The sequence below is a fragment of the Papio anubis genome, chromosome 1 (assembly GCF_008728515.1).
Source record: "Papio anubis isolate 15944 chromosome 1, Panubis1.0, whole genome shotgun sequence".
In the NCBI taxonomy this organism is placed as follows: domain Eukaryota; kingdom Metazoa; phylum Chordata; class Mammalia; order Primates; family Cercopithecidae; genus Papio; species Papio anubis.
Window position 1 is genome coordinate 28664857 of NC_044976.1, and position 72089 is coordinate 28736945.

The 72089-nt window shown below is 49.2% G+C and overlaps 1 long non-coding RNA gene across 1 annotated transcript; it reads left to right on the forward strand.

Annotated features, from left to right (window-relative positions):
* Positions 1–31674: 31674 nt before the first annotated feature.
* Positions 31675–35935, forward strand: LOC108583646. The gene is made up of 2 exons (XR_001898454.2): positions 31675–32352; positions 35127–35935. It is a non-coding gene; the product is annotated as an uncharacterized LOC108583646 (long non-coding RNA).
* The last annotated feature ends 36154 nt before the right edge of the window (positions 35936–72089 follow it).

A 72089-nucleotide genomic window follows, 5' to 3' on the forward strand; every position in this document is an offset into this window, starting at 1 on the left:
CCCGATTGTTCTGTGACTCCAGGGGTCTGGGCTGCGGGTGAGGCTCCAGGTCTTCTCCGGAGATCCCTTCATTCTGGGAGTCTTGGGTCCGTGAGTCCACAAATGATTCTGGGGTTCTGGGATTCGGAGGTTCCGTGAAAGGGAGCAGATGCTCAGACTCTGTGATTCAAAGCTTTTATGAAAGTGTCTTGGAGCTCGTGAAAGAAGCTCTGGCTCCGAGATCCCATGTGTGACAGCTGCCATGGAGGGCACTGCAAGATCTGAAAATCCTCCGCCCGAGTGCGGGAAGGAAGGTTCCAGGACCCTCTCCTCCTGTTTCAGCATCTGCAGGAGGACATTGGGCCAAAGGTCTCCAAGCTCCTCTCGGCATCAAAATGCAGGGTCCTGGTCGCTGACTCCAGATTTCCCCTCCCAGGGCTCACCCCAGTCTCCCGCTCCCAGCACCTTCATACCTGAGTGGGTTAAATGAACCCTGAAGCCCCAGGTGACAAATCCATGAGCCCAGCTCTTGGCAGATGCATCCCAGCTAAACAAGAAGCTGCTGCCGGGGTTGCTGTTTTCCTGATGTATTAATTATGAGGAGCGAGCCTGGTAGGCGGCCTTCACTGACAGGAGTTTTCGGGTGCATCCTTGGCATGAGCAGCTTGGTAACCAGGAGCCAGGAGCCCCCTGTTGTTTTGAGTCTGTTTATTCTTCTGATGGACTCGCCCTGCCCCGCTGTGGAGGTCTTCTCCTGTATTTCCCCGTTTAATTGGTTGTATTCTCAGTGGGCTCTGAGCAACCGCTGTCCTGCCAGGGTCAGTTCTAGTTTCTCTGGAAAATAATGATTCCCTGGCAGGGGATAAATGGGAGAATAGGCAGGGAGGGGCTGGAATTCTGGAGGAAGCCAGATCTGTGCTGGGTCTTCCAGGACATCCCAGGGCGGCCCCCTCTACTCTCACCCCAACTTCAGCAGCTCCCAAGCAGGAAGGTTGAAGACCCAGGGTCACCTGCTGCAGAAAGGAAACCAGAGCCCGGAACCCAGTAGACTTGGTGGGAAAGAGACAAGCCACTCCCGTCTTCGCTCCTCAGGGGCCTCCCCTGAGACAGTCCCGAGTTGGCCTGGCCTGGGCCCCTGCGAGCTGGTGGGGAGGCTCTGATGATCACCCCAGAAAAAGTGGGACAGAGGCTTTCACAGGCTGTGCAGATCCAGGCTCAAGGCTCAGATAGTTCCAGACTTTCCAGGCTGAGGCTCAGGGACCCGGAAGGCCTGTGCACTGGTGACCAGGACCCAAGAACCACTGCTCCCACCCTCTGCCTGTTTAATGACAGTCTCTACTCCCACCCCCCAATTGACGGGGCTCCTTGACAGCAGGGACCTTGTCTTCCTTGTTCAGTGCCATGTCCCTCCACTGGAGCCTGACGCAGGGCTGGGAACTGTGAGTGGGGTGGGAGGAAGAGGGCTGGGGGAGTTCCGTGATCTGTCTACCAGCCAGGCCCTCTACACGTAGCGCACGGACACACACATGAACACACGTGCATGCACACACACACACACCTGTGCCCCGTCAGTGCTTCGCCCATAAGCTGCTCTCTCACCTGCTTGTTTCTACCCCTCTCCCCATTAGATTATGACCTCCTCTCAGAAGGACCAGCTTCCTGGGGCCCTGTTTCCCCCACATCAGTGAAGAATGCCTGCTGGTTCAACTGACATTCCTTTAACCCTTCTCTCTGCATCGTGCCCAGCCTGGGGTTGTATGATAAACGTGGCAGGAACTGAAAAACTGCTGGTAAAATAAAGAACATGTAAAGAAAGGAAAGAAGTGAGTGACCACAAGTACCTGGACATGTGCACACCTGTGCGGGAACTGCACAGCAGACTGGGGTCTGCCGAGGGTCAGGCCCTGTCGCCGCCCCGACCCCTACTGTAGGTGGTAAGGCAGGCCCAGCTGCGGGGCCACCAGAGAGGGAGGGGGCACTAGAGAGATGCAGTGGGCAGTGACTGAGCCCACGTTCAAGGTCAGGCTCTGTGCTAGGGAACTTACGGATTCACTCGACAGCACTTACTGAGCACCTACTGCATGCGTTGTTCTAGTACTTGTGGCCATCAGAAAACAAAACAAAGATCCTTGCCCTCTGGGAGCTGACATTCCAGTGGGACAGTCAGGTGATAAATAGTAAACATAATACATAATTAAGTTATAAGGAATATTGGGGGAATGTGGAGGCACGTGGCGGAGGCAGGGTTGAGAATTAAATGAGGTGGCTGGGAAGCCTCCAGCCTTGAGGCACAAGTTTGGGTAAAAACTTGTCCTCTTGTTTCATCATCAAAACTCTACTTATAGAGGAAGAAGCAGAGCCTCAGAGAGGTTGACCATGAGCCCAAGGTCACACAGCACAAGGTAAAGGCAGGACTTTCTGCCCACAGTGCCCTGGAAAGGACGGTGCCCCCAATTCTGCCACATTCCAAGCCCCCACAGGCATTACCCCCAGTGGGTCTTTGCACCCCACTGGGGGTGGGGACAGAGGGGGTACACTGGACAAAGCAGGATTCGAACCCAGGTTTCCTGGAATGAAAAGCCTTTTGCTCACTATGAGCTGCCACTGGAAAGGAAGCCACAATGAGCCCAAGGTAGGGTCTCAGGCGGCCTGTTGGTGGTCCTTCCCAGGAACCTCAGCTCACTGCTAGATCCAGGCATTGAATGACACCAGGCGGGAGCTGATGCCAGGGACAGCATGACTCACTGTGGGAGGATCAAGGAGGGACATTTTGAGGCCCGAGGCCCAGACAGACCTTCCAGGCTCAGTGTCTGGGCTCAGAGGCAGCTGGCCTTTGATCCAGGTCCCAGACATAGGCTGCCTCTGATGTGCAGACGATGCCTTGTGAAGCCAGATCCCATCAGGGAACAGATCAGCACTGTGCAGCCTCATTACTGATCTGACCTATTTTCCACTTCCCTCACCGGGAGCTGAGGTGGCTGCTATAGTAACAGCACAGACAGAGGTGACAGAGGCAGCTCCCAGGACACCGTTTTCCACCGAAAGGAGAAAAAGCTTATGGGCCCTTTGGGGCAAAAAGGCCCAGCTCTTCCTCCTACCGCTGCAAGCCCTTCTCCTCTCCCAGCCTCAGTTTTCTTCTATGAAATGGGATCCAATATGCCTCTCTCCTGAGGCTGCAAAGATGCAAATCCTAGCATAGGAAGCCTGTGTGTGTCAGCTCTCACGGTCTTGTGTCATTTTGTATCATTTACTAGTGTTTCCACTGATGGGCTGTGGGCTGCAACGGGGTGCAGGTGTATCGTCTGTGGCACCAGATAGAGGCATTAATTCATTTATTCAACAAGTGCATTTACTGCGCGCCTGTCTTGAGCTGGACACTGAGTGTGGAGACCGGGCAGAGCAGGGGCTGTCTGGGAGGCAGAGTTTAGTTCAAATCAGGAAATGATTTTCCCGCAGTCACACTCACCCAGTGGGACACCTTAGACAGCCTGGCTTTGCTGGTGCTGGAGTTTGGGGGACGTTTATATGGATAAAGTGCCTACTGTGCACCAGACATAGGCACTTCCACCAAAGCACCTTACTGAGCCTTCACTAGGAGCCTGGGAGCATCAACCCCACTGACAGATGGGACAGGAGGGAGCAGGGGAGGGGAGGGACTTGCACCCAGGCCTGGGCAGACGCAGGGTGGCCACTCAGAATCCCCCAGAGTCTCTCTGAAATGCCAGTTTCAGGGCTCCTCACCCACTTCAAGACGGCATCTCCAGGCTGGGACCTGGGAATCTGCACTTTGAAGTTCCCCAGGGAACTTGAGGAGCTGTGGGAGACAGCCCACACCCTGGCGGGGCGATGGGGAGGAAGACACTTTGCCCTGGTGTAGGTTTTCCATGAGGGAGGAAAGGAAGCTGTGAATGTGGAGGAGAGACTGACTCCTTTTTGAAGTCCTGGTGGAATTGTAGCACCTGAGCCTCGAACCTGGGCCCAGACCCTGTGCTGCAGTAGCCACAATGGTGCAGCTTCGTCTTGAACAGCGAGGACACCCGATCTGTGCTCTGCACTTTGCACACATCCCCTTAGTTCACAGTCTCCCCCCAGCGAGGGGGAATCATTCTCCCCATCTCCCAGGGGAGCAAACTGAGCCCCAGAGCTGCAGTCACATGGCCATGGCCACAGGGCACGCCAGGGACAGAGCCTACTCATGCCAGGGCTCTGGATGGCAGAGTCTGTGGTCTCTCCAAGGTGCCCGAGAGACTAATAGGTCTCAGGAGCCCCTTGGCCACCTCTGCTTGACCTTCCCAACATTACCCCACCCCACCCAGCCAGGCCATGGGAGAGGCAGGCTCCAAGCAAGACCTGCACGGAGGGTGTACTGGGTGTGCTCCGCTGCAAGGCCCAACTGTCCCCTCTCACTGGGCAGTTTCTTTGGCTGGTCACATAGGCCACTAAGCAGGTTAAGGTGCCCACAGTGTGACTGCTGGGTGCCTGCGGGCTCCCCTGGGGAGGGACCTGTCTTCCTGGCTGCTTGCTATCAAAGGTGCAGACCCCTCGGCACTGGGTTTCTGGGCTGCAGTGTAAATGACCACGTGTACAGTCGCCGTCTGGACTCCCTGCACCTGCTGATGGGACTTGGGGGTAAGGAACTGGCCCTATGGTGCTGATGGCCCTATTATTTGCTGAGCTGGTGGTGATAAACTCTGTTGATTCTATTTCTCTGATCCATTAAGTCTCTCTCCATTCAGCACCTGTGGAGTTGCATGGTCATCTCCCCTTTGGAGCTGGTCACTCTTTTCTATCCCCTTGCAGTCAGAGTTCTTTCGGGAATATTTGGCTTGGAGACATTCACAACCTGATTCAGGAACCAAAACGTGGCCATTTGGAAAGAGAAACTGGAGAGAGTGGGGGCTAGAGGGGCCATCCTTGGGGCAGCTCCTGCTCAGCCTCCGCCCACCCTCAACAGCCAGGTCTGAGCTGCCTCCCCTGGTGTGCAAATCCTCTGCACAGTTGGAGGCCGGGGCCAGAGTCAGTACCTGGGGACCTTCCCAGACATTTCAGGGTGAGGGAGTGGGAACTAGAGAAGGCAGTTGCCACCCAATCCAGAGTCTTCAGTGGGGGAGGTTTAAAGGGACTGATTCTTTCGCCCTGTGCCTCCCCAGGTCACAGGGATGAAATGAGCTGTCTTTGATTGCCCCTGTGCCCCACTGTGGACTGGAGCCCCACTTCTTCAGAACACAGCACACCGAAGCCCAAGCAGCCTTCAAACTCATCTTATCTGGTTTGCAGAATCCATTTTACAGATGAGGAAATTAAGGCACAGAAAGGTTCACCAGACAGCAGCAAAGAGGTACTTGAAATAGCAGAAGCTTCTGAGACAACAGGCCTGGTGTCGAATTCCAGTCACATCTCGAGTGTTTCAGCCAATCTTGCACCTCAGAGTCTCTATTCAGCAACTGTAAAATGCTCAGCCTCTCTCACTGCATTCTATACCTAGCCCAGAGTCCAGCATACACCTGCCTGCCTTAGTTCCTTTGCCTATAGAGTGGGTCTGTAAAATGGAGCCCTGTGAAGTTCAAGTTAGGAAATCCATGTAAAGCACCTAGCACATAGTAGGTGCCCCAAAACGGTAGCTCATACAGCACCGAGCCTTTCCTGACCCAAATCCCTGGATATTGCATCCCAGTGATCAAAGCAGCCCCTCCCTATGCCATCACACCTGAGGCCAACCGAGCCCCGTGGCTGAGCCTCCAAGCCCTAAGGCGGCTCTGAAGAAGAGGTGGGTGCAGGCTTCTGCACAGAAGCCCCATCCCCACATCTATTTTCTCCCCTGTTAATTGCATTCACACTGGGAACAGATGGGGCAGTTGAGCCTTTCCCCATTTTCACAGAGTATAGTCCAGGAAATAACCATGTAATTAAAGAGGAGAAATGTAAAACAACACTCTCACTGGGACTTTAGACCACCCCGTCTTCTCTCCTTGTAAATTAATTAGCGAACTGCAACTGTGAAGACAAACCCCTTGTTGAAACCCGGTAACCAATTCACTGTGGGGCCAAGAGACTCCCACTGTAGTACAAGGCCTGAAAAGGGAAAGAAAAAGAGCACTAATTAGTTCAGTCCTGTTTATCTACACAAAAATAAAAATATAAAAATATTGGTTGCAAAACAATTTGCTGGCTGTCAATAGACTGTGTCTACCCCGGGGAGACCCTGGTTTTGCTTCTTTCTGGAATTTGTTTATAACCTTCTGTTAATCAAACCTGAGCAGGGAGAGACGTGGAAATTATGTAGAGAGAATGGACTTCGTGAGGACCTGGAGCAGACCTGGGAAGAACTGGGATGGGTTCGTGGCAGTAGCTTGGGTTGCAAGGTGTCAAGACACTGACCCTGCCTTGCTGGGAGCTTGGCGATAGGGCCCTTGCGGAATCAAGCCTTCACACAGGGAATGTGATCTACAGGATGGCAGGTGTGTGAGGATGGCTGTTCCAGAAGATTCCATATAGGTCGGGCTCCCTAGAAGCAGAGTCTGAGACGGGGCTGTGTGGGGATGTTTGGGATTGTGGAGGGCACAAGCTCAGGAGAAGGGGAGTCAGGGAAGCAGTGGAGAGCGGGCAAGAAGCCAGGCCAGGGCATGGGCTCAGTTCACCCAAGGGGAGTTCTGGAGCCTCGTGTGTGGCACCACATGGCTGTCCCGCCTCGGGCAGTGAGATGGGTCTTTTGCATCCTGTGTCAACCAGTCATCACTTGCGGTTGCCCCCAGTGGCAGTTCCAAGCAGTCAGCTCCCTCAGCTGAGGACAGTTCTCCAGACAGGGCACACCTGTGAGCCATTGGCAGCTGACACTCCACAGCTGAAGACGGGTGCACTGAGCCAGCTGGATACTAGGCGGCGCCCAAATGCCACCACTCCTGTCTGTGACTCTGTCACCGACATCTACCTCTCCAGCATCTGGCTCAGCCTCAGAAACACCCCTCTTCATTTTCCTTGGGGAACCACCAGCCCTGACAGACCTTGGGAGTCCTGAAGAAATCTTCAGAATCAGGGCAAGTTAGGGAAATCATCCCACCCCAGATCCAGGGATGAGCTGAGCCCCATGTCTGGCCATGAGCCCCATGCCTGGCCAATGAGAATCTTGCATCCTCCTGGACACAGTGATCAGCTGAAGGAAGACCCAATCAAAGCTAAAGGGACTGAACTGAGGGGGTGGCCATACGCATAGCTGGCAGGCCTGAGGGCCATCTCAGTGGAGACCAGAGCCAAGAGTGGTCTGGAGAACATTGCTGAGCCCAAAACACCCCCAGGACCTCCAGTCAGGGGATCCCATCAACTCCTTTCTGCTTAAGCCGGTCAGCATGGAGTTTCTGTCCTTTCCAACCCAGTGCTTTAACTCACCCCCATTCTGACCCACAATGCCCATGGCCCGGTTCCCTGGGCCATTTCTCACGTCAGCTGCATCTTACGCTCTCCTTTGTGCCATGGGGCGCCCCGGGTAGGGAATCCCCCACCTTTCCCTCCACCCTCACGAAGGACTGAGTCCTGGGTGTACCCATGCATCCCCCTTTGTGGCTTTCATGGAAAATCCTGAGGCCGGACACCAGATGCTTGTAGACCTCACTCTCCACAGCTCAGGCCATTGTAGGTTCAGGGCCAGGTCTGACCAGGTCAGAGGACCCAGCAGCAGCCTCAGGTCCACCAGCTCTAAGCCCCTGAGCTGTAGACTCCTCCAGCCTTTGCCCTGGGGATCCCTCCCTAGCACGGCTCTGATTGTGTTCCTCCATCAAGCACCCTCCCCAGAACCCCAACCTGCCTAGCAGAGCCCTCATACCCTCTCCAGCCTCCACCAGCCCTTTCCTATAGGGTCCTCTCTTGTCCTTCTGCCCTCAGGACTGGTGGGCCCAGCTCCAAGCTGAATGTTGCCCCATGGCCAGGACTGTCTTCTGCCCTCTGTGAGCCTGGAAGAGGGAGAGCGAGGAGAGAGGCCCTCACTGTGTGCCCAGGGTTCACACTCACGATCCCAGGCATGAAGCCCAGGGCAGAGCTGCTGTAGCTGGAGAGACAGATTCCTGAGCACAAGGAGCTGGCAGCAGATCGGATCAGTACCCAGGCAGGCTGAGTTTCCAGTGCTGGATCTACCACGTATGTGCTCTGTGGCCTGGGGGCCCCCCTTCCCCTCGCTGGGCCCCCATTCCAAGGCTTCCAGAACTCAGAGACAGTGTGGACCCCCTCTGAGTTCCCTGCATTCATGGCAGGGAGGAGCAGACACCAGCCCCTCCTTCCTCTCCTCCTTCCTCTCCTGTCCCAGGAGGGGGCGCCCTGTGGAATAGTTTCACCTCCTCCGGGATCCTTCCTCCATCTCTCCTCAATGCTTGTCCAGTCTTCACTCCAACTGAAAGGAATTGAACTGGGAACTTACTGAACACCTGCTGTGTCCTGAGGCACTGAGGACACCTTGCAGTCTTCCAACACTTCCACCCCCTTTTGAGGTGTGGGACTATCATCCCTATTTCACAGATGGGGAAACCAAAGGCTTGGAGAGGTTGAGTGATCCAAGAACACCAGTTAGGAAGTGGCAAGGCTGGAATTTGAACCCAGGTGTCTGGCTCCAAAGCCCACTTTCTCCAGCCTCCTGCTGCCTTTCCCTTGCAGTGCCTGGTGGGATTGTGACGGAGCCCTGACCTCCACGCCACTGGAGAATATGTCTTCCTTAGGTGAGAGGAGCCCCAGGAACCCAACAGGTGTATCACTTAGGACAATTGTGTATGTATGGGGTGGGGGAATGTGCCAGATGGTGTGCATGTGTGTGCAAGTCAGGGAATGCCCACGTGATCATCCCACCATAACTCCTCGGGGCTCATGGCAAACGTCTCTTGTCAAGTCCCCCTGTGACCTGGCGTCACTCTCATGGAGGCATCTCTTCCTGGTGGCAACCCCTGAGTGTGTGTCATTACTCTTCTGTATCAGGATTCGGACACCAGGGGAGGTGGCTGGTTTGTAGGCACACAGCAGTACCTGCTGGAGCTGAGAGTGTCCGTGGGATCCCCTTTTTCTGCAATGGTGTGTGCACCTGTGACGGGTCGGCCCTTATGTGTTCAGTAGAAGGAGGAAGCCCAGAGGTCCCCAGAAAGCCCCCCAGGAAGGAAGCATGTTGTCCTGATGCCTTGAGGGTCCCTGACTCCCTCACCCTTTTCCCTTTATCCCTCTGGGCCTGAGTTTCCTTAGCTGCATACTGAGGAGCACCCTGTCTGTCTTGCAGGCTGGCTGTGAGGGTTCCATGTGACTACCCGAATGCACTTTGTGAACAGAGCGAACATGCCGGAACATGCTAAACCACAGGCCAGCGTGGAGCCCATCCAGAGGCCCTGCCCACTCTACCCAGGTGGATGGTGTCTTCCTCCTTGAGGAGTGGTCACAAGTGCTGGTTCTATCTTCAGAGTCATGGGTTCAGAGCTGGCTCTGCTGAGTCACCCCAGACAACATCCATCATCACCCTGAACCTCGGTGCCCCCTCTACCACCAGGGCAGCCCCTTACGTCCTTGAACCACTCCTGCTGGTCAGAAGGATGTCCTGACCTCTGACCAAATCCACATCAGGACACAGGTCCCACTCTAGAGTCTACTGTGCACGTGTGTGTGTCTGTGTACACGGGGCAAGGCTGACCTGCTCAGACACTGGCAGCTCCTCCCACAGCACAGACGACTCTCAGGTCCTCACAGGCCCCTTCTCCAGCCGGGCAGCCCCAGCTCTGAGACCCACCACCCCCGGGGCGCCTCCTTTGGACCAAGCCGTGTGCTCGGTTCTGGACACAGAATCCTCATGACAGCCCTGAAAGTAGGACCTCTTATCACTCCCACTTTATTAATGAGGAAACTGAGGCTCAGAGAGGCCAGAGGACTTGTGGGAGGTCGCAGAATGTGCTGGAGCTGGGATACAACCCAGGCCCCTGCTGACTCCACAGCCTGCCGACGCTACTATATCTTCCAGCTCTGTCTTCTTCTACTCTGCAAGCCTTCCAAAACATTCCTACTGCACCTGTGCTGGTTTTCCCTCCCTCGAAGAGCAGGCCCAGAGGGGCCAGGCCCGCCCTGAGGACAGTGGGTGTCTCACTTCCTCCTCCCTGGAGGGCTCCTTACCTTGCTGTTTCCTGACATGAGCTTTTCCAGCAACTCAACACCCAGCAACTCGCTCAGCTCCTGTAGGGGCTGTAGACAGGCAGCTCTCCCTCCCTGCTGCTTGTGCAGTTAATTTTCAAAACCAGATGCAGAACTTTTCAAAGAATCTGTATTAAATTCCATCTGCTTAATCTCGCATTGAGCTCAGCTGGACGCCAACAGCGTTAGGTGTCCCTCCCGAGTTCCATCTTCTGGGAATCCGGTTGGTTTGTTTCTGTAGCTCTTCTTCCAGGTAGGCCAAGAGTCCTCGGCTGGGAAGAGAGCCTGTGGCACACCCCCAGAGACCGCCCTCTACGCCAGCATCCGCTCACTGACTGGTCATCTCTGGGCTCCATGTTCAGCCAGCCTGTCCGTGGTCTTGTCTGTCTTCCCTGTGGCTTGCTGGCCTGTCCCTCCCTCTCTCTCTGTTCCCTTCCCCATCTCTCTCTCTCTCTCTTTGTTATTGTCCCTTTCTCTTTTCTCCTCCCCTCCTCCTTCTCTGTCTCTCCCAACACCTCCCCACTCAAGTTGGTCAAGGTCACAGCCACAGAGGCTGCTCCTCATCTGCCCCCAAAGGGGGCTTTGGCTCCATCCTGGGCCACAGCAAAGGTGATACCCAGAGCCTGGCAGGGGCACAGGGGCAGGAAGGAGTGCTGCTGTGTGATCCAAGGGGATCAGAACAGCCTCACAACTTACTGAGCAGCTGCTGTGTGAGAAGTGGGGACCCATTGGCTGAGAGGAGCCTATCTGCAGTCACACAGACCTGGGCTGGCCTCCCAAATCCCCTTTTAAATTGTGTGACCTGGGGCTAGTCAGCCTTTCTGAGTGTCTGCTTCCTTATCTGTGAATTGGAGTAAATGTCACAGTCTGCTGTGAAGACTGAAGGAGACCATGTATGTAAATACTTTGATGTAATTCCTGGCCAGAAAATAACACTGGAAAGAGCACAGGCAATCTTAGCTGACATTATTTGTATTGCAGGGCCCTGTGCTGGGAGCTTGTCGTTCATTACTTCATTAAATCTCTTCTTTGTATGATGTAATTTTCCACACATATTTCATACAAGGCAATCTACGTTACACATCTACCTGTCTATCCATGTACCTATCCATGTCTCTAGATAGCATCAACACACAACAAACACCAGTGAACTGCAGTCTGAGAATTAGAACATCACCAAGAGGAAACAGAAGTCCCTCAGGTCCCTGCAACAATTTCATCCCCCACACCCTACTGGAGGTAACCACTGTCATGCAATTTACGTTCTGCATTTCTTTTTTTTTTGAGATGGGGTCTCGTTGCGACGTGCAGGCTGGAGTGTAATGGCACAATCTCGGCTCACTGCAACCACTGCTTCCTGGGTTCAAGCAATTCTCTGGCCTCAGCCTCCCAAGTAGCTGGAATTATAGGCAAGAGTCACCATGCCCAGTTAATTTTTGTGTTTTTAGTAGAGAAGGGGTTTCACCATATTGGCTAGGCTGGTCTTAACCTCCCAACCTCAAGTGATCTGCCCAAATCGGCCTCCCAAAGTGCTGGGATTACAGGCGTGAACCACCACACCTGGCCTAGGTTTTGCATGTCTATGCTTTTGAAAGAAAATATAGTCTACTTTTATGACTTTGGGTTGGAAAAAAGGTATTTACCGAAATACATAAACTGCCAAGCATAAAGAAAATGACTGATAAATTTGATTCAATTTAGGCAGTTTCTGTTCATCCAGCATCACTATAAATAAACTAGAAAGATAAGCCACAATATGGGAGCAGATACTACACACAGAAGCAATAAATGATTCTATCCTGAATATATTTTAAAAACTTCCTAAAAAGATGAAGAAACCTATAAGAAATCCAATAGAAAATTAGATAATGGGCATGAATAGGCATTTCAAGAAGGCTGAATGGCTAATGATCATTTGAAAATATGTGCAGCCTCATTAGTAATCAGAGAAATGCAAATTATAGAACACTGGGAATTCCCGTTTTACACCTGCTAGTCGGACAAGAGTGAATTTCAGGTCTAGGTGGAGAAACAATAGAAACTCTCCCACACTGCTGGTTGGAGTGGAAATAACACAGGCTCTTTGAAAACCAATTTGGCACTGTCTGTAACATCGAACATGCACATACCTTACACTTCGGTGGTTGTACTTCCAGAGTTTACCCCAGAGAATCTCCTGTACATGGTCGTCAGGAGGCTGGTACAAGAATGTTCACAGCAGATTCATTTGTAATAACAAAAACCTAGAAACAACCCAATCAATATCTTTGAGTAAGTGAATGAATCTCTCGAGTCCTTTCCAACTTCTAGATGGAAGTGTCTGGGGCCTCAAACTAGGCTTCACAGCCAGTGATAGGCACTGAGTTAGCTACCCCCATCCCCTGGGCAATCAGTGGGGCCCCCTGCAGATTTGACTACTTCAAACAGACCCCAGCTAGCCCCTCACTGACAAGTTCAAGGCCATCTAAGAATTGGAGACTCTGGGCTCCTGAATCAATAGGACCCACGTGACTGGGGTCAGGCATCGGAGGCAACAAAGACCCCAGGAGTGGGTAGGGTAATCCCGGGGCTTCTCCACCTGGCAGGCCCACCCACCAGGGTCAGAGAGCCCCAGCCCAGAGACTCAGGACTCAGAGCGTCTCCTTTCCAGGCCCCCAATGTGCAGATGGGCACACTGAGGTCAAGGAGGGGGCTGGGAAGGAGGGCATAGCTTCCTAAGTTTAGCTCAAAGATCCTCCCAGTACCCCACGCCACCCCTCCAGGACTCCCAACCTCTCAGCAGGCCAGATGCCCACAGGCAAGTAGATGGGTCCATGCATGCACCTACACACACACACACACACACACACACACACACACACACAACACAACACACACACGGACACACACAACTCACACACGCACTCACGCATCCTTCCAGGCTGAGTTACGGTGACTGATGGGCCTTTCTCATCCCTTTACCTCCCCTCCTCCTCCTCTCTCTTCAGTAGCTGGGACTACTCACTCCTCCCTCTCCCCTATCCAGCTCATTATGAGGAAGCCCCATGGAAACAGTAGTTGGAGTTCCTTTTCTTTGGGGGACCATCACGACTCCTGCATCCATCCCTCCAAAGAGTTTTGTCTGGCAGCCAGGCCAATAGACCTTCTGCTATGCTTACATGCACAGCAAAGGAGGCAGAGCCCCCTGAGCTGGGAGCAGGAAAGAGACTTCTAAATGGCTCCTGAGCTCTCAGGCCACAGCCAGGATGGGACCAGGGAGCAGGCCACTATCCCAGGCCAGGTCCTGGAGCAGACTGCAGCTCAGTCTCCCCAGGGCAAGCTGCCCTGGTTGCAGACATCAGATCTCCAGTCCCAACCCCAAACCCTCGAGGCCTCCCCAGCCAAAGTCCCCTAAAATCCCCATCCTACCCCAAGCTCTGCTGGGCCTAATCCGGGAGACAGCCTTGCCTGAACTCCACAACCCAGACCCCACTCAGACCAAGAGTACTGAGGCCCGGGGGGGTTGGGCACCAGCTCTGATGCCACCAGGGGGAGATCACCCCATAAGCCTGGGGCCTGGTACCAGGTAGGACAGAGAAGACCCCCCTCCTTTCACCCAGCAGAGTCCCCAGGTATTCCCAGATGCACTTTCTCAGCCAGTGTGCTTCATTTCGAGATGTGAGAGGGCCACAGAGCTGCCTCTCACCCCACCGAGGCCCTGGATCATGTTCAGCTCTTTCTGGAACGGCATGAGAGGCTCAGGCTTTGGTGTCAGGCTGATGGGCCCCAGCAGCTGCAAGGCCTGGGTGAGTTGACTGCCCTCTCCAGGCCTCACTTTTTCCTCTGTAAAATGGGTACAGTCCTATTAGGATCAAATGAGGTAACAATTAAGCATCTTACACAGTGCCAGGCATGCTGAAAGGGCTCAGCTTACAAACACAGGACACAGACAGTGACAGAGGAGACACAGCCCTGCTGGGGATGACCATCCTGCTTTCCAGCAAAGCCCATTCCCACATTCCCAGGCCCTGCCTCCTCGCGGGGTGGAGAGGGAAAAGGAAGAAACTGGCTGGTAGGGACCCGAGTCACTCCTGGTTCTGTCAGACTTGCTGCCTGACCTTGGACAAGACAATTCTTTTTCCTGAGCCTCAGTTTCTTGACATGAAGGCCGTTTATATGATGTACTCACTCTATTTGCACACTGGCTAACCCTCTGTGCCTCAGTTTCTCCATTGGCCAGAGGATACAACCCGTTCTAAACTATCTCACAAGCCCACGTCACTTAACCTGAAGTAAGGCTCAGAGTAGCCCACTGGCCAGGCCACATTTGACCACTTCCCTCATCTGGCTGCTTTCTTAGCCTCCCTGAAAGCTTGAGAATGTGTGGCACAGATACAGGCCCGGCAGCAGTGGTGTGGAGGGTGTGGTGCAGATGTGCCCACGTGGGAGACCACTGAGTCCTGAAGACACTAGGGTAAGTCCTGGGCCTCGTCCTGGATGGAATGGGACTACAATCCTCCCCACAGGCAGCCGGATGGAAGCCATGGTCTCTACCAAGACTCTCTGTGGCTTGGAAAAACTGAACAGAGGCAGGAACAAAGTGAGGATAAGCTGGCACCACTGGGCCTGGCTGGCACGGCCCCTGTTCCACCGAGTCAACAAGCTCAGATGTCCTTTCTGGTCTTGAAAGAATCTCTATCCCACCACTGCAGAGTTTAATGTCTGGAAATACACCCAGAGCAAACCTGTCTGCTAGTCAGCAAAAACAGGAGCCCAGAGCCACCACCCATCAGTCAGGGAGATGGGCACCACTCCCCTGTCGACCTTTCAGCTCCTTCATTTGATGCCATCACTTCCCACCAGCCATGGGAACATTTCCAGTGCAATTCTTTTGGGAGAGGTCCACTTAGGCTCTGGAGGAGTGGCTCCTGAAGGGTCAGTTACAATCCCTGCTGGCCAGGAAATGTCAGTCCGACAAGAGGAAAGACACTCATGATGTTGCTAGCAGTAACTCAACTGGAGAGTAAGGGTAGCTTTCAGATTTCAGATGACAAGTTCTTGGAGGAAGAGCGAGCGCTTTGGATGCCAGACCTGGGTTGGAAAGAAAATCCCCACAGGCTGAAGCCCAAGCCAGACTCACAGGATGGTATTTCAATGTAAATGTGAATTTAGCATGCAGTGCAAGGCTCTGAACTGAGATAAGAAAAACAAATCAAGGCACAAGTAGGGGAGGGAGCCAGGCCTTGAGAGGGGAGCTCTTAGGGAGCTCATGGTGAATCCATGCAGGTGTATCCCTCATAGCACCTGTCCCTTTGCTATTCTCCCCACCCCTAGGCCAGCCCTTCCCAGCCAAGGCTTTTCACATGAGATGGATGGTCCTCAAATCTAGCTAGCTTAATAACAACAGCAACAACAATAATAATTATGGTAAAAATGATGATCTGATAAAAAAAAATTACCCTCACATCTGAATGCTTACTGAGTGCTTACTCTGAATTATGTACTCACATAATCTCTATCTTCATGACTTTCAAGGCTGGTATTATTAAAACCATTTTACACAAGAGAAAACTGAGGCTCAGGAAAATGATATTACACAGAACTAGTAAGTGGCAGATATTCGATTTGAGCTTTTGTTTATCTGACTCCAAAGCCAACACTCCTCTAAGCACATCTTGCTCTTCTTTTTAGACCATGTTAATAGTGGTATGGAGTTTAGAAAAAGGGAGGTGAGAGTCTTATTCAACTGCGGGACTCGGAACCTATGTGCAGTTCTGGGAAACAAATCTAGAGGGTCATCGATAGGCTGAACCTTGTCTAAAAGCCAGGCCTCTGACCTGAGAAGGGCATGAGAATCTGGCCATATGGATTAATTAATTCAACACTTTCATTATCATTCTATTATATTCTTGGAGGCTCTTCGAGGCCCTGGAGATAGAAGGGTGAAGAAGATTGACAATGCCCCTGATGTCATAGAGTTCACATTCAAGTAGAGCAGACAGATAATAAGCAAGTGAGTATATACCAGGAAGTGATGTGGCCTGTGAGGGAAAAGTGTGACTAGAAAGGGACTGGAGATGAAGGGCTGCTCCAGAGAGAGTGGCCAGGGCAGGCTTCTCTGAGAAGGTGGCATTTCAGCAGACACTTGAATAAAGTGAGAGTCAATTTTGCCAATAGCTGTCAAGAGAATGTTCCAGTCACAGACAGCAGCAACTGTGAAGGCCCTGAGGTAGGGAATGAGATAGTGATGATGATGATGATGGTAACAATGGTGATAATGGTGATAGTGATGATGGTGATGATGATGATAATGATGGTGATGATGACAATGATGATGGTGATGGTGATGATAATGTTAGTGATAGTAATGATGGTGACAGTGCCGAATGGTGATGATGATGATAGTGTTGCTTATGATGGTGATGATGATAGTAATGGTAATGATGATGGTGATGATGATGATGATGGCAATGGTGATGGTGGAATGGAGGAAGGGGATGGATGGATAGTGGATGATAATGGATGGATAATAATGGTGGATAAAGGATGGATGGATGGTGGATGGTGGATAATGGATAATGGAAGGGAAGGATGGATGGTGGATGGTGATGGTGGAAGGATGGTGGATGGATGGATGGTGGATAGTGAATAGATAGTGGATAGTGGATGGAATGATGATGAATGATTCTGCGATGATGGCTGGACAAATGCGATGGTGCAGGACGATGATAGTGATGATGGCGGATGGTGGTGAGTGGATGATGGAGCAATTGCCTTGATGATGATGGCAGGATGGTGATGATGATGGTGGCAATGGTGATGATGATGGTGGTGATGCAGTGATGGTGACGATGATGATAATGGTCATGATGATGATAGTGACGATCACGATGCTGGGATGGATGATGGTGATGGTGATGATAATAATGGTGATGGTGATGATAATAATGGTAACAGTGGTGATAATGATGGTGAAGGATGAATGGTGGAGTGGATGATGGTGGATAATGATAATGGTGGATGACGATAATGGAAGGGACAGGAAGGATGATGGTGGTGATGATGATGGTGGTGGTGATGATGACGATAATGGTCATGATGATGATGATGGTGATAGCGACGATGATGATAGTGATGATGGTGATGGTGATGATGATGGTGGTGATGATAGTGATGGTTATGATGGTGGTGGTGGTGCAATTGGGGAAGAGGGCAGAGGCCAGTGTTTCTGAACAAAGTGAAGTGGGAAGAAGGAAGGAGAAAGGAGAGATGTGAGCGGCTGGCAGAAGAAAGGTCATTAGAGAATTACACCATAGTAAACTTCGGATTTTATTTTTCTATATCAAGGAGACTCATTGCAGAGTTTTAAGCATGAGAGTGGCATGGCCTAATTGATATACTAAATGGATCACTTCTGCTTCTGGGTGAGGATCACTTTGGCTTCTGGAGGCAAGAGTAGAAGCAGGAAAACCAGGTAGGGAGGATCACAGAAGTTCTTGTGGACCAGAGAGGGGCCAGAGGAGAATGTGAGAGGTGGTCAATCACCCAAGGAGTTACTGAAGGAACAGGTGCTTATCCTAAACAAGAAGAGTTGAAAGTGACCATGAAAGCCATCTTCAAACTTTGGAAGGTTGTCACATGGACCAGACGTCAGAACCAAGACTAATGAGTGAGACCATAGGAATGCTAATTTCTCTTTGAAAAGATTTTTTAATGTTCTGGCAATACTGACTCAAGATGGAGCATGCTTCCTGGTGTAGGCAATGGCCTTCCTACCACTGGAGGTGCACAAGCACAGGTCAGCTCTCAGAGCTATGAGGTGCAGTGAACACAGATTAACATTTGTGATCAGATGGACCTGGATTCAGAACCTCCTTTCTCTGCTTATTATCTGTACTGCCTTCAGCCACTCACTTTTCTAAGCTTTGGTTTCCTCATCCCTAAATTCCTACCTAATTAGATTGTTGTGAGAACATTAAGCATTCAGGTGCATAAAGCACCCAGCACTGTATCTGGCACAAAATAGGTGCTCAATTAATGTCAGTGATGATAATGATGATGGTGACGGTCATGGTAATGATGGTTATGATGATGATAGTGATGGTGATGATGATGATGGTGGTGGTGATGGTGGTGGTAGTGAACTCACCAATCAATCCCTGACTAATCAGTCAGGCATGAAGAAAAAGTCTTCAAAGATGTGCACATAGGGTCCTGGGTCCAGGGGTCCAATGATGAATCTGATCCTATCTGAGTCAAAACACCATCAGCTGTTAAAGAAAAAGTTATTCAATTATACTTGTTAAAGCACGGTAAGGCAGACTTTATTCAGGACCATTGCAGTGGGATTTTGCAGTGTGGGAGACACTTTGGGTTGAACTCCAAATACAGCATGGGCAAGTGGCAATTTACAGCCAAGGATCAGTGGATGGAAAACTACTAAGAGAAAACATCAAGAGTAATGGAGATTCTGGAACAACTGACATAACTGGATTCTTGCTGAGGACAGGCCAGAGTGACCAGACATCACCTAGAGGATGGTGGAGGATGGGAAACCTGATCAGATATCAAGGGTAATCAGATATTAAGGGTGGGGAGTTCTTTCTAAACTTGCTGAGTTAGAAGAGTTCTTTGCTGAAACTGGATTTTACGAGGAAGTGGACAGGTGGATCTCAAAGAAGGTTCAGAAGCCTAACTAAATTTTGGTCAAGTAAATAATTTTTGTCAGCTCTTGTCCTGTTAACAGATAAGACACAGCCCAGAAACAGAGAACAACTTTCTTAAAGTTCATGTTTCCTGGTTTCCAGTGTAACTCTCTACTTTGCCACAATGTATCTATAGATTCTATGTTCTGGGAAGTAATCAGCATCAACGTTTGTAGCCTCAAAGTCCTGATGATAAAACCCCTTCCTGCCACAGGAGACTGATCTCCATTTACAGACGTACATCCAGATAACCTGGGCCATCTTGGCCCATGAAGTATTATCTTATAAGTGTTACTTCTGTTTAGAAACTTCTATGCTCAGTTCATCTTCCTCAGCCCCACCCTCCTCTGCTCCAACAGAAGTTACTATTTTCGTATTAATTTCATTGAGAGTTCTGTGTATTAACTAGCATTTTGTCTTATCTCTGCCATCCTTCACTGTCCTCCAGTGTACCTTTTAGGAACTGCATTCAGCGCTAGTAACAGGGATCTGAAAACTAATGGCTTAAATAAATCAAAGACTGTGATTTTTCCTCTTTTTAAAATAATCATGGACATAGAAAGTCCGCATATCCTATGTTAGATCCACAGGTTCTGTTAATGTCCCAGTTCCTCCTTTGTTTTGCCTTACCATCCACAGTGCCTGAGCTCATTCTAAAGACTGCCTACTGGTCATATGATGGTTGCTGGAGCTCCAGAGATTACTGTCACATTCCAGACAGGAAGGAAAAAGAAGGAAGAGGATAAAAGGGCAGGGAGTCCTGCCAGTTTAACACTTCCAGTCACATTCCATTGGCCACCCCTTTCTGAAATGGGCAGGTAAGTGTAGCTTTGAAGTAGGACACCTGCCCACCCCAATAGCCTTGGTATTCTGCTACTAAAGAAGAGAAGACAAGGTTCTGAACGACAGCCTGCAGCCTGGATCCCAGCCAGCGTCTAGGAGACTGAAATGAAGACCTAGAGCTCCCGAAATGAGAATTCTGGCCCCAGAGCTGAATCCAGGAAGACTGGATTGTAGGGAAAAGGTGTAGAGATTCTTTCCTACCTACTTCCACTTATAAAAACAAATTTAAAATAATAGTTTCACCACAGATGTTTATTATGAAAAATTCCAGACACAAAATAATGAAGAAAACCAAAATCCTTTATAGTCCCCCACCCAGAGATAACCTCTGTTGGTATTTTTGAATGCATCCTTCTGGCTTTTTTCTATGGAAAATTAGAAATGGACTTTACAACCAGTTTTACATGCTGCTTTTATTCCCTTTCTTTATTTTTATGAGCATTTCCCCAGGTGAATCATTTTATGAAGGTTTTGGGTTTAGCAGCTAACAGTCCATCGTGTGATGTTCCATAATTGACATACAAATCTCCTGTTTTTAGGCATTTAGATGTTTCCCATCTAAATTGAACCATGATAAATTATGTTGGGATAAACGACCCTACACATAGATCTTTATCTCCATCTCGAATTCTTCTTTGGGATAGATTCGTGGTCTTCTCAGGTCAACAGGTATGGGCATTTTTAAGGCTTCGCCTGTATTTTGGCCAGTGGCTCTCCCAGGTGGCAGGCCTGGCTTCCACTCCTCCCGTGGGGTCTAAGAGCCTCTTCAAAAGCGTTTCTGAGGCCTTCCCCTCACTTCTTCACTGTCTTCTCTGATTCAGGCCTCCGCCTCCTCCTCCAGTTCCCTTGCGGAAAAAAAGAAAAAAAAAGTTTATACTCTGAAATATCTAATCATGTATTTATCTCTAAGTACTTTAAAAAGTCAATATAATTACTCTAGTCCCATTAAGTTTAATTTGCAGCAAATTATGCATTTAGCGTGAAGTTGGGGGTGCGTTGCTGGATGAAGTGAGTAGGGTTTGGCTATTTAAAACGGGCGCTGGCGACAGTAGCGCAGGCTGGTTAAGCTGCAGCAGATCCTTGCAGTAGAGGGGCTCTTCCCAGGTGGGCGCTCCAGCCAAGGCCCCTCTGCGTTCACCTGCGCCATGACCACTTCCCTCGGCCCTCTCCCCTCCTCCTCTCCTCCTGGGGCTGCTCCCCAGGGTACTGGAACGAGACCAGCCCCAGGCAGGGCAGACCGGGGAACCAGGGGTCCCACACCCAGGAGCACCCCTCACCGCGAGGGACTGGCTTCGGCAGATAAATGCCCGATTCCCCCTAGAAGGGCAGAGTCAGCACCCCCCACACGGTCCCTGAGATGGCCCTGGGACCGAGCCTCCGCCCCCGCCTTTTGATTCAGCCTCTTCCCGCCCGGCTAGCCCCTCCCCACTGTGCTTCCTGGGATCGCCTCCCAAATCAGCTGCCTGCGCCTTGGAAGGACCCCATCCAGACAGCAGGGGTCCTTCCAGGGCCCAGCCTCAGCTGGAATACCGGGTAGGGCTTGAGAGACGCTGGGAGGGGGCCGGCGGACCGCCATGGACAGAGGTAGGGGAGAGAGGGCAGAGCCACCCAGGTGGATGAGCAAGTGAGGGTGCTCTCTTCTCCTCATCTATGTATATGTACAAAAATTTTGTGTGCATCCATCTAACCAACATCCTGCTAAGATACACCACATATCCTTTACCCCCAATGTCTCTTATACTCAATTTCTAGCAATTCTCCCAGCCACAGCCCCTTTCTGTCACCGTAGATTAATTTTCTCGTTCCAGAATGCCATATAGATAGAATTCCATGGTAGCTATCTAGGATCTCTTGCTCAATATAATGTTTGAGATGTACCTGTTTGTGTTTATACGTTGATTCTCATTTGTTGCTCAGTGTTAGTCCGTTAGGTAGATATACCACAATTTGTTTATCCATTAACTTGTTAATGGATGATTGAGTTAATACCAGTTTGAAGCTATTGTGAATAAAATTGCTATTAAAATACTCAAATAGTCTATTTGCAGACCAAAGTTTTGTGTTTTTTTTTTTTAATCACTTTTGGGTACGTAAAAGTAGAATTTTCACATCAGAGTGTGGGTGTATATTTTATACTATAACAAGCTGCCAAGTTGTTTTCAAAAGTGACTTTATTATTTTACATTAGCTGCAGAAATAGGATTTTCATTTGCTCCGTATACCTCACCAATACTGGGTATTATCCATCTTTTTAATTTTACCCATGATACAGATACCTGACTAATAATGTTGAGCAGTTTTTCATGTGTTTTGCATCTCTTCTAATGTGCAGTGTATGTTGCAGTCTTTTGCCCATTTTTATTGAGTTTTTCTTTTCATGATTCACTTGTAGGAGTTCTTTATATATTCTGGGTACAAGTCCTTTGTCAGATATATGTATTATGACTATTTTTCCCAATTTATGGCTTACATTTTCTTTTCAAAAAAATTTTCAAGTGTATAATACATTGTTATTAATTATAGGCACCAGATTCTTTAATGATATTATTTGAAAAGCAGAAAGCTTTATGTTGATAAGTCCAAATTAGTATTGTTTATAGTTTTCTCTTTCGTGGTGATCATGGTTAGTGCTTTTATGTGAGTGTCTTAAGAAATCTTGGTCTACTTCCAAATTATGAAGATATATATTCAATATTTTTCTCTTGTATTGCCATTAGTTTTCATGTTTAGGTCTATGTTTTATCTCAAATTCATTTCTATATAAGATGTGAGGTAAGGGTCTAAATTTATAATTTTTCCATGTGGATATTCAGTTGTTACAGCACCATTTATTGAAAAGACAGTCCTTTCCCCCATTGAAATATCTTAGTCTTAGACAACATGTATGTGTGGGTCTACTTAGGGCCTCTCTACTCTGTTCCATTAACCCACTTGTCTCTTCTTTCTTTGTCTTGATTATCATACCTGCATAGTCTTGAAGTCGGGTATTATATGTCCCCCAAGTTTTATTTATTTATTTATTTTTCTATTTATTTGTTTATTTTTGAAATGGAGTTTCGCTCTTGTTTCCCAGGCTGGAGTTCAGTGCTGCAATCTTGGTTCACTGAAACCTCCACCTCCCGGGTTCAAGAGATTCTCCTACTTCAGCCTCCCAAGTAGCTGGGATTACAGGTTTTTGCCACCATGTCTGGCTAATTTTTTGTATTTTTAGTAGAGACAGAGTTTCATCATGTTGGCCAGGCTGGTCTCGAACTCCTGATCTCAGGTGATCCACCCACTTTGGCCTCCCAAAGTGTTGGAATTACAGATGTGAGCCACCATGCCCAGGCTGTCCTCCAAGTTATTAATGAATGTTTTGGCTAGTGTAGTTTTGTTGCATTTATGTATAATTTTAGAACAAGTTTGGTGATTTCTACCAAAAATAAAAAATCCTGCTTGCGTTTTTCTGTGCATGTATGTCAAATTTATAGGTCAATTTGGGTAGGATTGACACATTAACAATAATCTTTTAACCCATGAACACAATATGCCTATTTATTCAAATATTCCTTAATCTTCCTGTGAAATACTTGTGGTACTCAGAATACAGGTCAGGCATATTTGAAAAATCCTTAAATGTCTTGTTTTTGATGCTATTGAAAAATGGTATCTTTTAAATATTTTCAAATAAGCCAGGTGTGGTGGCTCACGCCTGTAATCCCAGCACTTTGGAAGGCAGAGTCGGATGGATCACTTGAGGTCAGGAGTTTGAGACCAGCCTGGCCAACATGGTGAAACCCCATCTCTACTAAAAATACAAAAATTAGCCAGATGTGGTGGCATGCACCTGTAATCCTAGCTACTGAGGAGGCTGAGGCAGGAGAATCACTTGAACCCGGGAGGCAGAGGTTGCAGTGAGCTGAGATCCTGCCACCACTGCACTCCAGCCTAGGCAACAGAGCTAGATTCCATCTCAAAAAAAAAAAAAAAAAAGGATAGCGCAGGCATCAGCAAGCTTTTTTCTGTAAAGAGGCAGACAGTAAATATTTTAAGGTTTGCAGACCACATGCCCTCTATCACAACTACTTAATTCTGCCATTGTAGCATGGAAGTGGCCATAGACAGTACGTAAACAAATGAGCTTTGGCTGTGTTCCAATAAAGGTTTATTTACAAACTGAGGAGAGCAAAGATGGCCATCAAGCAGACCACCCAGAGGCAAAACTCCTTATTGGAGAAATTCAGAAGTAATTAGACTTCCTTGTTATCTAACGCAGCATCTGGTACCAGGCTTCCTTCTCCAAAATATATAAGTAATTAGAATTTCCATATACCTCTGGAATGCATGTCTTTTGATACCCATTGTGCAACCTTTGCTAATGTCAAGGCACCAAAATGTCTGCAAAAGTAATCATTTACCATGACCTCCATGACTAATATGGTCTAAATTACCCTTAAGCTCCTGCTTTAAGGTTCATAAATACTCCTAAGGAAAATTCCACGGAGCATGCTCAGTCCTCTCTTGCTGAGGCACCCCACTGCACTTTTCTGCACTGTTTTTTCTATCTCATAAAACTTCCTTTTTCAAATCTATACTATTGTCAGTAAATTATTTTACAACCCATGAGCCAACCACTCTCCACTGCTAGGGCTCTGACACCTCACCTGGCACAAACACTAAAATTTGACTTCTCTACAATTTTACATGTCACAAAATATTATTGTTTTTTGAATTGTTTTCAACTATTCAACAGTTTTTAAAAAGCATTCTTAGCTCACAGGCCATACAAAAACAGATGGTGGGCCAGATATGGCTCACAGGTCATAGCTCACCAACCTCTGGCATAGAGAAATCAATTGATATTTATTCTATGGCTCACACAGACAACATATTAAATTTGCTTATAGTTTCATCCTGAAATTTGTTAATTCTAATAGTTCTTTTTGTAGCTTCATTAAGATTTGCTCTAAAACACTTGTGTCATCTATGAACAACTAAAGTTTTAATTCATCTTTTCCAAACCTCAAGCTTTTCTTTCTTTTTCTTGCCTTATTGAGTTAATTAGTCTTCAGCACAATGTTGAATAGTAGTGATGATAATATCCATCTTGACCTGTTTCCAGTAAAGGGAATGCATTCAGCCTTTCACCGATACACCTATTGTGAGTTCTAGGTTTTGCATAGGGGCCCTTTTTAAGAGTAAGGAAATTCCTTTTTATTTCTAGTTTGCTCAGAGTTTTTGTCATGAATGGCTGTTAAATTTTGTAGGTGCTTTCTTGGCATATATTGAGATGATCATATGGCTTTTATCCTTTGTTATACTAATGTGGCAAATTATGTATGATTGATTTTCTTTTCTTTTTTTCATCTTTTATCTTTTATTTTAGGTCAGGGAGTACATGTGAAGGTTTTTTTATGTAGGTAAACTCATGTCATGGGGGTTTGTTGCACAGATTATTTCATCACCCAGATAATAAGTCCAGGTCCCATTAGTTATCTTTTCTGCTCCTCTCCCTCTTCCCACTTTCTACCCTCAAGTAGACCCCAGTGTCTGTTGTTTCCTTCTTTGTGTCATAAGTTCTCATCATCTAGCTCCCACTTATAAGTGAGAACATGCAGTATTTGGTTTTCTGTTCCTGCAGTAGTTTGCTAAGGAGAACAACCTCCAGCTCCATTTATGCTCTGGCAAAATATATGATCTCATTCTTTGTTACGGCTGCATAGTATTTTGTTATGTATATGGACCACATTTTCTTTATCCAATCTGTCATCAACGGGCATTTAGGTTGATTCTATGTCTTTGCTGTTGTGAATAGTGCCATAATGAACATTCAAGTGCATGTGTCTTTATGGTAGAGTGACTTATATTCCTCTGGATATATACCCAGTAATGGGATTGCTGGGTCAAGTGGTATTTCTGCTTTTAGTTCTTTGAGGAATCACCATACTGCTTCCCACAATGATTGAACTAATTTACACTCCCACCAACAGAGTATAACTGTTCCCTTTTTTTCTACAACCTCTCCAGTGTCTGTTATTTTTTGACTTTTTAGTAATAAACATTCTGACTGACGTGAGATGGTGTCTCATTGTGGTTTTGATTTGCATTTCTCTAATCATCAGTGATATTGAGCGTTTTTGCATATGCTTTTCGGCCACATGTATGTCTTCTTTTGAAAAGTACCTGTTCATCTGTTCATATCCTTTACCCACTTTTTAGTTGGGTTGCTTGTTTTTCTCTTGTAGATTTATTTAAGTTCCTTACAGATACTGGATATTAGACCTTTGTCACATGCATAGTTTGCAAGTATTTTTCTCCCATTTGGTAGGTTGTCTGTGTTACTCTGTTGATAGTTTTTGTGTTGTTGTTTTGTTTTGTTGCTGTGCAGAAGTTCTTAAGTCTAATTAGATCCCACTTGTCAATTTTTGCTTTTGTTGCAATTGTTTTGGTGTCTTTGTCATGAAATCTTTGCCCATTTTTATGTCCAGGATGGTATTGCCTAGGTTGTCTTCCAGAGTTTTTATAATTTGGGGTTTTACATTTAAATTGTTAATCCATCCTGAGTTGATTTTTGTATATAGTGCAAGGAAGGGGTCCAACTTAGTCTTCTGCATATGGTTAGCCAGTTATCCCAGCACCATTTATTGAATAGGGAACCTTTTCCCCATTGCTTGTTTTTATCAGCTTTGTGGAAGATCAGATGGCTATGGGTGTGCAGCCTTATTTCTGGGCTCCCTATTCTGTTCCATTGGTCTACGTGCCTGTTTTTGTACCAGTACCATGCTGTTTTGATTACTGTAGCCTTGTAGTATGGTTTGAAGTTGGGTAATGTGATGCCTCTAGTTTTGTTCTTTTTGCTTAGGATTTCCTAGTCAGGTTCTTTTTTTGGTTCCATATGAATTTAAAAATACTTTTTTTTCTATTTCAGTGAAGAATGACATTGGTAGTTTGATAGGAATAGCATTGAATCTGTAAATTGCTTTGGGCAGTATGGCCTTTTTAATGATATTGATTCTTCCTGTCCATGAGTATGAAATGTTTTTCCATTTGTTTGTGTTTTCTCTGATTTCTTTGAGCAGTGTTTGTAATTCTGATTGTGGAGATCTTCCACCTCCCTAGTTAGCTGTATTCCTAGGTATTTTATTCTTTTTGTGGCAATTATGAATGGGATTGCCTTTCTGATTTGGCTCTCAGCTTGGCTGTTGTTGGCATATAGGAATGTTAATGATTTTTGTACATTGTTTTGTATCCTGAAACTTTGCTGAAGTTGTTTATCAGCTGAAAGAGCTTTTTGATCAAGACTATGGGATTTTCTAATACAGAATCAAGTTGTCTGCAAACAGAGATAGTTTGACTTCCCTTTTCCTGTTTAGGCGGACTTTATTTCTTTCTCTCGCCTGATTGCTCTGGCTAGGACTTTCAATACTATGTTGAATAGGAGTGGTGAGAGAGAGCATCCTTGTCTTGTGCTGGTTTACAAGGGGAATGATTCCAGCTTTTGTCCATTCAATATAATGTTGGTTGTGGGGTTGTTGATTGATTTTCAGATGTTAATAACCTTGAATTCCTGATCATTCTTGCTTGGTCATGACATATTTCTAGATTGTATGTTTTAATAATTTTTAGTGGTTTTTGCATCCATGTTCCTGAGCTAATTTTCTTTATTCTAATGTGCTTGTCAGTGTTTGATGTCAGAGTTATGCTGGCCTCAAAATAAATTTTGAAATGCCCCCACCTTTATTATCAGAAATAATTTATGGAAAATTTGTATTATTTATTTCATAAATGTTGGGCAGAATTTGCCACCTGGCCCCAGAGCTTCCTTTGCAGAAAAGGTTTTTAATTATGAATTCAATTTAAATATTAGAAATAGGGTTACTCAGAACTTCTATTTCCTCTTCTGTTAGTTTTGGCACAAATTTTAAGAAATTTCTTGAGTTTGCCTGAGTTATTGAATTTATTGGCAAAAAGTTGTTCATAATATTTCTTTATAATCATTTTAATGTAAAGACAATCTGTAATGATGTCCCCTGTACCATTCTTGGTATTGGCGATTTATGCTTTCTTTCATTTTTTTTACATTGTCTTAGTCAGGTCAGCCTGCCATAAAATATCACAGACTGGGTAACTTAAACAGCAGAAATTTATTTCTCCTAATTCTGGAGACTAGGATGTACAAGATTAAGGCGCCAGCTAATTTGGTTTCTTGTGAGGGCTCTGTTTCTGATTTGAGGATGGCCACCTTCTAGCTGCATCCCCACATGACAGAGAAATAGAGGGAAGGGGTTAAGGGACAGGGAAAGAGCGCCTGCAAGTTCTCCAGTGTCTTTTCCAATAAAGATACTGATCCTATCAAATCAGGGATTCACCCGTATTGACCTCATTAACTTAATTACCCTCTGTGTAGGTCCTTTGTCCAAATATATTCACACCAGGAGTTGGGGCTTCAACATATGAATTTGGAGTTGGGGGACACAATTTCATCTATAGCATGTCCGCTTAATAAATTGACTCTTTCGATGTGTTCCTCTTTGTCTCTTTTATGCTCTTTGCCTTGAAGTTTACTTTCTCTGGTATTATTATAGCCATATCAGCTTTCTTATGCTTATTATATATATTTTCATCTTTTTTCGTCTCCGTCTCTCTGTGTCTTTTTTTTTTTTTTTTTTTTTTTTTTTTTTTTTTATTTTTTTTTTTTTTTGAGACGGAGTCTCGCTCTGTCACCCAGGCTGGAGTGCAGTGGCCGGATCTCAGCTCACTGCAAGCTCCGCCTCCCGGGTTCACGCCATTCTCCTGCCTCAGCCTCCAGAGTAGCTGGGACTACAGGCGCCCGCCACCTCGCCCGGCTAGTTTTTTGTATTTTTTAGTAGAGACGGGGTTTCACCGTGTTAGCCAGGATGGTCTCGATCTCCTGACCTTGTGATCCGCCCGTCTCGGCCTCCCAAAGAGCTGGGATTACAGGCTTGAGCCACCGCGCCCGGCCCTGTGTCTTTATATTTGAAGTGTATGTTTTGTAAACATGATATATTTGGGTCTTTTAAACTAAGATTTCTGACTTATTTCAAGTGTTGTATCTATGTTCGCTTTATTATCTCTTTATTTGTTTTCTACTTGCCCCATTTGTTCTTTGTTTCTTTGTTCCTTCTTTCCTGTCCTCTTTTTTGATAAACTGAGTATGTTTTAGGATTCCAATTTAGCTCTTTTAATCATCATTTACTTATATTTCTTTGTGCTATTTGTTCTAATGCTTATAACATGTTGTTTTCCCATTGAGCTCATTGAGGTTTTGCTTACACTTGCCAGTTCAGTGGTCAATATGCATCCTTAACTTGTCTCAGTGTAACTTAAATTAATATTATACCAGTTTATTTGTGAAAAGGTCTTATAATAATGCAACTTTATTTATATTCACTCTCATTTGTATTATTGTCATATATTTTATTTCTGCCTGTGTTGTAAACTCTATAATACTTTGCTATTATTTATTCTCTAAGTCATTAATTAACTTTTATAGAATTGAAAAAATGTATTTTTTATGTTTACCATTTCCAATGTTTATCTTTATTTTCTGTAGATCTGAAATTTCATCCTATACTATTTGTCTTTAAACTGAAGAATTTCTTTTAGGATATTTTGTAGTATGCATCTACTGACCAATTTTCTCACCTTTCATTTCTCTGAAAATGTTTTTAATTCACCTTACTTTAAAATAATTTTTTGCTGGATCAAAAAGATACTAGATTAAAAGTCGTTTATCTTGAGGCCTCCATTTCTCTGATATAAAATTACCTTTCATTATTATCCTTGTTCCTCCGTATTAATACGTTTCATGTCCTCCCCTCTGCCCCTGATTTTTCTTAATCTTTAGATTGCAGCAGTTCACTATGATATGTCTAGATGTGATTTTCTTTAGATCTGATTTTCTTTAGAATTATCTTACTTGGAAGTCACTGAGCTTCCTGAATCTATGTATTGCTGTCCTTTATCGACTTTTGATGTTATTTATCTAATATTTCCTCAAGTGTTTGCTCTTCTCTTTCATTCTTTCTCTCCTCTCACAAGTTACTGAGGCTTTGTTTGTTGGGTTTTTTTCCCTCTGTGAGCTTTAATCTGAAGGATGTCTAATGACCTGTATTCAAGTTCACTGATGATTTCTCGTGCTTTTTCCAATCTATTGCTAGTCCCATTTATAAATTTCTTTTTATATTTTTATTAAGAGAGTTTATTTTTTATAACAGATTTAGATATCTAGGACTGTAAACTAGTTCAACCATTGTGGAAGACAGTGTGGAAATTCCTCAAGGATCTAGAACTAGAAATACCATTTGACCCAGTGATCCCATTACTGGGCATATACTCAAAGGATTATAAATCATGCTGCTATAAAGATACATGCACACATATATTTACTGTGGCACTATTCACAATAGCAAAGACTTGGAACCAACCCAAATGTCCATCAGTGACAGACTGGATTAAGAAAATGTTGCACATATACACCATGGAATACTATGCAGCCATGAAAAAAGGATGAGTTTATGTCCTTTGCAGGGACATGGATGCAGCTGGAAATCATCATTCTCAGCAAACTATCGCAAGAACAGAAAACCAAACACCGCATGTTCTCACTCATAGGTGGGAATTGAACAATGAGAGCACTTGGGCACAGGAAGGGGAACATCACACACCAGGGCCTGTTTTGGGTTGGGGGGAGGGGAGAGGGATAGTATTAGAGATATACCTAACGTAAATGACGAGTTAATGGATACAGCACACCAACATGGCACATGTATACATATGTAACAAACCTGCACGTTGTGCACATGTACCCTAGAACATAAAGTATAATAAAAAAAAGAAAAATTGAACAGATAATACAGAGTTTGCCTATTATCTGCCAGCACACACACACAGTTTTCCCCACATTAATATCTTACATTAATGTAGTAGATTTGCTACAATTCATGAACTAATATTGATACATAGCAATTAACTAAAGTCCATAGTTTATTCAGATTTCTTTAGTTTTTATGTAATGTTCTTTTTCTTTCCAGGATCCCGGTCAGAATACCACATTGCATTTAGCTGTTCTGTCTCCGTAAGCTCCTCTTGGCTGTAACAGTTTCTCAGGCTTTCCGTGGTTTTGATCACCTTGACAGTTTTGAGGACTACTGGTCAAGTACATAGTTGGATGGCCCTCTTGGAGTTTTTCTGATGTTTTTCTCGTCAGTTAGACTGGAGGATAGGTTTGAGGGAAGAAGATCACAGATGTAAAGTTCCACTCACATCATATCAAGGCTACAGACTATCAACATGATTGATGATTATTGATGTTGACCTTCATGCCCTGGCTGAAGTCATGTTTCTCAGGTTTCTCCACTGTAAAGTTACTCTTTTGCTCTTTTCCATACTGTACTCTCTGGAAGGAAGTCACTATGAGTAGTCCACATTTAAGGAGTGGGGAGTTATGCTCCATCCTTGAGGGGAAGAATATCTACAAATATTATTTGGAATTCTTCTTTACAAGACATTCGCCTCTTCTCCACAATTTAGTAATTTATTCAATCACTTATTTATATCAGTATGGACTCATGGATATTTATTTTATTTTGGTGGTTATAATCCAATATGACTATTTATTTTGTTGCTCAAGTTGTTCAAGTTTGGGCCATCTTTTGCTGTAGGCAAATTTATTATATATTTATTATAGTTATTTCAAAGTCATTGTCTGCTAATTTCAACATCTTGGTCATCTGTGGTTCTTTTTCTTTGGCTGATTTTTTTCTTGACTATAGGTCACATTTTCCTGCTTCTTCACCTGTCTAGTCATTTTTTATTTTATGCTGGACATTTTTTTTTTTAATTTTGGGATGGAGTTTCACTCTTGTTGCCCAGGCTGGAGTGCAATGGCACGATCTCAGTTCACTGCAACCTCCACCTCCCAGGTTCAAGTGGTTCTCCTGCCTCAGCCTCCCAAGTAGCTGGGATTACAGGCACCTGCCACAATGCCTGGCTAATTTTTTGTATTTTTAGTCGAGATGGGGTTTCAATGTGTTGGCCAGGTGGGTCTCGAACTCCTGACCTCAGGCAATCCACCTGCATCGGCCTTCCAAAGTGCTGGGTGGCATAAGCCACCAGGCCCGGCCCGACATTTTGATGATACTCTCTAGAGACTTGGTTTTATTATCTCTCTGAAGAGTAAAACAATTGTTTTGGCCAGTGGTTACATTACTTTTAGATAACTTTTAACTTTTGGATTCCTGGCGTTATGCTTTGTTTGGTGGAAAACTCTATTTCAGGTTTATTCCTGATCTAAAAATGAATCCTTCTATTATAAGATGTAGTCTTTACTTCTAATGTGTTGCCATTCTGGGGATTTGTTGCCATGCCCTCACACTTTGTAGAATTCTGAATCCAAATTCTGTCTCCCTGGGTTGGGTGGATTCTGAAATCTCTGCTCAGCGATTCCACCTTTGCAGCCGTTGCTCTCCCTTTGGGTTCTTTCAAGTCTTGCCTGCACATGTCAGTTCAAGAGGTATCCAAGGATCTGAAGGGAGTTTACATACAGAATTTAGAGATGTCTGTCTGTGGCCCCTCCTTTCTAGAATTGTCCTTAATCTCCAGCCATTTAGCAGCCCCGTACTCTGTCCTCTGACTCTTCAAATCACTCAGAATGCAGCTTTCTTCATGAACAGCAGAGGGACTCACCCTCAGAGGAAAAAATAAGGTAGTTCTCACCCCGTGTGGTTGTCTTCTTTCCAAGGCCATAGTCCCTAAATTTCTGCTGAGTTTGGGTTGCTCTCCTCTTTCTTCAAAAAATAGTCTTTTAAGTATTTTAAAAATATTTTGTCTAATGTTTATAATTGGTCCAATACAAACTACTCTGCCAATATCAACATTCATAAGCTATTTATTTATTTATATTTATTTACTTCAGAAATAAAAGTCTTATTTTGTCATCCAGACTAGAGTGCAGTGGTGCAATCTGGGCCCAAGTGATCTTTTGCCTCATCCTCCTAAGTAGCTAGGATAACAGCCACACACCACAATGTCTGACTTTTCTTTTTCTTTCCTTCTTTTTTTAATTTTTTAAATTATTTATTAATTTATTTTTTTTGGTAGAGGTGAGGTTTCCCTGTGTTTCCCAGGGTGGTCTCAAATTCCTGGCCTCAAGTGATCCCTCTCACCTCAACCTCTCAAACTGCTGGGATTACAGGCATGAGCCACCGCACTCGACCTGCTTAATATGTAGTTTTGACAGCCCCCTTAAATCTATCTGAATTAAGACAAGGTAAAAGTCAAATCAATGTGATGGTGTAAGCCAGGAGTTTGTCTGAACAGCTACTGTCCTTCTCTGAGCCTCCATTTACTGTAGAAGGGCTAATAATTCTCCCTGTATTGGCTAGTGGTGAAAGCTAAGGAACCTGGCATGCAGTAGGCGCTCTCTGAATGAGGCACCATTGGGACTCCCTTCCCTTTCCACTCAGTAGAGCTACCCAAGTGTCATGGCCTGCACATCAACTCCTGCAGCAAAAATGCAGTACTTCCTCACCTCTCTCCTGACTGTCTCTTCTAGCAGTGTCTGGCTCTTAAGAGCTTCTGGCCTATTCCATCCCAAGGCCCACTTGTAGGTGCATTTACAAAACTGTGAGTTCTACAAGGGTAGGGGTCTTGTCTTTCTCAGCTCTATATGTCCAGCGCCTTGAAAAGGAAAATAAATATAATAAGCATTCATCCATTCATTCATTTATCTAATACTATTGAGCACCTATTATATTCTGGGCACTATCCTAAGTGCTGTGATTCAGCACTGAACAAGAGGGACAATATCACTGCTCTTCCTGACATATTTGGTGGAGGAGGTGGGCAATATACTAATAGGTCAAATACATAGTATGCAAAGATGGTAATGAGAGCAATTTAGGATAAAACACGGGGGAGGGGAAGACAAGGCAAAAATGAGGAGAGCGTAGTATTAAATAATGAAGTCAGGAAAGGTGACATTGTGATCAAAGACTGAAACAAGGTGAATGAATGAACCATGCAGATATTTGGGGGACGAATATTCTAGTCAGAGGGAACAGTCCATGCCAAGGCCCTGTGGTGGGAGTATGCCTGACCTCTGTGAGGAACAGTGAGAAGGACAGTGGGGCGGAACTTGGTGACTCATTTTAAAACCCCCCCTCTCTTTCTCCTGCCTCACACTTAGAGACTGGAGAAAAGAAGAGGAACCAGCAGACAGAAGCAAAGGCCAGTAAGGTTGGAGGAAAACAGAAAAGGCAGGTTGCTCTGGAAGGCAAGGAGGAAAGAGTGATCATGTGTGTGCCAGATGAGGACTGAGACTTCTCTGTTGGATTTAGCAACAAACAGGTCATTGGTGACCACAGCAAGGGCCATTCTGGTGAACAGATGGGGACACCAACCTGATAGGGTGAATTCAAGAGAGAAGAAGGAGGAGAACGGTTGAATGAGCAAGTTTAGGCAACACTTTGAGGGGTTTTGCTTAGGAGAGAAGCAGAGAAATAAATAGGGCAGGACTTGGAGGGGAATGAGGAGTCAAGAGGTTTAATTCTTTTTTTTTTTTTTTAGACAGAGTCTTGCTCTGTTGCCCAGGCTAGAGTGCAGTGGTGTGATCTCTGCTCACTGTAACCTCCACCTCCCGGGTTCAAGTGATTCTCCTGCCTCAGCCTCCCAAATAGCTGGGACTACAGGCGTGTGCCACCTTGCCTGGCTAATTTTTGTATTTTCAGTCGAGATGGGGTTTCACCATATTGGCCAGGCTAGTCTTGAACTCCTGACCTCAAATGATCCACCCAACTCGGCCTCCCAAAGTGCTGGGATTACAGGCGTGAACTGCTGCGCCCGGCCACTTCTCTTTTAAATGGGAAAAATATTTGCATGCTGTTTGCTGCTAATGGGGGTGATTGAATAAAAGGGGAAAATTTGAGGATGCAGGAGAGAGAGAAGCGATATTCTTAAGTAGGCCATGTGTCTTTGCCTCTTCTGGTCCCAGCACATTAATTGTTGATCGGGGAGTGACCCTTCTCCACCCCCTTCAGTTCAAATGGCCCAGATGAGGCTGCTTGAGTCCCTGGCTTCAGGAGTGGGCATTTGACCAGACCTGATCAATAAGAGCACTGCAGTCCCAGGTCAATGACCCAAGCTGCCCCACTCTGAGGTAAAGATCAACAACCCTAGGAGTTTTGTTGGAGCACCTAAGAATGGAAGACTCTCTTTCCACTGGGGTGGCTGAACTGACAGGGTGTGGGCTCAGCTGTGCCTGCACCCAGAGCCTGCCCCAGCATGGGGCCTGCCCCAGCATAGAGCCTGTCATGGGGCAGGCTAATGCCTGTGTAATACAGCTGGCTTCCTGGAGCCTGGCTGCCCTTCTCCCAGGCTGGTCTTTCCTTGCTCCATCACTCTGTTTTAGTTCCTCTGTAGTCATCATCACTACTTATCTTATTACTTAATTTGTTTATTCATTTATTATCTCTCTCACAGGAACCTTGATCTATCTTTTCCATTGGTGTATCCCCAGGATCTCTTTCTGGCATAGAACAAGGCTTCCAATAAATATTAGTTGATGGAATAAGTGAATCTGTAAGAATGTGCTACAGCTGCATATTCATCTTGAACCACACCTCACTTATCCAGGCATCTGGCAGCTTCAGCTATCTAGAATGCAACACAAATACCACAAAAGCCCTGGAGTTACCAAAATGCAAGTCACATGGACCATGTCTACAAGCACAAGCTTTTTGTTTTTGTAAACAGAGGTGCTCCCTCACTCAGAGACGAGAGGCTCCTACTGCAGGCGCAGTTCTTACATGCCCGATGAGTGGGTTATCCAGCCACAACAGGTTAGTGGCAGGGTGCTGGGATGGGTGGGGCCAGCTAGAAGGTAGTACATGAACACCAGTGAGAAGGGACATTTGGAGCCCAGAAGACCAGAAAACACCAGAAGGCAGGTGACAGAACTCCAGGAGAAGGCGGACTGCGGGCTGGGCTCCAGTCCTCTGGGGATCCTCTGGGACTAGAGGACATAAGGGTGAGAGTGAGACTCAGAGGGCACAGAGCAAAGCTTAAATTATGCTCCACAGCGCCCTTTCCAGAAACAGGAATGCAAGGTGCATTTTATCATCCATTTTTAAAGAGATTGATTCAATGCAGAGGAACAAGCAAAAGAAATAAAAATCACCTGTCGTCTTAGAGATGCCTCCAAGATGAGCGTGTGATATGGCAGGTATTGGTTCTGCTCGTCCATTCCAGTGTCATTAAATGTGCTTCACAAACATGACTCTTATTGGCTACATAATATTCCATCACATGAATGTCAAATATTCCCCTACTGGACAATTTGCTTCCAAACATTGGCTGTTAACCATAACATTATAGTGAGATTCTTGTACGTAATCATGGAGGCTCAGACCTGTCTCTTGGTGGTAGAATTGCACGGTCAAAAGTATGGGCATTCTAGGATGCTTTATACATGCAGTGAAATTTATCCATTCTGAAGCTGGGTATTGGTGCATTTTAGATGCTAAATTAATCAGATCTTGGTGGATAAAGAAATAAAACTCATTGGCCGGGCGCGGTGGCTCACGCCTGTAATCCCAGCACTTTGGGAGGCCCAAACAGGTGGATCACGAGGTCAGGAGATCGAGACCATCCTGGCTAACACGGTGAAACCCCGTCTCTACTAAAAATACAATAAAAAATTAGCCGGGCATGGTGGTGGGCGCCTGTAGTCCCAGCTACTCGGAAGGCTGAGGCAGGAGAATGGCTTGAACCCAGGGGGCGGAGCTTGCAGTGAGCCGAGATCGCACCACTGCACTCCAGCCTGGGTGACACAGCAAGACTCCATCTCAAAAAAAAAAAAAAAAGAAAAGAAAAAGAAAAAGAAATAAAGTTCATTGTAGAAAAACCCCTGTGTAACACCTCTCATCCCTGGATAGTAACTGACTGGTGTCTTCCGGGTGCACAATCGTGTGTGTTCATGTGTGTATGCACGTGTGTGTGTGTTCATGCACCCACATTTCACTGGTACTATCCAACTATTCTGTGAGCTGTTCGTGGTAGGGATTGTCACCCCATTGTACAGATTAAAAAGCTAGGGCTCAGAGGGCATGAATAGTACAGTAAAAGGAGCATGAGCAGACACACTTGGGCTTGGATCCCAACTCTGCTGCTCTTGAGCCTCATCCTCTTATCCATGAGGTGAGGATAGAGACACCTGCCTCCCAGGAGAGGGTGAAATGAGAGAGCAGATTGAAAGTATCTGGTACAAACTGGACACAGAAGGTGCTCAAGCAATGATATTTGTGGTCATTGCCAAGGTCACTGAGGCAGGAATGAACCCATGTCTCCTAACCACAAGCTAAGTGCATATTCTCGGCACCATCCTTCTTTGAACCAAATGTAAAAACTGAGACAGAAGGACTTGGAACAGTCTCCACATGGGGTTATCATTGTGTCATCCCCAGAGCCCTGCTATTAATCCAAAGGAACAAGGGGCCAGCATCTGAACCAAACTGAAAAATAATAGAACCCACAGAAGTGAACGGCTGTCAGCTTGTGGCCCACTGGGACTGGGAGATCTTTCTCATGTTGAGCTGAATCCCAGCCTGCATCAGTGTTCTCCCAGCTTGGTATCTGGGAATCCATGCTCACCTCCCAAATCTTGGACCATGGGGACACGCAAAACTTGCTGATGACAAGGATGAGAGGACCCCTCCTCCACCTAAGTCTCTGGGAAAGTTAATCCAGCTGCCAGGCCAGGCCATTCTGGGTAATGGATGCCTCTTTTTAATGCTCTGTGGGAGATGGGTCCTGCCTTAATCTGCTGCTGTGTCATTAAGAGAGAAAACATTAACTCCATGGGGCTCCTGATGGCCTTCAGAAACTGCAAGTTAAACACTAACCAGGAAGGGCTTCTCAAGCCTTAACCCTTCCCTTCCCAGCACAGGCCAAGGCCTCAGCCAGACAGCTCTGCAGATCACGGGCCTGGGCTCCCAGGGACCCTGGGTCCTGTTTCCAGGCTCTTCTCAGCCTGGGGAGCAAGTGAATGTGAGGAAAGAGGGAAGATAGAGAGCAGAGAAGAATTCTTGAGGCTCTTGGTCCAGGTGTTTGGAGGTGCCCCCACCACCTACCCCAGAGCTGGTTAGAGAGCAGAGCACTTAGAGGCCAGGTTGGGGCTGGTGACTTTGGGCCACTCTCTTAACCTCTCTGTTTACCAGATTCCTACAGGGTGGGGGCTGGATGGGCTCCATCCCTCCAGGTAAAGCTTGGTGGTCTTCTCCAAGAGGAGTGGCGTGTCCTCAATCGCCCCAGGTCCCTGCACCAAAGCCTGTTCCCTGCTCAGACCACACGTGACCTGGTGGGGAGGCCACCTGTAAGGCAGAGGGAAGCAGCTGGCCTGGATAAGCTGGCAGAGGTGGGGAGCCCCTGGTATCAAGCGTCTCTGGGTGCCCAGCACTGTGCTGGGGCTCCACACATACAAAATGCCTGTTCCAGCCTCACAACCACCCTGTGGGGAAAGGGTGGTGTTCCTCCCGCTTCATAGCTGACAGCACGGAGGCTCTGAGTGCAGAGGGAGTCCAGGTCGAACCCAGATCTGTCTGATTCCAAACCCAAGCTCTTTCCCATCAGCCATTGGCAGAGAGCACAAGCGAGGGCGTGGCCTCACCTTGGCCCCTCTCCTCTTTGCACAGGCTGTCTCCCCTCCTCGCCTGTTTTCCCCTCCTCTATTCAACTCCTGCCCAGCCCAAGGCAAGACTCCTCCAGGAAGTCCTCCTTGATGTCTGACAGTCAAACCCCAAGGGTGCTACCCAGCGAGGCTGCTGGTTGTTCAATTTGCCAACACAGCTTTAGATTTTGCCGCAGTGAGTGCAGGTGCAAACATGAGCTAATTTTATTCTCTCACCAGGCTCACCAGTATTTGCTGGGCACTGACTTGGAGCCAGGGGCTGCAGGGTTGCAGAGCGCACAGGAACAAACATGCACTGAGCCCCTGCAGATGCCCTTCCTGTGCTCAGAGGAGCCCACATGTAACCCTAGGCAGGATCCTTCCCCCATTTGGCAGATGAGGAAACTGAGGCCCAGAGAAGAGGAGGAAGCTGCTCAGGGTCACCCAGTGAGCCGGTGGCTGGGATTCAACACTAGGCAAGTCCCCAGATCCACCCCCACCCCTCCCCACACTCCCTGCCACAGAACCTTTTAAGCTCTCACTGCTGGGGCAGGACTGGCCCTTTGCCCTGGAGCTCTGGTCACTCAGGTGGGCTCCGTAGCCACAGCCACGCAGGGAAGGGAGTGACAGGGTGCAGCTGGCAGGATTCTGTGTCACCCCTCCGTGACATGCCCACCTGCTCAGCCCAGCTGCCAGCCTGTTCCTCCACCTGGGGACTCAAAGCCCCTCACCAGCCCCCTGACCACTCACTTCCCCAAACTGTCCAGCTCCGGCTGGAGAAGCAACAGAACACAAATTAATGCATCTTCAGCTCTGGCTCCAAATGATTTTTCTCTCACCTTCCTGGGCTAATCCCTATTCAGCTCCATCCTCAGAGAAATATGAAAGGACCCAGAAGGTGAAGGCTGGTCCTAGCCTTGGGGGTCATGGGCCTGGCCGTGGGACTGGTGCGGGTTGATAAACCTAATTCCTTGGAGGCGATGGTGACATGGCTCAGCATGAAAGATGGTGTCCAGGTGTGTGCATGTGCATGTGAGGTCAGCAAAGCCCTCTCTGCTCCCACAGGCCCTGGACCCAGGCCCTGGGGCTAAGCTGGGGCTGCTGCATGAGTCCCCAGTTTGCTAATGGAAGGGGAGGCCTCCCTTGATAATGAGCATCACCTTACGAACTCCCCTGGGCTGCCACCTCTCAGACTTTATTTTTTCTGACTCAGTCTCAACTCGAAACAAGGAGAGAGGAGCTGAGAGAGAGAAAAGCTCCAAGCTGTCACCTTTGGTAGATGCTCAAGAAAAGGAGCATCTTGTTACAGGTGGGGAAACTGAGGCTCTAAGAGGAAGCTCAGTGTTTATACAAGCAGTTGGTGGCAGAGCTGGGACAGGCATCAGGACTCAGCAGGGCTCCTGACTGTCAGTGCATGCATGTGAAATGGTGCGTGTGACAGTTAAGGACACAAATGCGAAGTGCGTGAGAACATGTGCCTTAGTCTCAGAGTGTGAGTGTGAGAAACACTTGAGGGTGGTGGCCGTGGCTCTTCCCTTCAGCAACCCCCAGATCCTGTGGGTGACTCCTAGCAGATCTTCTGTGTCCCCAGCCTGTCCTTGCCGGACTCTGAGCTGACGTTCCATTCCAGAAAATTCTCAGCTGCTGGCCAGGAGCAGGAGGGAACCCAGTTGTTTCTATGTGGTCTTTATTGAATAAAAATGAAATTTAAACTCTTTGCAGGGAGGTAATTTTTCCTAATCACTCACCCTGCTGCACGGATCCCCACAACTTGATTCTGTCTAACTGGATTAATTGGATGGAGAGTGATTTCTTTTCTGTGAGAAAATTAACCACAGAGAAGGGGGGTCATTTCAGGCACAATGACTCCCTACCCCCAAGCAAGTTCCTGGGGCCCAGGCTTTGGGTGGGGGGCTGCCTTTTTCCAAGGCCTCCTTCTGGCCTCTCCTCTCTGCCTCTCTCCCATCACTGGCTCCTTCTGTCACCGAGTCCTATCACCATCTGTCTCTGTCTCCCATGTCCCTGACCCTCTCCTTGTCTGGGCTTCTGTGGTCCTGACTGCGGGGGAGGCCACCGCCCTGCGCCCCTGGATTAAAGAGTCTGATGTTCTCCATGAGGGGAGGGGAAAGGCACAGCGTGAAGCGCTCAAGTTCACCTTCTGAAGCAGCTGGGGCTGAGGCAAGGGGGTCACGTGGGCAGCCCCCCATAGCCCCACCCCGTGTGCCACCAATATCCTGGTTTCCAAAGCCTTTAAACTACATAGAGTTTTACAGTTTGCATGGGCTGGATGCAGCCTGAGTGCCCACAGAGGGGGCTGCAGGGCCAGGCTGGGCCAGACCAGCTGTGGGGCTCAGGGAAGGCCTGGCTGGAAGAAGGGGGTCTGGGCAGCCCCTCTCTCAGCCTGAGGGAGGCTGAAGGGTCTGCAGTCCCAGTCACTCCCCCATGGCCAAGCTCACACTTCCCTCCCACAGGTACAGAATCCCGGGCCCCAGACACCTGCTCCTTCCTGGAGCTCAGCACCACCTTCCTTTCTGAATGCTGGGCCTGGGCCTGTCCTCAGCCGCTGCTGCCCTGCAGCCCCTGCTGGGGGTCTCCCATCCCTGCCTCCTTGGGGCCTCCCTCCATACCCCCTGTCTACACTATTCTCACCCAGTCCAGAGCACCATCTTCTCTCCCTAGACACTGCACAGCAGCTCCAGTCTCCTGGACCCAGGCTCTCCCCGTCCAGTTCACAGGCTGCAGCCGACATGAACAGGCCATGCCCCCTCTCAAAGCCCTACCATGGCTCCACCGCTCTGAGCACTAAAATCCCAACAGCAGTGTGGACTGCAGGGCCCTTGTGATATGGCCACATGGACCTCTGCAGTCCCGTCTTTCCCACTCGCGTCTCACATTCACCACACAGAGTCAGCTGTGTGCAGGCCTCTGTGTGTGTTGGGCCATCTTTCTAGGACACCCTCTCCCAGGCCTGCCTGACACCAGCTTTCTGCACAGCCCTGCTCGATGGTCAACAGCAGATGGTGTGTACTGAGTGCTTACTGTGTGCCAGGCACTATGCTGCGGGCTTTACATGGTTATCCCATTTAACACTCCCAGCAACCCTGCAGGGATAGCTATTATCCATCCCCATTTTACAGAAGAAAAACTGAGGTTCAGACTTGAAGCATCTGGCTAAAGTCTCTCATCTGGGAAGTAAATGGTGGAGCTGGGATTTGAGTCAGGTCATTTGCACAAGGTCACTTCTGCCCATCCCAGGCATCTTTTCCCAGGTTCAGGGCCCCTCCTCCACACGCCTGTTTCCCCTACACAAGCATTTGCCTGACTGTTCTGAAACTACCAATTTCCCAGTCTCCCCATGGGGCCTGGGCTGTGAGCTCCCCAGGACCACCTGGGTCTCACCTGTCTCTAAGCCCCAGAGCCCAGAATGGAACCTGGTACATGGTGGACACTTGGCCAGGGTCTGCTGACTAAGGAGTAGGGAGCAGCCCTGCTGGCAGCTGGGCCCCTCCCTCCCACACCCATCCCTTCCACCACTCGATACCTCAGTAAGCAAAGCCTTTAAACCAAAAACAATTTTACAGTTCATTTGAGTTAGTCACGGCTGCTCTTTTTGGAAACAATCTTCCCCAAATTGTCTGCAGAGAGGCAAGCACCCTGCCTGGCAGCCCCCACCCCATCCTCCATCACAGACCCTTGGAATCACAGGAGATGGTGGGAAGTGGGAATAGTAGAGAGCCCAGGAATTCAAGTCAGCTGTAAAGCTGCATGTCAGCTGCGATAAGCATTGGAGTACCACACTCAAGAGATGGGCCCCACCCCCACCCTCATGGGGCTCACTGTATAAAGGAAGAGACGAACATCAAACAAATCATCACACAAGTGATTCTGTAGTTAGTACTAAGCTGCAATAAGTTAATTATGCAGAAATCTAACAATAGTAACTATACAAACCTGGTAATTTGTTAAACCTCTTGGAGCCTCTGTTTCCTCATTTGTAAAATGGGGATCCTATTGGCATCTTCCTCATGGGGTGTTGAGAACACAACAAGATGGGTAAAGCCCTTAACCTGGCACCTAGTTGGTGTTTAACATACGTTAAGAGCTCTCTCAGTCAGTTCCAGCTGCCATAACAAGACAGAAGACTGGGAGGCTGAAATAAAAGAAATTGATTGTCTCTCAGTTCTTGAGCCCAGAAATCTGGGATCAACATGTTGGCAGGGTGAGTTTCTTCGGTCTCTTCTCTTGGCTTGTAGGTGGTCATGTTCTCTCTGTGTCCTTATGTTGGAGAAGGCCCCACCCTGTGACCTCATTTTAGTTTAATCCTCTCTTTAAAGGCCATCTCTCCAAATATGGAGATGGTCACATTCTCAGGTATTGGAGGTTAGGACTACAACATATGAATTTGTGGGGAAACACGATTCACCCTGTAACAGGATATATCCAAGAATATTGAGTACATGTATCCACAAATCACTTATATGTAAATTTTCATAGAAGTTTTATTTATAATAGTTTAAAAAGAAAATAACCCAAATGTCCATCTATGAGAAAATGGATAAATATATTGTGAAGAGTGATAAAATTGAAATACACAGAATTTTTCAAAAATAAACAAACTACATATATATGTACATATATATATATAACATCATATATTAGAGATATATAGAGAACATATATGAATATCACAGACAGGGTCAACAAAAAACCTCTACCACAAAAGACACATCCTTTACATTCCCATTAATATGAACAAATCTATAGTGATATTATAGAACAATGAATATCTCTCAGGGTTGGGGGATTGCCTGGAAAGGGAAACAAAGACTTCCTTGGATGCTAGAAATGTTCTTTATCTTGATCTGGCTGGTGGTTACATGGGTGTACATCTGTGTAAAATTTCATAGAGCTATCTCCATCAGCTTTTGCTCAAAATACAAATTGGGTGGTAAATAGCCATTTATTTAGCTCACAATTCTAATGGCTGTTTCTGCAATTGATCAAGTCTAGTCTAGCTCAGGTCATCTCTCCTGAGTCTATGGTCCACTAGTATTGTGGATTACAGCTGGATGATTTAAGGATGGTTTCACTCACACATCTGATAGTCAGCAAGCTATCAGCTGGGGCACCTTCATTCTTTTCCGTATGGTCTCTGACTTTCCATCAAGCTAGCTCAGACTCATTCCATGTCTCCAAGTTCAGCAAAAAAAAAAAAAAAAGAGAAAGACCCTATGGGCAAGCACTTCAAAAGCCTCTGTATGTCTACTCTTTGTTAGTGTTTCCATTGACCAGAGCAAGTCCATTGGCCAACCTAGATGGAAGAGGTGGAGAAATAGACTTCCATTCTTGATGGAAGGATTTGAAATGCCAAATCACAAAAGTATGAAATCAGAATGGAAAGAATTTATGGTTATTTTACAACCTACCACATGTACACTTAATATTTGTAGCTACTTCTTACCATATGCAAGTGAGTATATATTCAATACCAATAGAATAGCAAAGAGCATAACATAGTGGTTTGAGTCAAATGGTAAGTACTAAAAAGTTAGCTATTATTATGGTGGTCAGTATGCTTGTAGATTTCCTTGTTAGGGTCCCTGTTTTCTACATGGACCCTGATTATGTAGAGACAGTGTTGTTACAAGATGCGTGTGAGTATATGTGTGTGGATGGGAAGTTGTCACTTCACAACTTGCAGCCTCAGTCAGATTTCTCTCAGGTGGGATGGAGTGAGAGATGGGACTATCAAGGACTATATTGTGAAGAGCAGAACATAGGTACATCTGATGTTTACACAGGTAAACTTGAGGAACAGGTAAAAGAAAATAATAAAATAAAACAAAATGACATAATAAAAATGAAATTTAAAAAGATTTTACACTGAATGGCCTTTATGGCCCCAACAAGCCCTATCTGTTCCAGGTTTTGGATGCAGGACTCAGGGGTGGATAGAGTCGGGATGGGGGTTTGGTAATAAGTGAGGACTTTGAGGCCAGCCTGGAAGAGGACTCAAAAAGAACACATTGAGCATGTCAAGGCTTTTAGTTCTTACATTATCTCTCCCAGTCCCACTCTCTCTTGCCCAACTTATTGTGCTTAGACTCTGGGCACCTCTGAGCCCAGATACACAGGCACTCCCCATCCTCTCCCCTTGCTTTGGCCACACTGGCATGGTTTTAGCTTCTTGACAACACTGCAGTGCTTCTCTCCCTACAGGCTGTGCCCTCTGTCAGGAACGTGCAGTATCCTTCAGAGTCTTACAATTGAAGGGACAATAACCAAATGAATCCTGTTTAAACAAAAGAAATAAAAAGGGAAGACTATTTTGTTCATTCACCTGAAAAATCCAGGCGTGCATAGCTTCAGGCATGGCTGGATCCAGGGATTCAAAGAACATTTCAGACTGTGGTCTTCCCGTCTCCTCGGGGCTGGCATTATTCACAGCCGTGCTCTCCCTGCAGGTGAGAAATGACTACACTGGTGGTATCAGGCTTGCATCACACTGGCTACACGCCTCTCCTCCCGGATAGTTATAGCAAAGTTTCTGGAATGATTCTCATTGGCCAAGATGGGGCCATCTGCCCACTCCTGAAAGAATCACGTAGCCAGTGGGTGAAGTTTAACTGAAGGGTCAGTCCTGGATGGCAGGAGCCAGAGGACGGGTCAGCCCCATCTGCTGAACTAAGTGAACATGGAGTTGGTTTCACAGGAAAATCGGAAGTGGTCCCCGTAGAAGAGGAGAATTGGTTCAGGAACAAGTAAACGATTAAACAGAAGCCCACTACTCATTCACCTGGACTCATCCTGCAGGTCTCAGCGTAAGTGCCACTTCTTCAGTGTGATCTCAGTTAGGGCCCACCAGTCTCTTTCCTCTGCTTTTTAACTCTTATTTTTCTCACAGCTGAAATGTACTGAATGCTAAATATGTACAGACATTGTCCTAAGAGCTTTACATACATTAGTAACTGTAATTATTTTAATATCCCTCTAAGGGGTGAGAAAACTGAGGTGCAGAGGGGTTGAGTAGTGAGTAACTTGCCCAAGCACGCACAGCCAGGAAGTGGCAGAGTTGGTATTCCAGCCCAGGTGGTCACCTTTCAGCCCACACTTTCCCCAAACCACTGGATTTCTCTTTCTAAATATCACACGGGTAATCATGACTTTGCATATACACATGCACAAACACACAAGCTCACATAAAACACACATTCACACACATCTATTCTCACACATTCTGAAAACACATACACTTGTATTTATGCACAAATATATTTCGCATGCACACACAAACACAAATAAGCATACACTGGCCAAAAACATTTTCACACACAGGTACTCATACATGCATTTGCTAACGGATACATACTACACACACACACACTCACATAGAGACCTTCACATAACCACTCCCATTTATACACACAATCACAAACATGCATTCATATAAACACTCCCATGTCATCACACATTCATACATGCATGCATACACACGGTCACACTGTCACACACTTTTGCACATACACGTGCACTCACACATGTACACTCAAATACACATTTTCTTACACTCACAAAACATTCACATGCACTAAATGTATTCACTCACACATCTGCACACATGTGCACTCAAATAGGCATTCATATGTACATTCAAAAACATACATGCATTCACACACACATACACATCCATTTGCATGCACTCACACAAATATTCTCAAAAGCACGCACATTCATGCACATTTTCACTCACACACATACACATACATACACTCATATAAACCCTCTGACATTCTCATCTGCACAAATTCACAAACTCTCACATGCACACACACATGAGCCCAGGAGTTCAAGACTGTGATTGCTCCACTGCACGCCACACACATGCACAGACACACATATATGCAAAGTCACAAATGTGCACACACTCGAACACTCATGCACACAAATTTGAGTGATTAATTGCTCAATGCCTGCCTCTGAACTCTGCATAAACTCCTTGGAGACAGGACCCTGTCTGTCTCATTGATTGTGTCCCCAGAACCTGTCACAGTGCAGAGTAGGACTTGGTGCCCTCATTTTTCCAATGGGAATAATGAGTCCAGCTCAACCAGCTCTCCCTATAAGGGGGATTTGGAGAGCTTACAAAAAGGTCTGTTTCTCCTCTTGCCCCTTCTCCCTCTCCACATCCCACTCTACCTTCCTAAGCTAATTAAATGATACCATGGAACGTATTTCATTTGCATTTGGCTCAAAGGGCCAGGGAGTGCTGGTGTGTGCTCATTAGACAGCTCTGAGTAGAGGGATGTAATGAGCCGGTTTTATTATAGTCGTCATCTCGGCCCATCCTGCGAGACAATCTTGTAGTCACTGGGGAGAAAGAGAACCACAAACCTGAAAGCCTTGGTTTCAGGGCTGAAGAGTGGGAGGAGGACCCAACTTGGGGAAAGCCACCCGCTGCCCCAGGCCCTGGGCCCTGGGCTCTGGGCTCTGGCTGGGGCAGGAGGGAGGAGGAGGCGAGCCTGAGCCCAGGTGGCCCCTGTTACCATTACTGTCACCCTAAACATGAGTCTCAGAACTCCACGCTGGCTTTGACTAGAGCTGCAGCCAAGGGTCCCAACCTAGGGGCCCAGAACTCCCGGGGAGCTAACCTCAGGGGTCTCCAGATTTAGTTGTGTATCATATGCTGTTTGCAGCTGGAAGAATTGACCTGGTACATAGCAAAGCCCCACTTTACGATCTGCATGTACTACAGAAACAGAAACAATACTGAGAAGCATTTCTGCATCCCTGGTGGCCTTTGTCCATTGGGTATTTCCCCTGTTGTTGGGATCTAATAGCAGTGATTGGAGAAATAATGTGATAATAGCAGCCATCATTCCTTGAGGACCTACTGTGTGCTAGGGCCCTGGGCTTAGCGACTTACCTGGATTATTTCATTTAATCCTCAAACCACCCCTCAGGGGTAGGTATTATGTTATCCCTACTTTATGGATGAGGAAATTGTGGTTCAGAGAATTAAGTGACACGTTCAAAGACACATAGCCAGATTGTGGTAAACTGGGGATTTGATCTTAGACCTGCCCAACACCACAGTCCGCTCCACTGCTCTCTGCTACCTCCAGTTTACAAAAACAGTTCATAGCACGGGGTTCCAACACTTTTATTAATGTTAAATTTAAAAATCTGGGTTTGCATTCTAAATGTTCTGACTTTAATTAAGGGCTTTCTGTGTGCCCAGCTCTGTTCCAGAACTTTCCAAATATTACCTTATTTAATCCACAGAAAGACTCAGTGAGGGAGGCACTATTTATTACCCCATTTTACAGATGAGGAAACCAAGGCACAGAAAGCTTTGGTTACTTCCTCAAGTCACAGAGTTGGTGTTGAATTGGTTGGGCTGGAATTGGGTCCGGCAGCTGGGTGCACAATTCCATACCTTACCCAACTCCATCCTCATGGAGCTGGGCTATGGTACCACAAGTCAGTTTCCTACTGCAACAAATTACCAAAAACTTAGTGGTTTCAACAATACAAACTGGCAGTGCACAGTGGTTTATACCTGTAATCCTAGCACTTTGTGGGGTTCAGGTGGGAGGATTTCTTGAGGCCCGGAGTTCAAGACCAGACTGGGCAACATAGTGAAACCCCTGTCTCTACAAAAAAATTTAAAACAATTAGCCAGTGTAATGGCACGTGCCTGTAGTCCCAGCTACTCAGGAGGCTAACGTGGGAGGATCCCTTGAGCCCAGGAGTTCAAGGCTTCAGGGATCCGTGACTGCGACTGCACTCCAGCCTGGTGACAGAATGAGATCCTGTCTTAAAAATAATAATAGGCTGGGCGCAGTGGCTCATACCTGTAATCTCAGAACTTTGAGAGGCCAAGGCAGGCAGATCACTTGAGGTCAGGAGTTCAAGACCAGCTTGGTCAACATGACAAAAATTCTGTCTCTACAAAAAATACAAAAGTTAGCTGCGCATGGTGGTGCTACCTTGGAGGCTGAGGCATGCGAATCACTTGAACCTGGGAGATGGAGGTTGCAGTGAGCCAAGATCACACCACTGCACTCCAGCTTGAGCGACAGAGTGAGGCTCCGTCTCAATAATAATAATAATGATATTGATAATCAAAGTGTCTGCAAGGTTGTGTCCCTTCTGGAGGCTCCGTGGGAGAACACACTTCCTCGCCTGCTCCAGCTCCTGGAGGCCACCTGGATGCTTCGGCTTGTGGTCCCTTCCTCCACCTCAAAGCCAGCCAGCGTTGGCAGCTCAAGTCCCTCTCACACCACATCACTCCAACCTCCTCCTCTGCCTTCTTCCACTTTAAGGACCCTCGTGATTACATGGGGCCCACCTGGATAATCCAAGGTAATTCCTCTGTTTTTAAGATCTGCTAAATAACAACCTTAATTCCATGTGCAGTTTTATTTTCATTTGCCATATAATGTAAAATAAAATTGCAGGAATTAGGAAGTGGACCTCTTTAGATGCCGCTATTCTGCCCACCTTAATTTAATAACAACTATTTTGGGGGACCACTTGCTCCATTTCAGGCACCATTTTTAGAGGCTTTACTCATATCACTCATTTAACCCCCACAAAAAACAAATGAGGGAGTGCTCACCACTCCCACTTTACAGATAGGAAGACTGAGGCTCAGGAGACAGAGGGGCTGCCAGGATTCTCCCAGGGCCAGCCCAGGTCTGATGGCCCTCTGGGGGCTGACAGATCTGACTCCAGAGCCCACTCTCCTCCCTGCAATGTGTTTGAGAATGGAGTAGGGCTTCAATTCGTTTCTGATACGATTTGAGATCTCACCTAGATCAGACCTGGGGATGCTAGAGATACCTTCAGGAGGTCATCCCTGCGCACAGTCACAATACCTCTCGCTCACTCCCACCGTGGTGGTCAGCACCAGCCCCCACCCAGTCATCTGTGCAAACGAGGCCAGCACCTCTGCCAGTCCCTCCTCAATGTATTAGAAATTAGGCACTTCGCAGCCTTTTGCTGACCCCTTAGATCGCAGCAGAACTTTGGGCCCCAGAGACCCCTTACTCTGCCCAGTGGCTTTTCTAACTGCTGGAATTGTTAGCCCATTGTTAGTGGATTTATGAACCCATGCAGGGAAGCGGATGCCCTCTAACACTCCCTGGACGTATGAACTACCTGTGCCTGATGTCCTGGCACACGATGGCCAGGCCAGCCCTGGCGGTGGAGCCTTTGTTTCTCTTTCCTGAATGACATTGAAAGTGGAATCCGTGAGACCAACAGGGTCAGCTCTCCCTGAGGGCAGAGAGATGTGTACAGGGAAGGGACTTGGAGGAAAGCCAGGGGGACACAGGAAAGGTGGTCTGGGCAGGGAAAGGGAGACCTCCAATGGAATAGAGGGGAGAACTCAACTCTCCTGAGCCCTGCTGTGTGCCAGAAATTCATATACATTCCTCGTCCAAGTCTCATCACCTCGGTCGGCAGCTGTCACTCATCCCATTATGGGATTTTGCCCAGTTAGTAGATGAGGAAGTGGAGGCCTGGAGAGGTCAAGTGACCTGCCCAAGGTCACACAGCTTGGATGTCACAAAGCAGGGTTTCAAATCCAGCCCCCTGATGAGCCCTAAGTCCATCTTCTTCCTTCCTCCCAACCACCCTATCTAGACTTACTTTTCGTTTCAGGGGAGTACCCATGGCGCCTTCCACTTTGGTTGCCCCCACCCCAAAACTCCCACAAAGCCACCAGGCAGCTCCCTGGGAAAGGGAAGCCTCAGGAAGTCCCTGCCTTCAAGGGAGAGAGCCTAGAAGATTCCTCCTGAGAAGCAAACATTTTCCAGCCAAGGAAATCACTGAGACCTCTTAGTAATCACAGGTGCCGCCAGCTGCCCTCCTTCCCCTGGAGGTTTGTAAATCAAACCTTAGAACTGGATTCACATAACTCTGTCAGGGGATAAGTAAGGCAGGAAGCAGGGGAGACACGCAGGGAGAGGAGCAGCTGCCCAAGCCAGGCCCTGCGGGGCTTCAGGGATGGAGGTGAGGGGCACAGTGTAGCCGCTGAGGGACCACTGCTCCCACTTGCCACCCCAGGGGGTGGAGCCAGGGGCTTCCTGGGGGTCCCTGCCAGCACCCACATCTGCCAGCCCCAGTTGACCAGCCCAATCAATGTAACCCTGGCCCAGTGTCTAGGGACAGTTGGGGCAAAGGGTCTGGGCTCAGGAGTGGAGGCTGGAGAGGAGGCTTGGAGGCTTCAGCAGCTCTGACCTAAGCCCTGGGTAGAGCATTTGGTGGGGCAGAGGGGGCTGACAGTAGCAGAGGACAGGACAGGGTGTGGGTGCCCAGCAGGGGCCCTGGGCTCAGCACCCTGGGCTGGGAGTCCAGGCCTGGTCAGTTCTGGGTCTGCTGTGGACTTGCTGTGTGATGTTGGGCAAGTCACATGGCCTCTCTGGGCCTCAGCTGCCTCATCTGCAAAGTGGAGATGATTATTCCGCTCTCTATGCAGGGACATCAAAGAGACAAGACCTGGTTGGGAAGAGCAGCCAGAAGCACAGGGGCAGAGCCTGGCCCTGCTCCACCCTCCTCTGCCCCCAGCCTCCTGGTGACTGGCCAGGTCCTAGTATCCCCACCCATGAAAGCCCAGTTGATTGGCAGAGGTGAGGCCTTTGTGCAAATGAGGCTGCTTCCCTCCCTCCTCCTCTTTCTCCCCAAGGTCACCATCACCAGGGCTTCCCACAGGTTGGCTGGAGTTTCCCAGGTGGGGGTTGAGCCTTGTAAAACTTTTGATTTCTCATCTGCATGCACAGTAGCTCGGCTGTCTCCCGCAGGATCCATGCTGCTCCCCAGCCCTGTCCTGGTCCTTGTGCCCCCGGAAGAGCAGCCCTCAGCTTCCTCTTTCTGTGTGACTTTCGATGGGTTCCTTTACCTCTGAACCTCAGTCTCCTCCTGTGTTAAATGGGGATAAAAGCACCTACCTCATGGATTTGTCCTGTTTACTCACACATTCATGTAATCCTCCGAGAAATATTGAATATTTCCTGGGCGTCTCCTGTGTGCCAGCCCTGGTCTGGATGCTGAGGACAGGGATGGAGGTGGTCAGTGGAGATGGGGCCCTGCCCTCGCGGGGCTCCCTCGGGGTGAGTGGCAGCTGCCTGTAGCAGGGAGCTGGCTGGGAAGTTGTTCGTCAGTGGCCAAGAGCCACACCGGTGCAGAGTGCGTGGGTGACACACACAAGGTCACACGGTGGGTCAGTGGCAGAGCCGAGGCTAGGCTGGCCCTGGAGCAAACACTGGCCACAGCCTGGGAGGGGACCCACCATGTGGATTCCTAGACCCACAGCCCGGCGAGGTCACCCCCTCCCACAGGGACATCAGGTACCCACACCCAGCACCAGGTCATGGGTGAGGCTGAGCCCGCCTGGTTCCTCTTGTCTTCTCGGGCCCAGCCAAGGGCTCTTGGGCTGTGTGAGTGAGGATCACCTGATCACATACCTTCCCTTAACAGATAGCCCTCCGCGTCCTCTTCTGAGCTCACTGTCCTCCCCATCCAGTCCACTCGGGGAGGTGAGGAGGCATACCTCGTAATCAGAACCCTGCCTCCGCACCGTGCCGTAGCTAGCTGTGTGAGCAGTGCCTTCTCCACCATCGCTGGTAACAGAATTTTTAATTATTATAATTATCACCTGAAAAATTGGGTCCTGCCACAGATAATTAAAATAAGATTTGGCTCCTCCTTGCCCGTCTCTCTCCTCAGCTTTAAATCTTATGGTGAATTTTGTAACACTCCGGAAAACAAGAGTTACTACCAGGGATATTCTGAAGGGAGTCTGGGAGGGAGTATGGATGTATACACACATCTGAGGGTGAGGGGCCTGTGTGTGTGGCTGGATGCCCGTGTGTGTATGAGTTTATGTGTGTGTGCACGTGTGTGTGCATGACAGTGCGTGTATGAGTGTGAGTGTGTGCATGAGTGTGTGTAAATGTGTGCCAATGTGTGTGCACGAGTGTGTGTATGAGCATGTGTGTATGCATGAGTGTGTGTGTATGAGCGTGTGTGTGTATGTGTGTATGCGCTTATGTGTGTACGAGTGTGTGTATGTGCATGAGCATGTGTGTGCATGTCTGTGTGTATGAGTGTGTGTGCATGCATGAATGTGTGTGCATGTGTGCCTGTATGTGCATGAGCGTGTGTGTGTGCATGTGTGCCAGTGTATGCATAAGCATGTGTGTGCATGACAATGTGTGTATGAGCATGTGTGTGTGTGTGTATGTGTGCCAGTATGTGTATGAGCATGTGTGTGTCCACATATGTGTATAAGCGTGTGTGTATGCAGGAGCATGCGTGTGCAGGGGGCAGGCAGCCCCTGCTTTCAAATCCCACCCTCAGCACCTATAAGCTGAGTGACTTTGTCAGGGGCAGGACAGGGAGGTGGGGTTGGGTGATAGATGAGGTGAGGGTACCCAGGAGGCAGTGACGGGGTGTTGGTGCAGGTCTGTCTCTGGGGGAAGCTGGAGCCTGGGAGGCCACAGGTCTCCACTTCTTGGTTGTTCCCACCCCTTCTCCAAGCCTGTCTCCATGACTGCTCCTCCCACATAGGACTGGGAGTCATGAGAATACCTTGCAAGGGGCTGTGCTCGGCATCAGCACAGGGCGAGCCTCCAAAAGGGTTTGTTATTAGTTCTTGTCCACCTCAAGGTGGAAGGGTGGGGGACAGTGTGGAGATGGCACAGGTGACAGAGCACTCCCATGAGTCGTGATGACCCAGGTCCTGAGGCCCAGAGGCTAGGCCCAGCCACTAGACCTCTGGTGCTTGGCTTGTCTGGGGCCCTGGGGCCCCTCTGCAGAGACCAGTCTCCTACTGAGGACTGGTTTGTGGGCTGCAGCCTGGACAGATACCCCCATCCAGTCCCCATGGCACCATCATGGGAGCAGTGAGGAGCAGGAGGAGGAGGAGGCCCCACCTGGAGCTGACCGAGACCAACCCAGCCTCTTCTCCCACTCTCAATGCCCCCCAGGAGGAGCTTAGGACCCCACAGAGGGGTCAGTCAGGCCCTTGTGCCAGAGCCACACCTGCAGGAGGACAGAAAGGCATAGCCATTACTGAGCACCTACTGTGTGCCAGACACCTGTGCCTGTCACTGCTCCCATCCTCCCAACAAGCTGCCACTGCCCCACTTTGCAGAGGAGGAAACTGAGGCTCAGAGCAGCTGAGTGACTGGGTCATGGCCACAAGCTGCTGAGTGGCAGGGCCAGGACATAAGCCTGGTTCTGGCAGAGAACAAAGCCTGCTCCCTTCCCAGCATCCCTCCACTGACCACTGAGGGCCCTGGGACTGCCCCGGATCTAAGAGTGCATGGGGCAGGTAGCACCTCCCCATTCAGAGAGCCAATTTGTGGCAGGACTTTCCAGTGTGATCTTGCAGGGTGACTGCCCTCCTCTGAGTCAAGGTCTCCTCAATGGTCAAGTGAGGACAGTGCTCCCTGCCGTGGGGGCCAGCTGGAGTCTACACAGAGACAGTGCAGTGGTTACACACAGGGAGCTGGGTTCAAATTCCACCCTCAGCACCTATGAGCTGCGTGACCTTGAGCAAGTAGTTTAACCTTCCAGTTTTCTCATCTGCCGACCAGGGAGAAGAGGTGCTGTTGTTTAAATGATGGCGTCCCCTCCCAAATGCAGGTTGACATTTAATCCCAATGCAACAGTATTCAAAGGTATGGCCTTTGGGAGGTGATTCAGTCATGAGGCGCCTGCCCTCACGCATGGGATTAGGTTGAAGGGAGCGCTCTTACGACCTTCTGTCCTTTCTGTCCCTTCCACTGTGCGAGGGTACAATGTTCGTCTCCTCGGGAGGTCACAGCCATAGGGCATCATCTTGGAAATGGAGAAGGGCCCCTAAACAGACACCAAACCTGTTGGTGCCTTCATCTTGGACTTCCAAGCCTTCAGAACTGTGAGAAATAAATGTCTATTGCTTATAAATCACCCAGTCCCAGGCATTTTGTTGCAGCCACACAAAGGGACTAAGACAACACTGATAAAGTCATACCTGATGTCAAGGTGTCCTAAGGGTCCGGTTTGAGAGTGAATGGTCCTCATGTATTATCTTGGTGGAGTTCCGAGGAGAATTAAACTTGGTCATAGAGTAGGTACTTATCTAGCTCTTGAGAACAAGATGTAGTACATGTGAGTTTATTCAGAACAAGCCATCCCTGTCACTCCCCACCCACCCCAAGCTGGCTCTCCTGGGCCTGGATGCTGCCCACAGACCCCACCTCCCTCCACAGCACCCTTCTTCCTCTGACCAGGGCTCAGAGCACTGCCTGCACCTTGCTTAGCCCCATACCCAGAATTCTAGAACAAGAGGCAACTTCAGTTTGATCTCCTTCAGTGCTAATTAGATCCCACTCCGCTGAAGTTAATGACCTCGAAAGTCCATAGCCTCCACCTGCAGCACCTCTGAACCTGCTAGTCTAGCAGCTGCCTGGCCACAGCTGCCCTACCTGGGCTCAGTCCTCAGAGGCAAAAGCAGCAGGTGAGAATGGAAGGAGGTGAGCCAAGGGCAAGCCTGGCCAGGCTGGAAGGGAGGCAGCAGCCCAGCTCCAAGAAGCACAGGGTGTTTGCATTAGAAGAAAGTATTTCAATAATCAAATAAACACCCATTTCACTCATTGGAAAAGTTGAGGCCTAAAGACGACAATGTACTCCTCCAGGCTCACATTGCAGAGCTGGGAGAAAATAAATGATCTGTTTAGGTCACCCTGAGTGGGAATATAAAATGATTCACTTAAAGGAGAACAAGCTGATGTTTCCTGCTGTACAAGAGAGGGCTAGGAAGGGCAGTGGAAACGACGACATGAAGACCCTAAATGCCAGAGCAGTTTGCACTTTATTGTGAGGGCAATGGAGAGCTGTGGATATGTCTGGGATCCTCCACTTCTCTCCTCTTCCTCCTCCCCCACCCCTGCCCTGGTCCAGGATGCCCCACCTCTCACCAGATCCCTACAGTGGCTCCTGCTCCTTCTGGCCCCTCCACACTCCATTACCCACAGCAGCAAGCGTGACCTTTGAAAACATACACAACTCTGTTGCTCTCCTGCTTAAATCCCTCCAGGGGCTTCATCTGCTCCCAGAATAAACGTCAGAGTCCTCACCACGGCCGTGGCATTGTACATGAGCTGTAGACGGATTCCAGCTGACCTCTGCAGCCTCATTCATTCATTAATCTGTTTATTATGAGTCTCTCCCACAAGGAGTCAAGCTCCGTGGGGGCGGGACCTTGCCCATTTTGTGCCTTGATGCATCCCCAGTGCCCTGTATGATGTCAGGCACAAAGTAGGGGCTCAAGAGATATTTGTTGAACATATGAATGAATGAATCAATAAATGAATGAGGTGGGCAGGACCCCAGACCTCCTGCCTCCAGTACTTGGCTCTCCCAGTTCCATAGTCATTGGGAAGGAGGGGTTTTCAGGATGGCAAATGGCTGCAGGACACAGTAGGGCCTAACCTCAGAATCCCTGGGCCCCTGGTCCTCCTGACAAAGACCATCCCCCATATCCAAGGGGTGTGAAGTTAGCATGCATCTTCCCTTCTTTCCAACTCTCTCCCTGCACCTTCCCCTCTCCTCTCCATGTGCCAGGTCTGGACAGAGTCAGCCTGACCGCCAGGTCTTCAACAGACACCAGCCACCCAGGCCCTCAAGGAGGTCTGAAGAGCTGAGGTCCAGTGGGAAGTTCGTCCACCACCTTCAGGGAGGCCTCAGGTCAGGGGGACAGTCCTGACTTCGGGAGTCCCCAGTCGGGAGAAGAAGACACACAACTGCTCTCAGGAGCCTCTGCAGAGTGAAGTCAGGGACCTGCCCAAGGAGGCCCCTCTGACTAGGGCAGGGAGGCAGCTCTGCCAGCAGAGAGTTCAGTCTGCTGGGGAGACCTAGACTTCACCAGGGCCAGGAGCCCTCGGGGGAGGCCAGACACTGCTGAGGAGACCCCGGTCCCTGCAGACTCAGAGACCTGCGCTCACGTTGTCCAGACAGACGCAAGGTGGCCGCTCTCCTGGGTGGCCAGCCCCCTCCCTGAGGCAGAGGGGTAGCTTGGGGAGGTGGGGGCTCCCAGGTGGTGGACCCTGGGACTGAGATACCAAGAGCATCCATCTCCACGGAGGCCTGGACCCCATCAGTGTCCTTCTTGGCCTGGTGGTGGAAGGAGGGAGCCTGGATCCCAGCCTCTTGGTGCCCACAGCCTCCTGTGGTGCCATGGATGGGTCGCTGCCCACTCTGAGCCCATCTCCTTGACTGTGGCTCTGATGCTACCTCCAGGCTGGGATCTCTCTGCTCTGTTCACATCACACCCGCTTGCCCCCATCTCACCCCATCGCCTCCGTTCTTGATCCTGCAATTGTAGAAACAGAAAGTTGACTAATTTCTTGGGCCTGCAAATTGCCCAGTGGGGAGCCTGGGTGGGCGGCCCCCACTTCCACTCCATCGCCCACCCTGATGCATCGTCTGACACTTTCAATTTATTTTTCAATTCCTCTACCATCAGAAATGACGATTAGATTTCCAGCATAAATACTGCCTTACCAAACTGAATTAACCACAGCGAGGAGGGGCACACACAGCTTCCAGCAGCCTGGGCAGAACATCCCAGCATTAACCCTTCCGTCTTCACCCAGGCCCCACCAGCGGGACAGAGGCTCCAGGCCTCCCAGAAGACGTCACTCAGAACATCATTGGGGTCACCACCTAATTCCAGACCCCTTTACCCTTTGCAACCTCCCTCCTGTGGGAGTTCCTGGGAAGTGTCTTGCCCAAGGCCATCCACCCCATCAGGGCAGAGTCAGAAACACTGGCCCCTCATCTCCAGTCCCATGAGGGAAGGAGGCTCCATCCACATCCAGGACATGACGTGGGAGTATCCAGGGTTTGGCATTGTCCAGGACACATACAGAATGGGGGCTCCTGCAGACCCGAGGGTGGGGGCACCCAGTGATCACAGGACCTGAACTGAAAGGGGTCTTGGAGGGACCTGGAAGCAGGTTCCCACCCCTGCCCCGCAAACAAGATCATCACCCCTCTTTGCTGAGACTGTTCGTTGATCAGTCCAACAACCACGGCTCAGGTTGACCTCCAGCCTTCCCACTTCTCCATCTCCCTGACTCCAACCATAGCTCAGGCTCCCTCCTGTGAGACCCCCATGGCCTCTCGCAGCCTCTCCACTTCTATGCCTGTTCCCACGCAATCCCCATCCCTCAGCAAAGTCATCGCCTTAAAATGCAAACACTGCCCCATGGTTTCCTGGCTCAGAACCCATCGGGCTCTCCTCTGCTTTCAGATCAGGCCCCCACCCTTCAAGGCCATGAGGACTGGGCTGGCCTGGCCCCCACCAGTCACTGCACTCACCCGTCCTGGCTGGGTTGACTCCTCTTCCTCCTTCAAGTTTTTTTGTTTAAACTTCCCCTCCTCAGAGAATCTTCTCCGGCCACCATCCCCCAATCTAAATTAGGTTCTCCCTCCTAAGATTCTTTCTCAAATCCATTTCCTTTCCTTCTGAGTACTTTAAGGGAGCAATAATGACACACTAACTTGTGAATTTGTTTAATAGAATCTTTGGAACAGAGACTTTATCTGATTTGCTCCGTGCTGCAGCCACTAGAACACAGCCCGGAATGTAGTGGGTGCTCAGTGCAGACTTTTGAAGGAGTGAGTAAGTGAGTGAAAGAACAACAAACCCCTCTTGGTGCCCACCAGGTGCCAAGCTGAGACTGGGCTCTGGAGCTGGAGTCAAGATGTGGACCTGGCCTCAGTGTGCTGGGCCCTAACGGATGAGTAGGAGTTCACTGAGCACTGAAGATCTTTGCCTCTGGATGGCCCCTTCCCAGTCACCCCAAAAGGAAGCCCTTGTCCTTTCAAAAGTGGTGAATGTGGTGGTTCAGATCAGTAGGTGTTCCTATGAATAGGTAAGGGCCCAGGCCTCAGGTCAGTTGAACCTGGGTTTGAATCCTGATTCTCCTCTGGCACCGGGGCAGGTCACTGAGACGCTCTGAGCCTCTCTACCTCCTGCTCCGGGATGAGGATCCCTTTATCCATGCTCACTCGAAGTCCCGCCCACCATGGTGGAGGCGGACAGGCTGCAACGCTCTCCCCTCTCAGTGAGGGAAAAACACCAGCTCAGGCAGCCAGCAGCTGACAATGCCAGGCAGAGCAAAGGTGTCCTGAGGGACGGACATAATAGAGGCTCAAGAGCCTAGCCAAGGGTGAGGCCAGGGGAGGCTTCCTGGAGGAGGAGGCAAGTCAGATCTGTGTCTCTTACTCCCATGACTGTGGGTGCCTTTCTCCTCCTCCCTTCATTCTCTCTCTTTTCCAGCTCCTGTGCTGCTCATTTCCTCGCCTCAGTCTCTCTGCCCTGACAGGAGCCCTGAGGGAAACACCCCCGTCCCATATTTACCCGCTTCCAGCAGGTTCATGGAGGCCCTCTAAATTCCCCTTCCCCTCGAAGTCATCTCCCAACACTGCTGCTCCCAGGGCTGGGTGCCTGCTGCTGCATCTCCGCACACGTGCACACACCCAGCCAGGTGCGGGTAGCGTGGGCAGTGCAGAGGGGACACCAGGGCTGGGGATTAAGGAGTTAGTGTTCGTGGATAGCCTGGAAAGCAGCAGGGCTTCTGCAGGAGCTACCCCTGCCCTCACTCCTGCCCTGTAGGGTTGAGGGGCTGGCTTAGATGTCACCCCAAGCCAAGGCTGTCCTTCTCAGAGGCTCCTTCCCAGCTCCCCTGAGTGGGTCAGTCCCTTCCCCTCTCTGAGCCCCTCTTTCTTCTTCTATAAAGCAGACTCAGTGATGCTTGCTCAAAGGACTGAAGGACAAAGAAAAATGACACAATGGACAGTGGGGATTTGCAGACAGCCAGGTACTGTACCCAAGACAGGGTATTGCTGGTGATGTCGATGGATGGGGAGTTGAAAGACCCAGTTGTCACTGGGCAGCTGGGTCTGGTTCCCCTGAGTCATTCGCAATTCACCAACCCAGTCTACAGAAGTTTACTAAGCACCTACTGTGTGCCATGCTCTATGCAAGGGCCAAAGACACCGTGAGCAGAGCCAGACCCCACCCTCAGTTTACCCCCATGGGATGGGGTTAGCCAGATGACCTGAGGGCCTCTCCAGCCAACTCTACCCCCTTAATCCAGAATTACTCTCTGTGCCAGGATGATGGTGTGTCCAGAGAGGCCGGGGCCTGGGAGGAGGCCTGGCAGTGGGTGGTGGGAAGAATGGAGTGGCTGGGTTGCGGGAAGGAGAGAGCAGGTAGTTCCTGTACAGGTTTCCCTCCTCGGATAGGGGGCTGCGATGACAGCTTCCAGGAAAGACCAGGCACGTACCTCACCCCATCTCTTCTTGCTCACCCCTACGGTCTCTTGGCCAATGGCTGCTGTGACCCTGCCCTCCTCTGGGAATCTGGTCTTGGGGAGGAGCCCTGGACCCTGACATTGACTAGAATCCATCTCTGAGCAGAGAGCCCCTATCTCTCTGTGAGCAGATGGGGAAACTGAGGACAGGGGGGAGAGCAGCTTGCCTGTGGCCACACAGCAGACTGATGATGACTGGTTCCTGCTCTGCCCGTGCTCGTGCTTCTGATGAAGAAACTTGAAATAATAATCCTAACAATAGCCAGCACGTGGGCATGTGCTGTGTGCACTTTACAGGTGAGATTTCATGTCACCCTCACAACCTCCCTATGGGGTGGATGCCATGCTTGGTCCCATTTTACAGATGAGGAAACTGAGGTGCAGAGGGAGAAGGGGCTCATTCAAGGTCCCACCCCAAGGACAGTCCCTCTAACTCCCCTTAGAGCACTTTCCCCAGTGGGTCATTGCATGTTTTGGATTTTTTTAAATTAATATTTGCCCTTCCTGCTGGACATTGGCCTCCAGGTGGTCAGTGGAGGTGTCTGTTTCCCTCCCGATGCCCCGATGTAAACCCAGCCCCAGTACAGTGCTCACTGTGTAACAGGCACTCGATAAGGATTTATGAGAAAGGGTCAAATGAGGTTCAGAGAACTCTTAGGGAAACCAAGTCTCCCACAGGAAATATGCCCACATCCTCATTCTGACTCCCAGTCCCGGCAGCAGGGCAACTCTGACTCTCGGCCCCTGCGGGCACTGCCTCCCCATCCTCATGTGTGCGCATCTGCTAAGGGCCTCAAGGGCTGGCTCAGAAGGAGTTAACAGCCCAAGTCGCTGGGTTCTGCAAGGCCTGCCTGGCTGGCTGAGCCCTATAATGAAGTCCTGCACAGGGGATAAGCAGGCTGCTGGAGGGTGGGCAGGCAGGGGTGGGGACCATCTCGAGAACCCTCTCAGGAGGTCTGTGCACTCCGAAGAGAGTCAAAGGGACTCCTTCCCCTCCCATGCGTGGGTTCAGAGCGCTGCCTTTGAACACATTCCTCACCTCCCTTCATCTTTGAAGCAGCCCAGGGCAGGCTGTTGTCTCCCACATGAAGAAGAGGCCCAGCGAGGGGAAGCGACAGGCTCAAGGCCATGCAGCTGTTTGGTGGTGAAGCTGGACTAAGCTCTGCCCGGGTGGTTGTCTGAACACCAGCCTTGATGTCTCAGCAAGGGCTCCAGCAGGACACAGAAGCCACACAGGGAAAGTTTCATACAGAGAATTATTAACTGCTGCAGTGGGTTGGAGTAACAAGGGGTTAGTCAGTAAGGGTGACGGGGGCACTACGGAATACAGAAACAGCCAATCTGAAGAGCAGCCACTGCCCAGGGGCTAGAGAGGGCCACCAAGGTGGAGGCCCCATGGCTGAAACCCAGGCCCTGCTGGAGAGGGCATAGTTGTGGCTACTGAATGGACAGGAAACTGACATGATGCCACGTGAGTGGAACTTGCTGGAATCTGCCCTCCAGAACTTGTCAGGAATCTACTCTCTAGGGTGCCAGAGAAACACTATTTACAGAGAGGTGAATCACTGAAGGCACATGGCTACAGAACCACTGAGGGGGTTGCTGGGAGTTACTGCTGGCCGCTGGGAGTTGCTGACCACTGTGCACAGCAGGAGCTGGGCACTGGAGGGGCTGCCTACACTGCAGGAGCTCGGCATGGGAAAGGCCCTGCACTGCAGGAGTTGGACACTGGAGGAGCCACCTGAGCTGCAGGAGTGCAGCAGAGGGAAAGACCCTGCACTGCAGGAGCTGTGCACTGGAGGAGCCGCCCACACTGCAGGAGCTGTGCACCGGAGGAGCCACCCACACTGCAGGAGCTGTGCACCGGAGGAGCCGCCCGCACTGCAGGAGCTGTGCACTGGAGGAGCCGCCCGCACTGCAGGAACTGGGCATTGGAAGAGCCAGCCACACTGCAGGAACTGTGCACTCGGAGGAGCCGCCCGCACTGCAGGAAAGCACGGGCACCGAGTGAGCCACCTGCACTGCAGAAAGCCAGGCATCGGAGGTGCCCGCACCGGCAGTGAGCCTGGGCACTGGAGGAGCCCACCGCGGAGCTGGGCACCAGAGGAGGTGCCCGCACTGCATGGAGCCGTGCACTGGAGGAGGTGTCCGTGACCGCAGGAGCCGGAGCACAGGAAGATTCCTGGCCTACAGGAGCTGGGCACTGGAGGAGCCGCCTGCACTGCAGGACTTGGGCACTGGAGAAGTCATCTGAACTACAGAAGCTGGGCACAGGGGAAGACCCTGCACTGCAGGAACTGGGCACTGAGGAAGGACTGGCATTGCAGGAGCTGGGAGCTGGTGGGGCTGCCTGCACTACAGGAGCTGGGCCTGGGAATGGTGTCTGCACAGGAGCAAGGGAATGCTAGAGACGCCACATGTGCCAAAGGGCTGGGTGCTGGGGAAGCCACCAGCTCCCAGGTGCTACAGGACCTGGGAGCTGAGGAAACCAGTCCTGCTGCCATAGCCTGCCTAACCCGGGAAGAAACCAGAACTAGGAAGGAACGCTCCCTCCTCCTGCAATGTCTCTCTGCTGCCCTCTACTGACCACACTTAATGTCATGCCAACTGGAAAATGAAAAATATTCAGAGTGGTACCCATTTCCACTTTCACAGATCAGGCAACGAGGCGTGAATTGGAGTTGAGAGGCAATAAATTTGTAACTGGCATGGTCCACACCTGCTCACCTTTCATAGACACACTTCTACACATATTTGGATTCCCATATAACAGCAACAGAACTCTATCATTTCCATGTAACAAGAGACGGCTATCTGTCTTACAAGGGAACGAGATCTTTCTCCAAAATGAGGAGGCACATGATCCCAAGACTCATTGTATCCACTGCTGGCTATAAATTACTCCTCAAATTCAGTCACAGTTCACTGACTATTCTGTTGCTGAAGACTAAATTGTTAAGTTAACTTCCAACCACTTGTATATAGAATAAAAATGGGGAAAAGGAAAGAGAAGAAAGCAGCTAGCATACGTAAGTGAGCACTGACAGAGAGTAAGCAAATTGAAAACATGCAAATTTTCCTACTTGGTCATGAGGTCATCACTGATATGTATGAATACCTTTCTCCACCTTTCCTTCCATATTCCCCCCGCCAACTTCCCCGCCCCCAGTCTCAACCCAAAGTTCAGATGGAGATGTCAGGATTCTTCGCTTGGTGGAGTCACCCAAATCTCCATTACCGAAGGCTCTGTTACCCAACCTTCATTTGGGCGGGGAGTAGGTTTCTGTGATTTTCCACTAACCTTTACTATGGGACGTGGAAGCACTGAGAGGCACCTAAGAGAATGCCCTGAGTTCCAGACAGGGCCTTCCTCCCCACACGGCAGCAGCATCCCAGTCTCCCACTGGTAATTGGGAGCAATCGCTCCAGACAGCAGATTAACCTCTTTCTTGCCTGTTGGTTCAGTGGCACAGGCCCAAAATGGCCAGGTGGCAGTCTCGTTTTCTGATTCAGTGGAACCATCGTTGTGTCCCTGGGAACTAAGCCCTTCAAGCCAGCAGAGAACACAGTTGCCACAGTGTGACCAGGAACAAAGCCCTTGTGGGTGGCTTATTAGGTGTAATCGTGGCAGGAGCCATGCCAACTTCTACCCCTTGTCCCTGAGCCTGGGTGTTCTGACTCTGCAGAAACAGCACCCTGTCATTGTCTCTGGTTCAAAACACACTCTGTGCCTTGCAAGAACGAATGTCATCTTTTCAGGGTGTGGTCTCCCAATTGGCACCACAACTGAGACTTCAGGAAGCCATTCCACCTTTCAGTCAGGCCAGCCACTTCCAGGTGTGTTGTGAGACCAGCTAACCCCACGGACTAGAGCCTGTGACCACACCTCCTCTGCCACGGCATGAGCCCCTGGATCAGAGGCAGTGCCATGAGGATGCCATGATGGCAGAAGGCATTCTTGGAGTGCACGGAAGATGATGCCAGAGGAGGAAGCATGGGCAGGGAAGGCAAGTCCATATGCAGAACATGGAGGATGACTCTCCATGCCCTCTATGATGAAAAGGTCTGATGTCCTCAACCTGCCTCAGATGGCAGGCAGGTCTTTGCAGGGAAGGGTGCCACACCAGGGCCTCAGTGTTGGTCTCTGCTGCTGGTGGACTAGGCACTGATCAGTAGCATTAGCCAGATTGGCTTTGACAAGGGGCAGCCCATGCTGCTGCACTCATGCCCAGCCTCCATCACTGCCACCATAGCCTCTTCGTCCATGGGCCCATTGAGCAAGCACTGGGGTGGCTGTGTGGAAAGTCACTTTGTCCATCTGATTATTAGGGTTCTCACCTGCAGTGGATGCCCATTAGTGAGCATTCACTTGGGACACAAATATTCTCACCACTTGTAGCCATTCTGAGATCCAGCTACACACCTCTTCCCCATACTTCCTAACCACCAGGCTCCAGCCCTGTTCCTTGCGAGTCTCCGATCACCAGCCAAACATTTGTCCATGCACATGAGCCCATGTAGACCTTATCTTCTGGCCTTCTCTCACTCTAGGCTCAGTGGAAAACCAAATGTGCTATTCAAAATCTTGAGAGGATTTCCCTTCACCAGGGCCCTTCAAGGTCACCCCTGTGTGGGGCCATAGTGGGACAGCTGTCCACTTTAGAGTGGTACCAGCCCACTGTGCAGATTCATCTGTCAACCAGACTCAAGTTCTTTATTCCTCAGTCAGCACCTCAGGAGGAGGAGGAGGAGGAACACCCTCCTGCCAGTCATAAGGAACACCCAGGAGCATCTGCAGGGGCGGGGAGATGCAGCAGGAGCTGGTTTGGAAAGACTCTGAACCATCTGCCCATGCCTCTTACTCATACCTTCCCGATCTCCCTGAACCTATCTCTTACCTCTTCTATTTGCTAGGTTGTGCTCACCTGACCTTATGGTTAGACAATACCAAGTTCAAGATGGGAAGCTCAGGTTGCATGGTCACCTGATGTCCCATATTTAGATGTTCAGTCTCTACCAAAGCCCAGTAGCAAGCCAGGAGCCATTTCTCAAAAGGAACGCTGTTATCTGCAAAAGAGGGCATAGACTGCTCCAAAATCTCCTATAAGTCTAAATTGGGATTCCCCTATTGGCGCTGGCCAGGGGTTTATACAGCACCCTGTGTGCCACAGATGCTTTGAGTATGGTGAGATCTGCTGGGTCATAAGCTCCAAGTGGTGGAGCAGCTTGTGCTGCAGTCTGAATGAACTTGCTGCAGAGCCTTCTCTTGATCTGGTTTCCCCTCAAAGCTGACAGCCCCTCCCTGGGGCAGCAGGCCCCTGCGTTATTGTGGGACTGGTTCCCCACACTCTACTTGGCATCTGTCTTACCAAGGAATCTGATGTGCTTGCTACATCCTGTTCCTGGGATCCTATCCATATGTGATTAACGTAGGAGACCAGTGTGCATTTTGTAAAATGTACAGACAAGCAAGTTCGCTGCAGACTGTCACTGACACACCAGGGGACTCGCTCAGACTCAGACTGTGTGGCTCGGCCCCAGGCCCAGCTCCCATCCTCCCAGGCCTGCACAGTGACTCAGGGTTACAGAAGATTCTCCAGGAGAGCTGACACCCCAGCAAAGTCTTAGAAAGGAGAAGCGAACACTTATCCCGGTTCCTCTATTTCAGGACTTCTCGTTAATTCATTCACCCACCCATCTATCATCACTGGCTGAGTAGCTCCTGTGGCCCAGGCACTGGCTAAGGCCCCAGGACACCGCAGTGGACAGAAGAGATCCCATCCCTCCCTTCAGGGAGCCCACGTGGTAATGGGGAGAGATGACAGACACATAAAGGACTGACCAGCTACGTGGCATGTGGGTGGCGATGAGGTCAGGGACACAGGACAGGTGAAGGAGCAGTGCATGATGGGAGGGAGTGGGACAGCAACATGTGAGACACAGTCAGGAGGAGCGCGCAGATGAGGACGTCTGAGCTGGACCTGAAGTCGGGGAGCCACAGGCTGTCCAGGGGCCGGGGTGGGTGCCATTACTCCCAGTGCCATCTTCCACTCTCCCAAGCATCCCAGTCGGACGATGAATTCTGTGGCCACCGTGGATAATGGCGTCAAATGAGCTCATGGGCACAAAATCTTAACACAGGGCCTGGCATATAGTAGGTGCTATATGCCAGTATGTGAGAGCTGCTATTAGCATTATTTTTTTATGCTTATTATTCCACATGATACTGATGATCCTGAATGCACACGTGCTCCCACTCGCCTCCTGCTTCCAAGTCTCAGAAACTTCACCGAGGAGTGTGAGGGGTGAGCGCCACCTCCACTAACGGAGCTGCCCCACCTGGGCTGTCAGGAGGAACGGAGCACCCTGAGCCCCCACTGGGGGTGGGGAGGGGGGAAGTTGCCAGGCAGGGAGTGTGGGCCAATCTCTCTCCTCCCCCAATCCTTGCTGACTCACAGGCTGCTCTGGTTGGACTCAGCTGCTCCTGCTGACAGATCATCGTGTCAGGAGTCTGGGGAAAGTCTCATTAATTATGATAATTGACACCTTTGAAGATGCCGGCTGTGTGATGCCCGCTCTGATGACAAAGGATTCTGGTAACTGTTTGAACTGCACTTTCCAAGCAATATAGTTTTCATTTGGGCTTTGGGCTACTAGGAAAATGGCTTATCTTTGAGGATGCTGCCTGGGGTGGACTGGCAGGCGCCGGCTCCCTGGAAGGTCTTGAGGGTGCCAGAGCTGGGGGAGAGCCTTGTGGTTCCTGGGCAGACCTCAGGGCAGGGGGCACGGCTGCCAAGGGATAGGGAGAGTGTTTGTCAACATCAGGAAGAACACGGACTCCGGAGGGGCCCCAGGGCAGCACGAGCCTGCACTGATTCAAGCCTGGCACTGTCCCCTGAAGGGGGGTTGGTACCTCCCCTGATTTCTCAGGCCAGCGGTCTGAAGTGCAGAGAGGAACAATGATGTGCCTGGTCACACCCCACCCCCTCACCGGTCATCCGCCAGGACCTTGGCCCACTCTGTGTCCTCCAATTCCATCCCTACCGACTGGTTCCCTTGTTCTGCCCTACCTGCTGAGGGCCTGAGAGGGCCCCCAACGTGTGGTCAGCTGTGGCCAGCCCCCGATGGAGGAGGGCTTGTTATCAGGCAGGTTCCCAGGACCCCCTCATTCCTAGGAACCAGAATCTCTGGAGAGGGCCAGGGAATCCGTATTTTACCACCTCCTTGGGTGAATCTGACCTGCTCCAACGTCTGGGCACCACTGTTAGTTCCCTCCTTTCCCATCTCCTACAGACTGCCCCAGCCCAGGCCCTCCCGCAGACCCTCCCTGTCTGTGCTGAGCCTGGGCTGACTTCCACACTGCTCCTGCTATCCTCACAGCAATGCCACAGCTCTGAGTTGCTGCCACCAGTCAATGGGGAAGTCCAGCGAGACTCCCAATGGGAAGGACACGTTCAAGCTCTGAGCTGGGCTCCTGCCCTGTCCCTCCTTGTACCTCCCCTGGACTCCACTCCAGGGCCCCCTGAGTTCACAATGGGAGCAGTCTCTGAGGGACCCTGGGTGGGGGGCCTGCTGAATCTCTCACACAGACTGCCCAGGAGGGACTGAGGTGCTGGCCTGCGAGCCTTCAGCCCTGGATCCATGGTTTCCAGGTTCTTCAGTGGCAGGAAGAAATCCAGAACCCCCTGCCCCCAACCAAACCCCCAGTGTTTATAACTCTGCTGGCTCCAGCAGGGATTCACCACCCCGTCCACAGCCCCTCACTCCACTCACACTAGGCCTCGATCCAGCCACGGGACCCGTGTCCTTTACCGGATGAGGCCAGTTGGGTCCAGACAGGTGACTCTATTTTCTTCCTTTACATTTGCCTGGATCTCATTGCAGGGCTCCAGGTGATTCCGTGAGAGACAGAAAATTAACTGCCAATGTCTGCCTCGTAACTTTCCATTCCCAGGAGACTGGGCTCCGATGGAAAGTTCTGGAACGCCTGAGTTCAAGGCACCTGAATAACAATCACGTTTATTGAAAGTTGACTGTGCCAGGCATACACTTCACCTGTGTCACCTCGTTCAACCCTGGAAGCAGTCACACGGAGTATGTCACTCTCTCCGTGTTGCCGTCGAGGAAATTGAGGCAGGGAGAGGTTTAGCTCTTGGCCTGCAAGGCAGATGGTGGGCTCTGAGCCCCCCCACCCTGCAGCACTGCCCTGGGGCACCTCACGCTCTGTCAAGGCCCTGCAGCCACCTCGGGGCTCCTTGGCAGTGATCACGGCTGGGAATGCACCAAGAGCAAACCTGCAAGAGAAATTAGTCCAGCAGCCACATTAGTCATGTCTGCCACGTGAGTCCTGGCTCTGTGAGGCTCAGGGAGGGTCATCCCAGGTGGAGCCACCAAATCGGCCCTGCACGTCCTGTTTTGAATGCTGTGACTTACGCTAAAGAGACAGTTGTACCTGCTCTTTGCTCTTTAAATTCCAGAGTGGCCTTTGGCCAAAAGTAATACAATTCTGCCCTAGAAAAGTTAAAAGGACTTCGAAATTATGAGCCTCAAGCCCTGGCCTGATCCATGGATGAGGACGAGATGACTGAGGCAGCAGAAAGGAAAAGAAAGAGAAACGCTTAACAGCAATTTCCCTTCCGGCTCACCTCCTCCGAGTTTTCGGTAACCTCGTGGTGCCCGGAGCCCTGACCTGCAATGTGGAGAACAAGGAAGATGGAGGAGGCTGGGCGGGGCCCAGGGAGGGCACCCAGTGCGGGGCACACACAGGGCTGCCTCGTCCTTGCTGGTCCCTTGCAGCCTCCAGCCCTGGGCGCTGTAGCCCAGAGCATGGGAGCGGAGGGTGGTTGCCAAACCTGCCAAAGTCAGGGACTCTGGGTGGTGCTTCTCAGCCTACCAGGGTTCAGCAGCATTGAAGACTCAAAGCACACTGGAATGTGTCCAAAGACTTGAAGGACACCAAATCTTCCCCACAGCCACAAAGCCATGTGGTAACAATATCTCGTTGATGGTGGTATGCTTTGCCACATCCTCGAGAGACACCAGCCCTCATTAGCATGTCACCTTCTGTTCTGTCTCTTAATCTGTGGCACTTCCCCCTGCCCCAACTGTGGCCCTTCCCCATGCCTGACGTAAGCACATAAGGCAGCCTCGGAGCTGACCTTGCTCCAGTGTCACCGCCCCCACCCCCCGCTGTGACTGACTACAAAGGAAGGACATTCAAAGATGGGGGCCAGTAGGGCCAAGTTTGTGTGGCAGCCTCTGGCCTCACTTACCCCCAACTGGTTGGCTGGAGGAGGCAGAAATGATGAGGGACGTCATAGGATCTGCCCACCACGCGGCAGTGACAAGAGTGGGAGAAGAAAGGCTTTGGGGAAGGGCGTGTGCCCAGCCCTTAGTGCCTGTGACCCACTCAGTGACTTAGGCCCTGATGACCTGATAGCAGCATCTCCTCCATCATGGGGGGGAGGTTGGCAGGGCAGTGGTAGGCAGAGGTGGGTCTGGACATTTTTGCTGGAGGTTTCTTTGTGCCTCTCCCATCTCCCTGGACTCTCTCCACCAAAGGACACACCGAGGGGCCTTATGTAGGCCCTGGTAGCTTTCCACTTGAGGGGGTCTTCCCTCAGCCTGCCAGCCAGCTCTGAGGCTCTCCCTGGAGGTGACCGCCACTCCCCTGTGAGTCTCTAGGGCTCTTCAAGCCAAAAGTGTTTGGATAAGCCATTCACACCTGGAGAGATGTTGAATGACCACTATTCAAAGCTCAAGGAAGTTTTTGTGGGTTTCAGTTTCTGTATTTGCTCTGGTCTAGGTTTCACAGGTCCTGGCAGAAAGGCTTCAGAGTTTATGGATGGAGTCACAGCCAATTTCTGGTTTAAACGATGAAATCTCTTCTCTCTTTTCATCTTGTGCTGTCTTCGGTTGGTTTTGAGAGAAGCAAGTTGTGTTTAAATGACTCTCCATCCTTTTCACCTGGACATCAAGGGCCTTCTCATCCATCACCTCTTTCAATCTTAACACCAACCCAGGGAAGTAGCAAGGCTGGGTCCCCTGGGAACAGAACAGAGAACTGGAGAACCAGCACCTGAGAATAGAACCAGACTGCATGGCCATCTACCACAGGGAAGAGCAAGCAGTGATCAGAGGTGCCCTGCCCGTGATGTGGGGCCCAGCACACTCTCATACATTGGGGTTTTGGCTTGCCAGACTTCAGCTCAAATAGCATCTGTGTGGCACTCCTGTCCTACTCTGTACTCCTGTGGCAGACATCACCAATCAATCACAGCACTCCTTCTTCCTCACCCTGAATTCAGTCCCAAATTCCTTGTCAGGAAAATATGTCAATCAAGAAGACACAATCAACCAACCAACATTAGCTTGTGAAATGGAACCTGCTTGCCAGACCAGCATTAGAGTCTCTCCAGCTGCTCCCAATGTTGGTGGTGAAGTCAGGCAGTCCTGGGTTTCAAGTTCAGTTCCGTGAATGGCTAACAAGGTGGACTTGGGCTAGCATTTGTGTCACTCTCAGCCTCAGCTTTCCCATCTGTAAAATGGAGATGATTGGTATCAAGTGGGGCTGGTAAGGGGATTCCAGGAGAAAGCCCCAGCACGTGACACATAGCAGATGTTCAACAACAGATTTGTACTGGAGAAAAGGCTCTTCTTTTGGTACCAAAGATGTTTCCTGATCACCTGATGACCAGAATTTATTGGCATGTTGGTAAAGCCACTGTGTCCGAGTCCCAGGTCTCCCAAAGGCCAACAGTGTCCTCTGAGGTAAACCCCCTCTTCCCTGAGGGTGAGAGGAAGTGGTCATGGTAGAGCAATGTTCTTCAATCTGGAAAGTGGGATTTTTCTCAATTTCAAACATTCCTTTCAGTACAGACATTTAACAAATTAATTTTTCAAAGACAGTCTGTCATCAACTCACAACACCGACACTTCCTACCTCCTTCCCACTCTTCCCAGTTTCTTAAGCAAACCCTAGGTCACTGTTCCCGTGGAGTTAATGGGCCTGGACCCACCTTCCAATTTTATGCAAATCCCAGCCCACCTTATTGTGCAGGAGTTTGAACTCTCAGTTCATTTGAACTCTCTTGGCAACACAATCTGTCCTCGTTTTCAGTAGAGTTTCTAATCCCTGCAATTTCCATGGTGCCAGTAATTATGGAAAAAAGTCTTAACCACAGAAATTCTGCATCTTGTCTGTGAGATTACACACTTTAATGGAGTTTATTAAATTTATTTTGCAGTTACTGAGGAGATGAAATTCTCTATGCAGTTCCAGAGGGCAAAACAAGGACTGGTTGGTGGAATCCACCAGGAGACAGCCTGGAATTCAAAGGGAAGAAGCACTTTCTGATGGTCAGAGCCACTCAGCATGAAGTGAGCCATCCCAGGTCAGGGTGAGGCCAGCAGAGCTCAGGCCTGAGGTCACTGTTGGGGGAACCAGTGAAATATAAGAACTTTGAGTCAGGCTTGGGTTCATTTCCTGATTCCCCACTTTCACGGGGATAGGGCAAGTGAGTTCACTTTTGTAAGCCTCTCGGCTCCCTGGGTAAGATGGTAACAGCTGTGCTGGCAAAGAGCAATGCTCCATGAGGGGTTATGCTGTTATTTCATTACTCAGAGGTAGGGGGAGGCTTCCCTCACTCATAGTTTCCCTGGGAAAAGATTTCCCCCAGGCACCACTGCCCTCCACCTCCCACCAAAAGGTTGTGAGTTTGAGGTAGATCAGGACAAGCTCGTTGCTTATTCTCTGGAGACTAGCTGCCCAGAGAGCTCATGTCTGCTCTGCTCTTCCACCGCCAGAGGTTTTGTTGCAACAGCCCCCATATCCTGACCACAGGGGAGCCTGGAGGGAGGTCAACACACATATGATGGTGAGTTCCTCCCTGTCTGGTCCTAGGGTCTGCAGGGGAGGTCCACATGCCCGCAAGGGTGAGCCCCTTTCTCCAACATCAGCTCTATCTCCATTGGCCACATCTTACATCTCCTGGGTTTGTCTAGAATAAGGGCCCCCAGTGCTTTTCCAGGCCTAAAGCCCAAGCATGCATTATTATCACAGGGGCTGTGAGCTTGGGACACCCACTGATGACACAGCCAACATCAGGTCTCTATTCCTAGAACATCCTCTCCACTAAAGCAAGAACCACAAGATGAATCTTCCCCACTGTTTCTCCAGCTCCCACACAGTGCCAAGCACACTCATAGATGTTCAGTAAATACTTCTGAATATGTTAATTTTACCACCATCACAGGGATATGAGTAAAGGCTCCAGGGGCACAGACTAGGGTCACATAACTCACGTGGCAGGGATGGGGAGCATTGAGGAGGGCTTCCTGGGACAGTGACTCCTGAGCCAAAGCTTCAAGGGGAAGCAGGGAGAAACTGGTCAAGGCAGAGGTGAC